The following is a 72,089-nucleotide window of genomic DNA, read 5'->3' as shown; positions in this document are numbered from 1 at the left end:
ATTGACTGAGCAATTAGCCGAATGGCCAAACTGAATAGGTTGTCCGGACTTGCCATGAGGTCTGTTGTGGATCAGCTATGGCCGCAAAGGCCAAAACCGAACAGCTATTTCAGCTTGGTCCAGCAGTTCCTTGACGTGGTGCCACACATTAATGTGATGAAGAGGTCGGCGTGCATAGAGGGCTCAAGGATGGCCTTTGCCCGTGTTAAAGCATACTGGGCGGAGATGGATGCTACCACTGTTGCAGCGCGGGATTCGGCCATAGGTCGAATGGCTGCTGAGCACTACTTTGAAGAAGTTCTTGAGGGTGCTCGTTTGATAGAGACCCAGTGCTCAAAAAATATTATGTTTGAGTGATATGTAATCTCATTGTAAGAGAAATGCTTTTATAAATTTTTATAAGGCTATTTTTATACTTTTGCCTGAAAGTAATATGATGCCTCCTGGGCGGCCGTTTATGTATACATGTGTATAACCTGAAAGATTACAGGCGTCGGCTTCAACCCCCACGCATATAATGCAGAGGTGCTCCCAAAAAACACACGTTCACACTTAACCCAACGTGTTGGTCCTATTAAGGAGGTGATAGCGGAGCGAGCGAGGCAACCGGACTATAATGCTTTAGCACCTTCACTTAGCCATATGAGTTTGACAGTGGGGCTACTAGATAGCCCCTGGTGGCTCCGCACTCTCCTGATCCCGGGGTGCGTACATGCCTGGCCGGAAAACGGCCCTTCGTTAAGGCGGAGGAATTCTAATATTCCAACAGGTCATCGAGTGGTTGACCAGTCTCACGCTATATCATGACAGTCAGTTTTCGGCTTTCTCTACGGAGGTGCTCGTCCGGATGAACCAGGGCACAATCGCAGTAGTTCTCCTAGTGCTACCTTAGCCGGTAAAGCGGAACGTAAGGCACCAAAACACAGGAGCTGGGCAAACCCAACATTTGACCAAAGACGATGATTCGGAGCTGATGCATATAGGGCCAAACTAGCGACGCCGAACACTCCCTAAGGTATTCGGTCTTTGTGGTATAAACCGGGCCTAAATAATGGCCTTTGTAAGAAGCCCCTTGTGTCCAGGTACGTGCATTGTTCTGGCGTGGCCACATGCCAAGACGTCAGCATCCTTCTCAACGGTGGATATGTATCAACAAGAGATAGTAAAAAAGGTTTACGCAGGGTCTTAATCTAAAAAGAATCCTTGGAGCGGGTCCCTGCTGCACGTCTGCGCCTGTGTCTCCGTTGTGCCGTATCCTGGACGGGTGTAGCATGATGATCATCTGTAAAAGAGAGGAATTTAGGTGAAAAAGTTGTCGTGCAAAAAGATAGTTTTTAAAGAAACCATGTATAATTCAAGATGAGAAGAAATTGCCACTTGTCTGCGTGCGTTGAGCCCCTTGTATTGACAAATAGGGGTGTGACCATTTATTCGGTATAAATAGCAGCGCCGGACTTGATTAGTTGTGTCTGAGGTCTTGACGACCTATTGGATGCTTTCGCTGGTCCGGGCGCCTTTAGTGTGCGGATGCCAAGGCAGCCACACTCTCTTCGGCGTGCAGAGATCGCTTGACATTGCCGTTCACTGAAATGATGCCACGTGGACCGGGCATCTTGAGTGTGAGGGAGGCATAGTGTGGTATTGCATTAAAGCGAGCGAAAGCTTCGCGTCCGAGCAGTGCTTGATAGCCACTTTGGAACGGAGCAATGTGGAAGGTTAAATGCTCGCGACGGAAGTTATTGGGGGAGCCGAATATAACTTGTAGTAGGAGGGAGCCCATACAACGAGCCCCTGGGCCTGGCATTACTCCTTTAAAGGTAGTATTGCTATGGCGAATTTTTGTTGGGTCTAACCCCATCCCGCGGATTGTATCCTGATATATTAGGTTTAGATTGCTGCCACCGTCCATCAAGACTCGTGTGAAGTGATATCCGCCAATTACTGGGTCTAATACCAAGGCAGCCCATCCTGCGCGTCGGATACTTGCTGAGTAATCGTGATGGTCGAAAGTGATCGGCTGAGACGAACAGTGGCAGGACTTCGCGGTGACAGGCACTTGGGTATATTTTCCTGGGAGTGCCGCGTTCTTCTTTCCCTTGATCACATGTAACACGTTTACTGTTTTGACTTCTGGTGGAAATTTATTTTGTTCCCCAGTGTCTTGCTTGGGAGGCTCGTCCTCGTCTTCACTTGGTGTATCCTCCCCCTTGTGTACAGCGTTGAGCTTGCCGGACTGCTTGAATTTTGTCAATACAAGGGGCTATGGATCTGACATACTTGGTCCCGAATTTTGTTGATGCTGGACAGTTCATCCCTGGTGCCTTTAGAGGGCGGCTTTTGACCTGGCCGAGAGCTTTTGAATCCGACGTTTACTGCCGTGCCCTTCGTGCTGTCTTCTTTATTCCGGCGTTTGTTATTGCTGTTGCGCCGTGATTTCCCGTTTCCGTCTCTAACTTCAGATGTACTGGGGTCGCTGGTGCTGCATCTGGCTAGCCAGCTGTCCTCACCCGCGCAAAAGCGGGTCATGAGGCTTGTTAATGCGGCCATCGTTCTTGGCTTATTTTGGCCGAGGTGTCTGGTGAGCCATTCGTCACAGACGCTATGCTTAAAAGCTGCCAAGGCTTCGGTGTCCGGATAGTCGACAGTCTAGTTCTTTTTAGTAAGAAACTTGTTCCAAAGCTTTTGGGCTGACTCTCCGGGCTGTTGAGTTATATGACTCAAATTGTCCGCATCCGGAGGTCGGACATAAGTCCCTTGAAAATTTTCCCGAAAGGTGTCTTCGAGCTCTTCCCAACTTCCAATGGAGCTTTCGGCGAGGCCTTTAAGCCAATGACGAGCTGGCCCTTTCAGCTTGAGGGGTAAGTACTTGATGGCGTGGAGATCATCTCCTCGAGCCATATGGATATGTAGGATGTAGTCCTAAATACAGACCCCAGGGTCTGTTGTTCCGTCGTATGTCTCTATGTTTACGGGTTTGAATCCCTCTGGAAATTCATGGTCCAGCACATCATCGGTGAAACATAGGGGCTGTGCGGCACCCCTGTAGCTGGGTGTACCGCGTTGTTCAGATGTTTGTTGTGTTGCATTGTATGCTGGGGCGCGCTTGCGTGGTCCATAGATGGATCTTGTTGTGCCGTCCTTTGGGTGCGAGCCCTCGCATGGGTCGCGTGTTGTATTGTGAGTGGCGTTGTATGCCGCTCTGTGTTGGTAGAAGGATCGTCTATCCGGCCAGGTGGTTGCTTTGATATTTGGTTGTGGGGGTCTGAGGCCTCCTCATCGCATTCAGGTAGCAGCTTCCGCTTTGGGTAGCTCTTGGAGGGGCGATTGTCGCCGTACCTCGCTGCTGTGCTGAGTATTTTACTCCATCTGATTTGGAGTGTGTCTTGCGCAGCCTTGAGCCTTTGCTTCAGCTTTTTAAGACTCCTCGCGGTGGCAACAAGCCTTTTACGGGCATTCTGCTGCTCCGGGTGCCTGTCCGGCCTTATGTCGTCCGGACCATTATCCTTGATAGAATTTCTTTGTTCGGTTTGATTATCCGGATTGCCGTTGTCCGGTAGCGGTTCGCCCTGCTCCAGCGCTGGGTCTGTGTGATCGTTATTTCTGTCGAGGCGGGATTTGGGGCGGCGCTTGCGTCGTCTCTTTGACTACTTCTCGAGGGAACAAGCCTTCGGTGCATCCTTCCGCTCCTCGTCGTCATCTTTTGGTGCGTCCACCATGTATACGTCATATGACGAGGTGGCTTTCCAGGGCCCAATAGGCGCTGGTTCTTCATCGTCTCCTTCATCGGCGTCCATACCGTCGATGTCTTCGAAGTCGAAGTCGAGCATGTCGGTTAAATCGTCGACAGTGGCTACAAAGTGGATGGTGGGTGGGCTTTGAATTTCTTCATCGTCCGTATCCCAACCTTGCTGACCGTAGTCCAGCCAGGGCTCTCCTGATAAAGAGAGAGACTTTAGTGTCTTCAGAATATTGCCGAAAGGCGAGTGCTAAAAGATGTCCGCGACAGTAAACTCCATGATTGGCGCCCAATCGGATTTGATCGGTAGGTACGCGGAGGGTTCGGAGTCCGGAGAGGAGTCCGGCTCCTTGGAGTCACCAGTCTCGCGGAGTGCGGGGATGGTGTTCGGCTCGATCGCCGTTGGGATCGCAGCCCTCGAGGCGGCGTCCAACCACCCATCCTCGATCGGCACAGTTGGCTCCGAATTAAGGGTCGAAGCCGATGCGGGTGCGGCCTCCAGGGCACTGTTCGGCGGCAGAGCTAGATCACGCTCGTCGTGACAGTGCGGCGCGCTCGGCAGTGGCTCGAATCCGTCGAAGATCAAGTCCCCGCGGATGTCTGCCGTGTAGTTTAAACTTCCAAATCTGACCTGACGGCCAAGGGCATAGCTTTCGATCAGCTCCAGATGGCCAAGTGAATTGGCCCGCAGTGCGAAGCCGCCGAAGACGAAGATCTGTCCGGGGAGGAAGGTATCTCCCTGGACTGCATCACTATTGATGATCGTAGGAGCCATCAAGCCTAACGGCGACGACACAGAGGAACTCTCAATGAAAGCACCAATGTCGGTGTCAAAACCGGCGGATCTCGGGTAGGGGGTCCCGAACTGTGCGTCTAGGACGGATGGTAACAGGAGGCAAGGGACACGAACTTTTACCCAGGTTCGGGCCCTCTTGATGGAGGTAAAATCCTACGTCTTGCTTGATTAATATTGATGATACGGGTAGTACAAGAGTAGATCTACCACGAGATCGGAGAGTATAAACCCTGGAAGCTAGCCTATGGTATGATTGTTGTTCTGTATGTTGTCCTACGGACTAAAACCCTCCTGTTTATATAGACACCGGAGAGGGTTACGGTTACAAAGTCGGTTACAATGGTAGGAGATCTACATATCCGTATCGCCAAGCTTGCCTTCCACGCCAAGGAAAGTCCCTTCCGGACACAGGACGAAGTCTTCAATCTTGTATCTTCATAGTCCAGGAGTCCGGCTGAAGGTATAGTCCGGCCATCCGGACACCCCCTAATCCAGGACTCCCTCACTCCCCCTCCACCAACAAGCATCAATCCATGGCTTGCTCGAAACAACGAGTGCCTCGAACTAACAAGAGTCCCAGGGGAGTTTTGTTTGCAGTTATTTTGATTTGATTTGCATAAAGCATGGGACTGGGCATCCCGGTGACTGGTCACTTTCTCGTGAGTGAGGAGCAGAGTCCACTCCTCTTGAGAATAACCCACCTAACATGGAAGATATGGACATCCCTAGTTGATACCTGAGCTATTCGAGCATACAAAACAGAATGATTATTTGAAGGTTTAGAGTTTGACACATACAAATTTACTTGGAACGGCAAGTAGATACCGTATATAGGTAGGTATGGTGGGCTCATATGAAACAACTTTGGGGTGTATGGAATTGGATGCACAAGTAGTATTCCCGCTTAGTACAAGTGAAGGCTAGCAAAAGACTGGGAAGCGACCAGCTAGAGAGGGACAATAGTCATGAACATGCATTAAAATTAATCAACACCGAATGCAAGCATGACTAGGATATAATGCACCATGAACATAAATATCATAGAGGCTATGTTGATTTTGTTTCAACTACATGCGTGAACATGTGCCAAGTCAAGCCACTTGAATCGTTCAAAAGAGGATACCACCCTATCATACCACATCACAACCATTTTAATAGCATGTTGGCACGCAAGGTAAACCATTATAAGCTCCTAGCTAATTAAGTGTGGCATAAGAAACTACAATCTCTAATTGCTGTTGCAAACATGTTTATTCATAATAGGATGAATCAGGAACGATGAACTAATCATATTTACAAAAACAAGAGAGGTCGAGTTCATACCAGCTTTTCTCATCTCAATAAGTTCATCATATAATCATCATTATTGCCTTTCACTTGCACGACCGAATAGTGTGGATAATAATGATAGTGCATGTGCATTGGACTAAGCTGGAATCTGCAAGCATTCAATTCAAGAGAGAAGACAAGGTAATATAGGCTCTTTGTTAGATCAACAATAATGCATATGAGAGCCACTTTAACATTTTAATTATGGTCTTCTCCTCTCGACCCCCAAAGAACAAGAAAAGAAATAAAACTATTTACACGGGAAAGCTCCCAATAAGCAAAAGAAGAACGAGAAATATTTTTCGGTTTTCTTTTTAATTACTACTACAAGCATGGAGAGTAAACTAATTTAAAGCTACAACAATTTTTTTTGTTTTTCTTAAGGTTTATTAAACACACAAGAAGAAAGCATAAAAAGGAAAATAAACTAGCATGGATGATACAATGAAAAAGTATGAGCACCGACAACTAGCAATGAGTGTGTGAACATGAATGTAATGTCGGTGAGAAATACGTACTCCCCCAAGCTTAGGCTTTTGGCCTATGTTGGTCTATGGCCATGGCTGGCCTAGCGGATATCCAAAGTAATAGTTGGGGTCGTACTGAGATGCAGCAGCTATTGCCTCGTGAGTCGCCGCTTGGAGACGAGTTGTCTCCGTCCTCCTCTTATACTCGTCTGCCTCCTCCCTGGTTATAATATATCTCCCTTTTGCCTGAGAGTCAAACAAAGCAAGAGCAGGGAGAGCGACGTGATAGGTGCGTCGTCTGTCAAAGATTAGTCGGTACTGGAGGAAGTGATCGTTCCTCTCAACAAACTGATGACAAACCATGGCCTCATAATCTAAATAAACAGGAGGCAACTCAATATCATACCAGCGTATGGGTATATCAAGAAAATTAGCTAGACGGGTGGCATAAATTCCACCAAAGAAATCTCCATGAGTACGATTATTATGCAATCTACGTGCAACGATAGCCCCCAAGTTGTATTGTTTATATCCTAAAACAGCACTTCTGAGAACGCTAAGATCAGGCACACACATGTGACATGCTTCATCTTTACCATTAATGCATCTACCTATGAAGAGAGCAAAATAATGTATAGTAGGAAAATGAATGCTCCCTATGGTAGCTTGGTTATATCTCTAGATTCCCCCATAGTTATACTGGCAAGAAAATCTCTAAACTTGGATTTACGAGGCTCACTAGTGCTGCCCCATTATGGAAGTTTGCAAGCAGTATTAAAATCCTCTAAGTCCATAATATAAGAATTTTCATAAAGATCAAATAGGACAGTTTGAGAATTGCGTGATGTTGAAAATCCAAACCTCCTCACAAAGGAATCAGTGAGATAGTGGTATTGGCGGCACTCATGGGTGGAGACAGGCCCCAGGCAGCCCAGGCGGCTGCCTGGGGCGTGAGGCCCATCTCGCTCGTACACTGTAGCAAATATATTGTAGAACAACGAAGGCTGCCTGGGGCGTGAGGCCCATCTCGTTCGTTGCCTGCCTCATCTGCCTGCGGCCTGCGTGTGCGTCTACTTCGAGTCTAGACGAACATGAACCAGCCAGCCACCCGCAGCCCATTCCCCTGACTTGGACGAACCATAGGCGCCGCCCGCCGCCTACCCTGCCGGCCAGCTCCGTCCCCTTCGACCCCCTTCTGCGGCATCAGGTTGCGCCGATGCGGTGCTGCGGGCTGCTGCCCTGTCCGACGAGGCGGCGACCTCAGCGAGGCGGCAGGCTACCCGGCGTCCGGCGAGCCGCAGCACATAGCAGACAGCAGAGCAAGAGGCCAAGAGCAAAGGTATCCCTTCCTTGCTTCCTAGTTTTCTTCGAGTTCGATGTACACCTCTATTCGGTGGAGGCGTGGAGCTCTATTCTGAACTTCTGAATTCTGATGTATAGCTTTTAGGACAGAGACAGTGCAGCGTTGAGCTCTGTTCGTTGGTTGCGTGGAGCTCTATTCTAATCTTGTAAGCATGGCCCCCTCACTTAGGATTCACTAGGCAGAGTTCCTGTACTCTGTAATTGCTAGATGCCACCATTGTTTGCTTGATGCCACTTTTTGTTAGATGTGGAAACCTATGTAGACAGATAGTAATTTTGTTTCTATAAATGTTATAGGAAGGCAAGATGAGTAAAAGAAACAAGACATTGAATTCATTTTTTCAAGTTCGAACCATGGAAATTGCAGAAACAAGTCCTTTAACTCGAACAACTGATAATGCCCCTAGTGTTACGGCTCAACTTAAACCTGGTGATATTGAATCAGACCCTGGTAAGAGAATACCAATTGAGGATTTGGATGCAGACATTAGAGATCTTGCTAGAAGGGAGTACATTAGTATGGGTCCATGTCAACCAACTGATCATACATATGAGCAGATAAATGGTAGAAGCTTTCATGATTACGGGTATAATGATCATCACGGCTGGTTGGAATATAGCATTGAAAAAAAGCAGCCTTTTTTTTATTGTTTTCTATTTAAGCAACCAAGAGCTGCAAACTATGGTGTTGAGGCGTTCACGAAAAATGGATTTAAATCTTGGAAGGATGGACCTAAAGTTTTTAATCAGCATGTTGGCAAGCATGATAGTGCTCATAATAAATCTAGACAACATTATGATGATTTCAAAAATCGAAGACAAAATTTGCCACATGTGTTTGATAGGGGTTCTAAGAAGAGAGAAGAAGAATACAAAGCTCGTCTCTTCATTATATTGGGTATTGTCAAATTTTTGACACTACAAGCTCTTGCTTTTCATGGTCATGATGAGTCTGCTAGCTCAATGAATAAGGGTAACTTCAAAGAGTTGTTGGACTTGTTCATAAAGAAAGACCCAAAGGTGGAAAAATTGTTTGGTGATGCAGGAGGGAACCATCTACTGACTTCACATGAGATACAATTGGATTTATGCAAGGCTTGTGCACAAGAGACCACCAAAGTCATTATAGAGGAGATTGGAGGTAGGAAATTTGCTTTACTTATTGATGAGTCCAGAGATGCATCTATGAAAGAGCAAATGGCTATGTGTTTGAGGTTAGTACCTTTCCTCGTATTGTATGTGTTTGTTGTTGTAGACTTGTAGGTGGATTTTGTTGAAGTTTTATATTAATCATGCTCCTTTGTCTTATGTAGGTATCTCGGCAAATGAGGGGAGGTGATTGAGAGATTCAAGGGAGTTGAGCATGTTCCTGACACAAGATCAACTTCACTGAAGGTAGCTTTGGATGGTATGTTTGCTACTCTTGGCTTATCTATGTCTAATTTGAGAGGACAGGGTTATGATGGGGCTTCAAACATGAGAGGGGAATTCCGTGGGTTGCAAAGATTAATCTTGGAGGAAAATCCTTATGCTCATTATATACATTGTTTTTCCCATCAGTTACAATTAGTGGTTGTTGCTGTTGCCAAGTATTGTTCATTAGTAAGGGATTTTTTTGAATACACAAGCATGGTGGTTAACATTGTTAATGCTTCTTGTAAAAGACATGATCAATTGTCCCAAGAGCAACATGATGAAATAGTGCGTCAAATAGAGGCTGGGGAACTTCTTGTGGGAAAAGGAAAAACCAATTAACTAACCTTGCTAGACCCAGTGATACACGATGTTGATCACATCATAAAACCTTGTGCCTTCTTGTTCAGATGTGGAAACCAGTTCTAAAGGTATTAGAAAATCTACACAATGATGCAGATAATGTTGCACAAAGAACCACAGCCGCAGGATTGATAAAGCAAATGGAGTCCTTTGAATTTGTTCTCATATTGCATCTTATGATTACATTATTGGGCAAGACTAACAATCTGTCACAATGCTTGCAACTGAAAAATCAGAATATTGTACATGTTGTTGGATTGATTAAAACCACATTGGATGATATTCAAAATATAAGGCAGAATGGTTGGGGTGAGCTCTTTAAAGAGGTAACAGACTTTTGTGTCAAGTACAACATTGTAGTGCCAAATATGGAAGATACTAGAACTGCTAATGGGCGTTCAAGGACTTGGGGTAGGCAGTTGGTAACTTCCAACCATCATTTCAGAAATGAAATATTCAATGTGTTGCATGATCAACTTATTGTGGAGTTAAACAACCGCTTTGCTGAAAGGTCTACTCAATTGTTGAGATGCATTGCTTGTCTTGATCCCAAGAATTCATTTGCCAATTATAATGAAGACAAGCTAGTAGACCTTGCTAATATGTATGCTGCTGACTTCTCTACATATGAAGTTACTTTTGTCCTTAGAAACCAACTAGACTCATTCATTCGGGAAGCAAGAGTTGATCCACATTTGATGAATTGCAATGACCTTGGTCATCTTGCCATAAATATGGTTACAAGTAATATGCACACAACTTTTCCCTTGGTTTACCATCTTGTTGAGTTAGCATTGATTTTACCTGTTGCAACCGCAACAGTGGAAAGGGCATTTTCAGCAATGAGCATTATCAAGACTGGATTGAGGAACAAAATGGGTGATGATTGGATGAATCATAGAATGGTATGTTACATTGAGCGGGATGTATTTGTGAGTATTGAAGAATCAAAGATCATTGAGCGATTTCAAGGTTATCACAGTCGCAAATGCCTTTTGCCTTGTCCTGGACGTAAGTTTTCAAATTTTGCATCTATTATGAACTATTTTTGCTTCCTTTATTATGCACTAATTTGCATTTCAAAATTTATCATTCAAGGTATAGCTTCTTCGACTATTGAAGATGTTGTTATGGGAGGGTCAGATCAACCAATCCTTTGATTTGGTATTAATCTTTTGGATCATCTACATATGCTACATATTGTCTTTTGATTTATCTTGCTTTATTAGTTGACCCATCATGGAACAAATGCTGCCATGGAATATTATGTTTGGTGTATTATTAGTTATGCAACATAAATTGACTTTCGTATGCGTTGAAACTGGAGTTTTTTTTTGGGTAGCTTTTAGCCCTTAGTTTCTCGCCTGGGGTGTCAGCCAATCCTGGCTCCGCCACTGGCGGCACTTATCTTCCTCGAAGCTCTCAAGATCGGCGTTACGCACATACGCGTTAAATTCTTCCTGGATTCCTGCTCGATCCATAAAGTCCTCTGAAGGCCATTCACAAGCCCGCACCTGAGCTTCCCTCGGTGGTTCATCATCAGCATCGCGTATTACGAGTCTGGGTCCCTGCTTCCTTGAAGGACCACCTTGGTACATTTTCCTAAACATATTTCTTTCTCTGAAAAAATTCTGAAATTTTAGTAACTTCAAAATAAAAGTGAACCAAATTCAACAAAATTGATAGCAACTACTCCTACAAGTGCCTAGAGGCAATATCATGTACTTTTGACCATATAAATTTGACATGCAAGCTGAAGAACAGGTTCACCTAAGCAGCAAAAATATGCAATGAATAAAGCACTAGAACAAGAACTAATTGGACCATTGGAGGAGTCACATACCAAGGAACAATCCCCCAAAGCTGTTTTTTGAATGGAGCTTTGAGCAAGGAGATCGAAAATGGTAGCAAAATGAGCTTGGACTCGGGTTTGAGCTGGTTAGTGATGTTTGTGGGAGGAAGGAGTCTGTGGTAGCTGGAATAAGTGGAGGGGAGCCACCATGGGCCCACGAGGCAGGGGGCGCGCCCAGGGGGGTAGGGCACGCCCTCCACCCTCGTGGCCAGGTGCTTGCTCCCCCTGCAGTGTTCTCAGTGCCAGATATTCTCAAATATTCCATAAAAAAATCATATTTAAGTTTTAGGGTATTTGGAGAACTTTTATTTTCGGGGTATTTTTATTGCATTGATAATTCAGAAAACAGACATGAATTACTATTTTTGCTTTATTTAATATAAAAAACAGAAAGTAAAAAGAGGGTACAAAGAGTTGTGTTTTCTAAATTCATCCATCACATGCTCAGCAAAAGGAATCCAGTAACAACGTTGATCAAGTCTTGTTATCAAACTCATTCCAAATAACATGGAACCGGAAAATTTTCGAATAACACTAGGTTACCTCAACGGGGATATGCACATCCCCAACAATAACAATATCATATTTCTTCTTGACAGTAGGAAGAGGAAATTCAAAATCTCCAATAGTAATTGTTGAAATTTTTCCAATAGAATTGATACTGTAGACTTGAGGTTGTTTCCTCGGAAAGTGTACCGTATGCTCATTACCATTAACATGAAAAGTGACATTGCCTTTGGTGCAATCAATAACAGCCCTGCAGTATTCAAAAAGGGTCTTGCAAGAATAATAGACATACTATCGTCCTCGGGAATATCAAGAATAAAAAAGTTTGTTAAAATAGTAACGTTTGCAACCACAATAGGCACATCCTCAGAAATACCGACAGGTATAGCAGTTGATTTATCAGCTATTTGCAAAGATATTTCAGTAGGTGTCAACTTATTCAAATCAAGTCTATGATATAAAGAGAGAGGCATAACACTAACACCGGCTCCAAGATCACATAAAGCAGTTTTAACATAGTTTCTTTTAATGGAGCATGGTATCGTTGGTACTTCAGGATCTCCTAGTTTCTTTGGTATTCCACCCTTAAAAGTATAATTAGCAAGCATGATGGAAATTTCAGCTTCTGGTATCTTTCTTTTATTTGTAACAACTAGTCATCAACCCGTGCTCCTGCACGGGCTAGTATTTTTCAAACACCATATATGCAAACATAAATCACGCATACTCTCTTGAAAGATAACTCCTCTCTGATAGTTAGGGATGCACGTTTCTGACTCGCATGATATCCTCTGACCATCCTTATTTAACCAATGAAATAAATTTTAAGAATTGGTGTGATATGAAAGCATTTAGTTAATTGAGTTGAACTAAAGAGGTTCATAGAATACACTAAAGGGTGCACCTCTAAGTAATATTTCAACATATAATTTACTGGTTAATATATATATTTTTATCTCCTTACTTGATTAGAATATTTTTATGTTCATTGGTTACAAATGTATTTATGAATGTTTACTCGTGTTACTATCAACAACTTCAGATTTGCGACTATAATATGGAATTTAAATGTATACATCTGGTGCAAGACATTTTCATTGTCTCTACAATTTAGTATACGGTATTACATGTATTAGAGGAGCAAAGGAGATGTAATACATAGTGTTGAAAGCCATATAGGTCGTGTTGAAAGCAGTATAGGTCATATTCGGACAACAAACTACAGAGATCAATACACATAAGTGAACTATTTAATAGTAATTCTAAACTTCATGCGAAGATCGTAATCTAATTTTTGAATTCTTGACATTTGTGCCATAATAGTAAGGATACTTTCGTGGTATAGCATATGCTAATTTGGATGATAAATTTATATAATCGATATGATAGAACTAAGACATTGCATGTGCACACTAAAAATTCAGATGATAGATTTACTTAATCGATATGAGGGAACAAAGACATTATTTGATAGCGTATACGTTCCGTATGATAAGTATTTGCATAGTAATAGAAGTTTGTTATGAAAATATAAAGATGAATTTATTTGTTCACATCATGTCCCACCCCATGTATGTGTAGTTATATACACATTTGCCCACTGAATCTTTATTTGAGATTTTGAATACTCATTTACATAATTAAGTGCACAAATAACACAACAAAATATGTAATATTATTATCATGAAAATGCATGAAATTACAACTGGAGAATCATTAGACCTCTTGACCAATACAGTTCATGCCCCAAACACTATATATTTTATCTCTACGGAGCATTATTCATCCCAAAGTGATAGTATCAATTCATTTACTGTCCTAATCTCACGCAAGGCCTTACCTGCATTGCATACTTGATGACTGAATGGAGACATCAGGATAAAGAGAGGATAAAGAGAGTACCTGGAGAAATTGCATGCATATGCTTATGTCATTCCTTTCTTGTCTGTCCATCGGGTTTCTTTCATCCAAACTTCAAAGCGTTGAGTTGATATGACCGTCAGCCCGTCACATGATCTGGTGAGAGTCTCCTGCTTACAAATTTGTACCATCATGATGCCGCAAGACGTTGCCGGATACAGAACGACATCACTGCATGAGAATAATTTGTGGAGAAGTTGAGATCCTCCATGCAAATATACGCCTAGGATAAATAAAAAACTGTGACAGCCCTTTCTGTTTTCCATCTGCACGTAGCAGTGTACGTGCATGCCAATTGGCACATATTTTTGTCTTGGCAGCCTCGTCACCAGAGACGGCTGTCTAAACTACTTCAAACAGTGATAGTACACCTTTGCATCGTACACCTTTGCCTCTGATGCATTAACCATCATGGCATAGATTCATCTTCTGGAATAAAAATAGATACCACTTACTACATCAAAAGAACTTGAAAGCTGATGTGAGTCAGGATTTCCATGCTTGGGAAGGAACATGCTCACTCTGGGAGACAGAGAGGCTGGATAGACGACACTATATTTAGATTATTTCTAACATGGACGCAGCAGCAGGGAATTGTCTCGAAGATGTTCCTATCTGTAGTATTGGCGAAATATAGGTATTGATGCTAGGACGCTGCAGGGTATTGATCTAATAGTTATGGTTAAATAATTAGTCGATCCACACGAACAATTATCTAATTTTTTTTATAGGATTTACATAAGATATAAGATATACATGATCAAAGAAATGGCATGTGTGCATAGCATATAAATGAAAAGCTGAACTTATGTACTCATTATAAGTAGAACTTCAAAAACACGGAATACTTTATCTGGCCATATTTTTTTCATGTATGCAAATTTAATCCCACAACAGAATGTATCATGCATCACATTGGTACTTCACAGAAATCGTAAAATCTAAACAGAAGGAACATGAAAAATAAATACAGGAACAACTATTACGCATGCTGAAAATTTACAGAATACGAAGCTGAATACTACTACTCAACAACAGGTGAGGTGACGCTTGACAGCAGCTTAGACATGATGACACAGTTGCTGTAATACAAATTCATATGAAATTGCAGAGACACTCAGCTTCCTGTGGGAGACAATCTTCACATGGATTTAATCGGTGTGCTCTCCTGGGTGGACCCTGCCGCTATTCATGTGGTTTCTCTGCACGAATTTGAGAAGGTCAGGAGAATGGTTGGAGGAGTTCAACGAACCGTGGCGTCAATTTTTCGACGACTGTGGCGTCATCAGCAGGCTGCCGTACTTCCTCCACTCAATCTACAACCTCAATAATACTGGTGGCTGCCTGACCTTTTATTGAACGTCCTTCTCCGCCGTCCATTATCGGCCATTGTGGTTTGCAGTTTGGTCAAGGCATGAAAGATGAAGAGATTGCAAAGATCTCCTACTCACCCCCATCAACCAAGATCGATTGCGTCCCATGCATCCTGATTAGCGCTGAGATTCGAAGGATGGGGATCGGGGAGAGATTGGCTGGATTATTTTCTGTAGGTTATGGCTGAGATCCGAAGGAAGAGGGTCGGGCTAGGGGCTTGCTGGATTGTTTTTCCTGGTTGAGGGCTAATATTAGAAGGAAGTGGATCGTGGAGAGGTTGGATGGATTGTTTTTTTCTCCTTTTTAAGATTTGATACGTGGGACTACATACCAGGACTCCATGAGGGTCCTCATCGTGGGAGAGGTTGGCTGTTTTTTTTTTAATTTGGCACGTGGGACAACGTGAGATGACTCTATATGAGGGAAACTTTCTTAACTTGTAGGATGTGTGGTGCCTTTTTGTCCCAGTAAAGTGGAGAGTCCTAGGGGAATAAGGTTGAGAGGACAGGAAAATGCATGGTACTTCATCCCATGGCTAATCATATACTATATATTAATCCTACGGTAAAAATTTATTAACTCCAAGGATTAACGTGGTGTCTCGTATGGTGCCTCTAATTAGTATATATAAGATTTCTTTCATGTACTTAGTGTAAGGATTCATTTTAAGCATATCAGTCAAACGCATATGCAAAAAGATAGGGCTAATCATTTCATCAAAGCGCTCAAAATCCTCATCATACTTTTTCTTGGATGCTTCGGGAGGAAAAGGCATGGGTTTCTGAACCCATGGTTCTCTTTCCTTACCGTGCTTCGTAGGAACAAAGTCTCTCTTACCATAACGTTGATTCTTTGATTGTGGGTTATCAAGATCAATAGCAGGTTCAATCTCTACTTCATTGTCATTACTAGGTTGAGCATCAACGTGAACATCATTATTAACACTATCACTAGGTTCATGTTCATTACCAGATTGGGTTTCAGCATCAGAAATAGAAATATCATTGGGATTCTCAGGTGTGTCTACGACAGGTTCACAAGAAGCATGCAAAGTCCTATAATTTTTTTTTCTTCCTCTTAGAAGGACTAGGTGCATCAATATTAGTTCTCTGAGAATCTTGCTCAATTGTCTTAGGATGGCCCTCAGGATACAAGGGTTCCTGAGTCATTTTACCACCTCTAGTCATAACTCTAACAGCATTATAATATTTCTTACTATTCAATTCATTGAGCAAATCACTCTGAGCTTTAAGTACTTGTTCTACTTGAGTGGTAACCATAGAAGCATGTTTACTAATAAGTTTAAGTTCACCTTTAACATTAGCCATATAATCAACCAAGTGTTCAAGCATATCAGCATTGCGTTTTAATTCTCTACCAAAATAAGCATTGAAGTTTTCTTGTTCAACCATAATGCTATCAAACTCATCCAAGCATGGGCTAGCAAACTTAGTAAATGGGATTACATCTTTATCATATCTATAGAGAGAATTTACCTTTACTACTTGTGTCGGGTTATCAAGACGATGTACTTCTTCAACTAGCGGTAGATTAAGACCATGTATTTCTTCAATAGGAGGTAAATTCTTAACATCTTCAGCTTTAATACATTTTTATTTCATAGATTCCTTTGCCTTTTGCATATGTTCAGGACTGAGAAATAGAATACCCTTTTCTTCGGAGTTGGCTTAGGAGTCAGTTCAGGAATTGCATCAGGAAGTTCCAATTATTTTCATATGTCAACACATTATTTAATAGAATTTCAGCTTCATCTGGTGTTCTTTCCCTGAAAACACAACCAGCACAACTATCCAGGTGGTCTCTAGAAGCATCGGTTAATCCATTATAAAAGATATCAAGTATTTCATTTTTCTTAAGAGGATGATCAGGAAAAGCATTAAGTAATTGGAGAAGCCTCCCCCAAGCTTGTGGGAGACTCTCTTCTGCAATTTGCTCCCCGGCAACGGTGCCAGAAAATAGTCTTGACAACCCACAAGTATAGGGGATCGCAACAGTTTTCGAGGGTAGAGTATTCAATCCAAATTTATTGATTCGACACAAGGGGAGCCAAAGAATATTCTCAAGTATTAGCAGCTAAGTTGCCAATTCAACCACACCTGGAAACTTAATATCTCCAACAAGGTATTTAGTAGCAAAGTAATATGATAGTAGTGGTAACATGGTAAAAGGTAACTGTGGGAGTCCTAGATTAGGGGGTCTCCGGACAGCCGGACTATATCCTTTGGCCGGACTGTTGGACTACGAAGATACAAGATTGAAGACTTCGTCTCGTGGCCGGATAGGACTCTACTTGGCGTGGAAGGCAAGCTAGGCAATACGGATATGTATATCTCCTCCTTTGTAACCAACCTTGTGTAACCCTAGCCCCCTCCGGTGTCTATATAAACCGGAGGGTTTTAGTCCGTAGGACAACAGAGAATCATACCATAGGCTAGCTTCTAGGGTTTAGCCTCTCCGATCTCATGGTAGATCAACTCTTGTAACACTTATATCATCAAGAATAAATCAAGCAAGACGTAGGGTTTTACCTCCAACAGGAGGGCCTGAACCTGGGTAAAATATCGTCTCCCCTGCCTCCTGTTACCATCCGCCTTAGACGCACAGTTTGGGACCCCCTACCCGAGATCCGCCGGTTTTGACACCGACATTGGTGCTTTCATTGAGAGTTCCTCTGTGTCGTCGCCGTTAGGCTTGATGGCTCCTACGATCATTGATAGCGATGTGGTCCAGGGTGAGACTTTTCTCCCCGGACAGATCTTTGTGTTCGGCGGCTTCGCACTGCGGGCCAACTCGCTTGGCCATCTGGAGCAGATCGAAAGTTACACCCCTGGCCACAAGGTCAGGTTTGGAAGCTTAAACTGCACGGCCGATGTCCGCGGAGACTTGATCTTCGATGGATTCGAGCCCCTACCTTGTGCACCGCGCGGTCGCGATGAGTATGATTTAGCTCTACCATCGGACCGTACTCAGGAGATCGCACCGGCAACCGCTCCGAGCCTCAATTCAGAGCCAGTTGCGCCATCCATGGACGGGTGGATGGACCCCGTCACGGAGGTCGTACCCTCAGCGGTGATCGAGCCAAATATCGACCTTACCCTTCACGAGAGCCGTGTTGCCAAACTGCTGGATTCTTCTCCAGCCACGGACTCCGAACCGCCTGCGTCCGTTCCAATCGAATCCGATCGAGTGCCGATCATGGAGTTTACCTCCATGGATATTTTTCGGCACTCGCCCTTCGGTGACGTACTGAACTCATTAAGGTCTCTCTCCTTGTCAGAAGGATCCTGGACAAACTACGTCCGGAAGGATTGGGATACAGATGACGAAGATTTTCGCCACCCACCCACCACCGACTTAGTAGCCATTGTCGATGACTTAACCGACATGCTCGACTTCGACTCTAAAGACATCGATGGTATGGACGACAATGCGGGAGTCGAAGAGGAATCACTGCCCACAGGGCACTGGACACCCACTTTGTCACATGGCGTATACATGGTGGACACACCCAAAGAAAATAACGACGAGGAACGGAAGGACGCAGCGAAGGGTGGTTCCCTCGAGCAGCATTCAAAGCGGCAGCATAAACGCCGCTCCAAATCCCGCCTCGGCAGAAATAATGATCACATAGACCTAGCGTTAGAGTAGGGTGAACCATTGCCCGACCACGGCAACACGGAAAATCAAGCCGAACAACCCAACCCCGTCGGAGATAACAGTCCAGACGACATCACACCGGACAGGCGCCAGGAGCAACGTAATGCCCACCAAAGGCTTGTTCCCACGGCGAGGAGTCTGAAAAAACAGAAGCAAAGGCTCAAGGCTGCACAAGACACACTCAAAATCAAATGGAGTGAAGTACTCAACACAGCAGCGACGTACGGCGGTAATCGCCACACCAAGAGCTACCCAAAGCGGAAGTTGCTACTTGAATTCGACGAGGAGGCCTTAGACCCCCCGCAACCAAAAATTAAAATAGCCATCTGGCCGGATAGACGACCTCACGGCCAACATAGAGCGGCAAGCAATGCCGCACATAAGCCAACACGCGACCCACGCGAGGGATCGCATCAAAAGGACGGCACAACCAGATCCATTTATAGAGCACGCAAGCGCGCTCCAGCATACGATGCAACACAACAAACATCCGAACACCATGGTACACCCAGATACAGGGGTGCCGCACACCCCCTATGTTTCACCGATGAGGTGCTGGACCATGAATTTCCAGAGGGATTCAAACCCGTAAATATAGAGGCATACGACGGAACAATAGACCCTGGGGTCTGGATTGATGACTATATCCTCTATATCCATATGGCTTGAGGAGATGATCTCAACGCCATTAAGTACTTACCCCTCAAGCTCAAAGGGCCAGCTCAGCACTGGCTTAAAAGCCTCCCCGAAAGCTCCATTGGAAACTGGGAAGAGCTCGAAGATGCCTTTCGGGAAAATTTTCAAGGGACATATGTCCGATCACTGGACGCAGACGATTTAAGTCATATAACTCAACAGCCCGGTGAGTCAGCCCGAAAGCTTTGGAACAGGTTCCTCACTAAAAAGAACCAAATAGTCGACTGTCCGGACGCCGAAGCCTTAGCAGCCTTTAAACATAGCATCCGAGACGAATGGCTTGCCAGACACCTCGGCCAAGAAAAGCTGAGAACAATGGCAGCATTAACAAGCCTCATGACCCGCTTTTGCGCGGGCGAGGACAGCTGGCTAGCCCGATGCAGCACCAGCGACCCAACACTAGTAGAAAACAGGGCTTTCGTCCAGGCCTGTTTAGCCCATTAGTCCCGGTTCAATCCAGAACCGGGACTAATGTGAGCATTTATCCCGGTTCGTGCGGCTAAGGCATTAGTCCCGGTTCACCTGTGCCCTTTAGTCCCGGTTTGTGCCTCAAACCGGGACTAAAGGTTGCGATGCCCATTAGTCCCGGTTCATGCCTCAAACCGGGACTAAAGAGTAGACCTTTAGTCCCGGTTTGAGGCACGAACTGGGACTAATGGGGTTGAGACCTTTAGTCCTGGTTCGTGCCACGAACCGGTACTAAAGGTCCCATTTTCAAACTCTACCCCCCCTGGATCGCCTTTTCAATTTTAAAAAAATAAAAGAAAATGATGGAAATGTCAAAAAAATAAAAGAAAATAAGTTTCCCATGTGATATATGGGGAAATTTGCAAATGTGAATTTCGACTTTATTTGCAAAATCTCTCTGGAATTTGTAAATATGGGCATAACTTTTGCATACTATCTCGGATGAAAAAGTTTTTTATATGAAAAATCATCTACTCGAAAAGTTACATCCAAATTTAATCGGGGGAACCCCGTTAAACATTTTCAAAATCCTCAAAAACCTAACAGAAAAAAAGTTACGGGGCTTTTAATATCTAGAGTGGAAAAAATCAAAAAAATGACAAACTATGGTCAAACCATGGTCAAACTAATTATTCTAGAATATTAGTGTTAATAACTAATTTGTTCAGTTATTTTGAATTTTGGTCAAATCTGGTCAAAATGTAGTCAAACTGTGGTCAAACTATGGTCAAACCCTGGTCAAACTAATTATTCAAAATAACTATTGTTTTCTAAATAATTATTGTTTTTGAAAACAATAGTTTGAAACTCAAACAGTGAAATGTGTCAATTCATGCTCAAGCAAAATTCCTGAGGGTTAATAGGATTAACATCTTACTATTGTCAGGAAAACAACAAGTGCAAACTTGGAAACGATGGAGAATAGAACCCGGAAGTTAAGCGTGCTCAGGCTGGGTGAGTGGGAGGATGGGTGACCGTTCGGGAAGTTAGGTGATTTGGAATGATGAGGGTGATTAGAGAAGAGGATAAATTGAGCAGTGATGAGGGGTGCTGATTAGAGATTCACTAATGAGGGGTTAAAATAATTCAGAAATTTGAAAATAAAAAATTTCAAAAAAAAATTCAAAAAAAAATTCAAAAAAAAATCATAAAATTTCCATTAGTCCCGGTTGGTGTTACAAACCGGGACTAAAGGTGGATTGTTAAAGGCTCCACGTGGCCGCGGCCTTTAGTCCCGGTTCTGGATTGAACCGGGACTAAAGGGGGGAGGCATTAGTACCGACCCTTTAGTCCCGGTTCACCAACCGGGACTAAAGGCCCTTACCAACCGGGACAATAGGCCCTTTTTCTACTAGTGCAAGTACGTCCGAAGTTAGAAACGGAAACGGGAAATCACGACGCAGAAAAAATAATAAGCGTCAGAATAAAGAAGACAGCCCGAGCAGCACAGCGGTAAACGCCGGATTCAGAAGCTCTCGGCCAGGTCAGCAAAAGCCGCCCTCTAAAGGCGCCAGACATGAACTATCCAGCTTAAACAAAATTCTGGACCAAATATGTCAGATCCATAGCGCCCCCGATAAACCTGCAAATCATACCCACAGAGATTGTTGGGTCTTCAAGCAGTCCGGCAAGCTCAACGCCGAACATAAGGGGCAGGATACGCCAAGCGAAGACGAGGATGAGCCCCGCAAGCAAAACACTTGGGAACAGAAGAAATTTCCACTAGAAGTCAAAACAGTAAACGTGTTACACGTGACAAAGGGGTGAAGAAAAGCGGCACTCCCAGACAAACATGCCCAAGGACCTATCACCGCGGAGATCTACCACTGGCCGTCTCAATCGATCACCTTCGACCATCAGGATTACTCAACAAGTATCCGGAGCGCAGGATGGGCTGCCTTGGTATTAGATCCAATAATTGACGGATACCACTTCACACGAGTCCTGATGGACGGTGGCAGCAGCTTAAACCTGATATATCAGGACACAATCTGCAAAATGGGGATAGACCCAACGAAAATTTGACACAGCAATACTACCTTTAGAGGAGTAACGCTAGGCCCAGGGGCTCATTGCACGGGCTCCCTGCTACTAGAGGTTATATTCGGCTTCCCCGATAACTTCCATAGCGAAAATTTAACCTTCCACATTGCTTCGTTCCAAAGTGGCTATCAAGCACTACTTGGACGCAAAGCTTTCGCTTACTTTAATGCAATACCTCATTACGCATCCCTCACACTTAAGATGCCTGGTCCATGTGGCATCATTACAGTAAATGGAAATATTGAGTGATCCCTACGCGCGGAAGAGAGTATGGTTGCCTTGGCAGCCACACACTAAAACAGCCTCACCAACTAAAGCATTCGATATGTCGTCAAGACCACGGACACGGTTAGCCGAGTCCGGCGCAGCCATATGTAATTCATACAGTTTTGATGGCCACACCCCTATTACAAATACAAGGGGCTCAACGCGCGCATACAAGTTCCTCTCTTTTACAGATGACAATCGTGCTACACCCGTCCAGGATACGGCACAACAGAGACATAGGCACAGACGTGCAGCAGGGACCCGTTCCACGGATTCTTTTTAGATTAAGACACTGCGTCAACCTTTTCTACTGTCTCTTGTTGATACACATCCCTCGGATTCTCAGTACAATTGAGAAGGATGCTGACGTCTTGGCATGTGGCCACGTCAGAACAATGCACGTACCTGGACACCAGGGGCTTCTTACAAAGGGCACTGTTTAGGCCCAGTTTACACCATAAAGACCGAATACCTTAGGGAGTGTTCGGCGTCGCGAGTTTGGCCTTATATGCATCAGCTCCGAATCATGTCTTGGGTCAAACATTGGGTTTGCCCGACTCCTGTGTTTTGCTACCTTACGTTCCGCTCTATCGGCTAAGGCGGCACCAGGAGAACTACTACGATTGTGCCCTGGTTCATCCGGACGAGCACCTGAGTAGAGAAAGCCGAAAACTGACTGTCATGATATGGCGCGAGACTGGTCAACCACTCGATGACATATCGGAATCCTAGAATTCCTACGCCTTAACGAAGGGCCGTTTCCCGGCCGGGCATGAACGCACCCCGAATTCGGGTGAGTGCAGAACCACCAGGGGCTATATAGTAGCCCCACTGTCAAACTCCTATGGCTAAGTGAAAGTGTTAAAGCATTATAGTCCGGTTGCCTAGTTCGCTGCGCTATCACCTTCTTATTAGGACCAAGACGTTGGATTAAGTGTGAATACGCATCTTCTACGAACACCCCCGCATTATATGCGTGGGGGATGAAGCCGACGACTGCAATCTCTCAGGTTATATACATGTATACATAAACGGCCGCACAGGAGGTACCACAATACTTTCAGGCAGAAGTATAAATACAGACTTGATAAACTTAATAAAATATTGTTTTTACAATGGGAATACATGTCACTCAAACATAATATTCTTCGAGCACTGGGCCTCTATCAAACGAGCACCCTCAAGAACTTCTTCAAAATAGTGCTCGGCAGCCACTTGGCCTATGGCCGAACCCTGCGCCGCAACAGTGGTAGCATCCATTTCGGCCCAGTATGCTTTGACACGGGCAAGGGCCATTCGCAAGCCTTCTATGCATGCCGACCTCTTCATCGCATTGATGAGCGACACCGCACCAAGGAACTGCTGTACTAAGCTGAAATAGCTGTTCGGCTTCGGTTTTTCCGGCCACATATGATCTACGACGGACCTCATGGCAAGTTCGAACAATCTATTGAGTTCGGCCCATTCGGCAAGCTGATCGGTTAGTGGAAGCGGACGCTCTGGAACGTTAAACTGTGACCAAAATAGCTTGTCCACTTCACGATTTGTTTGATCTCGGAAGTATTCGGCCGCATCGACAGCACTCACCGTCAAATCCAGATATGCGTCTGCCGAACTCCACAACCGATCCAGAGGAGTATACCGTGGATCTCCAAACTTCCTCCGCAGCAAAAAGGGCTTCCCAGCCACAATATCATCGGCTTCACGCAGCTCCTCCTTCCTCGCTCTCATGGCAGATCGGGTGTCTTTGGTCGCCATCGTGGCCTTTTCGAGGTCCGTCACCTTCGTTCGGTTTTCTTCTTCAAGGACCTGACAACGGTCGGCAGTGTATTTTAACTTCATAGCCATCTTGGACATTTTTTCTTTGCTCTCGCAATGCGTGGCCTTCTCGGCTCTTAACTCTTCGGCCGCCTTCAAAGCAGCCGCATTACTACTCCTTGCTTGTTCTTTGGCTCGGGCAAGTTCCGCCCGAGGGGTCTCCACGGTGGCAGCTCCATCTGCAGTCACAACATATTAAAGATACTGGCGTCACGCTGCTCTTACTATGTGACATTCACCAGAAAATATCACTTACCCTGTGCCTCATCAAGCCGCTTGTTAACAAGCTCGATGTCGGCATCTGCCGCATCCAGTTGCCGCTTCAGTTCGGCAAACTCATGTGTCCGGCTAGCCAACGGAGCTTCCACTACCTGCACATAAAGGCGGTATGGTTATTACCTAGGACTACGATCCTCTATTTGCCACCATTCTCGGTGACAACCAGAGTCTCAGGGGCTACTATCTACACCGGGCACACCTAAAAATGCGTGGTACTATCGCAAAGGTATATCATTTTTACGTACCTCAAAGCCCGATAGTAGACTCAGAAAGGCGTCATGCAACCCGCTTTCGGTGGACGAAATCCTTTCCATCACCATACCCATCAATCTACGGTGTTCTTCCGAGATAGTCGCTCGCTTCAGCAGATCCCTTAGCACGTCCGACCGCATACCAGATGGCGCCGGACTCTTTTGTTTGACCTCTTCAAGAGCCGGATGCTGGGGACTTCGGGTGACTATAGGATTATCTTCTGGCCTCACCGGATCCGGAGAGGCCCTCCGTGACGACACTTCAAGGTCGCCCGCATCTTGAGCGGGGGAGTCCGGGGGAGGCGTTTCGCTCTCCATCATCTCCGGCAGAAGGTCCCCTGAAGACGAGGTCTGTTGAGAAGGGCTAAGATCCGAACTGCAAGATAAACGCTTCAGTTATTTTCCTCGGAAGTAAGGTAGAATATCTCCACTATTAAGTAGATTTTGATCACTTACGACTCGTTAGAGGGCTGATCCCCGCACGAACTTTGTGCTGCAAAAGCACCCTCTGAGACGGGACCCTCTGGTGGAGTTTTCTTCTCCCGTTTGGAAACCTTGGTTTCTGGATCATCAGAGGTAGTCATCTTCCTCCCCCGGGGTGAAGGAATGTCAGACTCCTTCTCTTGGCTATCCTCCCTCACGGAGGCGCTAGTTCCCTCGGTTGGAACAGATAGCGGTGGAGGGCCGCTTTGGCCCTCTTTATTCCACCTACATCTTCCTTTGAGGGCACCAGGCAAGGTGCTGGCTCGAGCATCTTTTCCAGCACCGGATTGTCCAAGCCTTCGGGAAGGGGAGCCGAACACCGGATCATCTTCGCCTTTGCTATCCAGTCCTGGTCAAAGAGCGATCCTTCATAATGATGTCATGATAAAAGAAAGACAGTGTGTTCGGCTAGAGGATTACTTACTTGGGCCGCGGTGCGGTTGCTGCTCAGCCCCACATCCTCGGAGGTGTCCGGACACTCTATCCGGGGTCCGAAGAACGACTTGTACATATCCTCGTGCGTCAGGCCGAGGAAATTCTGAATAGCGCGCGGTCCTTCTGGGTTGATTTCCCATAAAGGGAGAGGTCGGCGTTTGCAAGGCTAGACTTGATGAACCAGCATGACTTGCACTACCATAGCCAAACTAAAATCTCCCTCGAAGAGATCCCGGATGCGGCTCTGCAGTATGGGCACATCCTTGGTGGGACCCTAGCTCAGCCCCCAGCTGATCCATGACATCAGTTGTGGTGGAGGACCCGAGCGAAAGGTGGGGGGAGCTACCCACTTGGCACTTCTGGGAGCGGTGATGTAGAACCACTCCCTTTGCCATAATCCGGACACCTCTAGAAAGGAACCTTTTCGCCACGGAGCTCCAGCAATCTTGCTTATCAATGCACCTCCGCTCGCTGCATACTGCCCCTCGACCGTCTTCGGCTTCACATCAAAGGTCTTGAGCCACAGGCCGAAGTGAGGGGTAATGTGGAGGCAGGCCTCACATACGACAATAAATGCCGAGATGTGGAGAAAGGAATCCGGGGCTAAATCATGGAAATCAAGCCCATAATAGAACATCAAACCCCTTACGAAGGGATCCAGAGTGAGGCCTAGTCCTCGGAGGAAGTGGGAGATGAACGCGACGTCTTCGTTGGGTTCAGGAGTAGGGACGACCTGCCCTCGGGCGGGCAGCCGATGTGGGAGTTCGGCGGTCAAGTATCTTGCCTCCCTCGACTTCTTGATATCCTCTTCCGTGACAGAGGAGGGCATCCACCGGCCCTGGAGGCTGGATCCGGACATGATTGAAGGTCTGAAGCACCTGACCTGGGCTTTGGGTGTTAGAACTCGAGGCGGGGGAAGGATTCAATTGAGCACGGGAGGAAAAAAGTAAAAACCTTGACCCTTTATAAAGAGCATGAATATCAAGCGTCCTCCTCGTGGACGTTTGGGACTTGCCTAAAATCTAGGAGTCCAAGGCGTGGTTGGGTTATCCACGCCCGTATTGATGAGAATCCCGTAATAAGGGGGACACAATCTCTGCTTTGAGAAGATGTGTCAAAAAACTGCCTTGCGTTATGTGCGGGGAAAGTTAAAGGAAACAGTTCGAATAATCACCGGGCCATGGCATAATGTCATGTTGCCAAAACGTGTCAGCAGATTAGATTTGTGGAAATATTATTCTCTTTACGGTGGTATGTGGAACTTATTTTGCAGGGTCGGACACTATCCTTGTATTCAAATTCTTCCGTGGTGTATTCGGAGGAGGAACCCGCCTTGCAATGCTGAAGACAATACTGCGCGCCGGACTCATCGTCATTGAAGCCTGGTTCAGGGGCTACTGTAGGAGTCCTGGATTAGGTGGTCTCCGGACAGCCGGACTATATCCTTTGGTTGGACTGTTGGACTATGAAGATACAAGATTGAAGACTTCGTCTCGTGGCCGGATGGGACACTACTTGGCGTGGAAGGCAAGCTAGGCAAGACGGATATGTATATCTCCTCCTTTGTAACCAACCTTGTGTAACCCTAGCCTCCTCTGGTGTCTATATAAAGCGGAGGGTCTTAGTCCGTAGGACAATAGACAATCATACCATAGGCTAGCTTCTAGGGTTTAGCCTCTCCGATCTCGTGGTAGATCAACTCTTGTAACACTTATATCATCAAGAATGAATCAAGCAGGACATAGGGTTTTACCTCCATCAAGAGGGCCTGAACCTGGTTAAAACATCATGTCCCCTGCCTCCTGTTACCATCCGCCTTAGACGCACAGTTCGGGACCCCCTACCCGAGATCCGCCGGTTTTGACACCGATAGTAACAGTAGCAAAAGTAATATTTTTGGTGTTTTATAGTGATTGTAACAGTAGAAGAGGACACTACAAAAGATCGAGCCTATTGTGACGAGATGAAAAATGTCGTCAAATAGCTAATAACGTCACAACTTACCCCTGAGTGATGTTTTATGGGCGTCACAAGCATCCCCATCACAGATTACTCCTAATGACGGCGCGTACACAAAAATGTCACTGAAATGGGACCTTCGATGACGTTTTATGGAACGTCAACAACTTGCAATTTCCATGATGGTGGACTGATGTCACATCTTAGGAGCAAAGATGCCATATTGTACCATATACAGTGACAGAGTAACATCACTTATGCCACATCAACATCTGCACATATTATCCCACTATACTAGCCTCACTACTTTCATTATTCATGAAGATGACATTACCAAGATATATTTACTTTATTTTGAATAATTTACAAAGAATTATCAAATCCACTATATTACAAATGCAAATCACAACAAGTATTTAATTTCCATGACATCACATTATATAAATAAGTTAAGAGCCAAATCACATTGTAAATTGGAATGAAAGACAAATCATAGTATATAATCATCTCAACCAAATCATCCTCTAAATAGAAATGACAACAGAAAATAACGCTGCTGAAGTTTGACATGACAATAGATAACTAAGAGACCACATGTGTTGTCCTCATGATTGCAATGTATGATTCTACAACTATCTTTCTATCACAATAGGATGGCCTTCATCCACCATCAGGTTTGGGATGATTTGCTTGCTCAGTTGCTTCAGCCAGATCACATGCTTTTTCTTGAGCTTGAAGTCTCGCGGCTAACTCCTCCCGGTGCCTACAAATTGATAAAACACAACAGCGTGTTGCATATTAATGAGATGAAAACATACAAAATAACAAGGTATTAGAATGCCACTAAGCTTACAATTTATCAAATTATGAATCTGAGTACATTATTAACTACATTTGCGGGTATGCGGACGTACCAATAATACAATAAATTAATTTGGCAGTACAAGAAGACACAAACTTGTATAGAAAGTTGCCAGTCAAAATAATTTCCATGGATCCCCGATGCACTTTAATCTTGTGTGCTACTTACAGTTTTAGGTAGCATCTTGAATGACTAATAAGGGCACAGGGCAGCATATAATAATAAACTATAGGAATGCACTGAACATATTTCATAATTAGTTGCATAAGTAAAGTTGTTTGACGCTTTGGTTACTATATAAGTTTAGATCAGCACATCACAAAAAATAGATCAGTAATGTACTGAAAAAATGCAGAGCAAAATACAAAATGTTTCGTTAGAGTGCCATTCAGTATACACTGGTAGAAAAAGAGGCTTCCGTCCAGCCCCATTAGTCGCGAAACTGTAGGAACCGCGACTAATGAAGTCTTTAGTCGCGGTTCGGCAGACGAACCGCGACCAAAGGCCTGGGCCCAGGGCGCTCGGTGGCCAGCTGGTGCACGTGAGGGGCTTTAGTCGCGGTTGGCCAGGCCAACCGCGACTAAAGGTGCGCAAAGGCCTTTAGTCGCGGTTGGCCAGGCCAACCGCGACTAAAGCTCCTCCCCTATATATACCAGTTCAGCACGCTCACTTAGCCATTTGGTGCCACTTCTCTTCACAAGCTTCACAAGGGGGTGTAGGTTTGCTTTTGGTTCCTCTTATGCACACAAGGTGTTTGATGAAATGCCCTAAGAGGGTGAAACAAACATGATATGAAGTGTTGGAGCCACACTTGAGGTTCCTCATTTATTTTTTCCTCCTCGATCGCGGTTAGCAACTTGAACCTTTCATGCATGTGTGTCATTGATAAAATATGCATGTGTGCAGTTCACTGTTTAATTTATATTGTTTGTAGCTAGTTAGTTTAACAAATGCATGATGGTTAATTATATATTTTATATTATAATAATGCAGATGAATCGGCAATGGATGTACGGTAACCGACTCTCCGGCGAGTTCACTACGGGTTTGAAAGATTTCCTCGTAGTGGCTAATGCGAACAAGCAGGGGGGTTTTGTTATCTGTCCATGTGTTATCTGTAAGAATCAGAAGCGTTACTCTTCCTCAAGAGATGTTCACATGCATCTGCTTCGGCACGGTTTCATGCCAAGCTATAATTGTTGGACCAAGCATGGAGAAAGAGGGGTTATAATGGAAGAAGATGAAGAAGGGGATGATTTCATCGATGAAAGCTATCTTGCTCATTTCGGTGATACTTTCATGGAGGATGCTGAAGGTGAAGGGGAAGGTGAAGAAGAGGCACGTGATGATCCCGTTGATGATCTTGGTCGGACCATTGCTGATGCACGGAGACGCTGCGAAACTGAAAAGGAGAGGGAGAATTTGGATCGCATGTTAGAGGATCACAGAAAGGCGCTGTACCCCGGATGCGATGATGGTCTGAAAAAGCTGGGCTGCACACTGGATTTGCTGAAATGGAAGGCAGAGGCAGGTGTAGCTGACTCGGCATTTGAAAACTTGCTGAAAATGTTGAAGAATATGTTTCCAAAGGATAACGAGTTGCCCGCCAGTACGTACGAAGCAAACAAGGTTGTCTGCCCTCTAGGTTTAGAGGTTCTGAAGATACATGCATGCATCAACGACTGCATCCTCTACCGCGGTGAATACGAGAATTTGAATGAATGCCCGGTATGCACTGCATTGCGTTATAAGATCAGAGGCGATGACCCTGGTGACGATGTTGAGGGCCAGAAACCCAGGAAGAGGGTTCCCGCCAAGGTGATGTGGTATGCTCCTATAATACCACGGTTGAAACGTTTGTTCAGGAACAAAGAGCATGCCAAGTTGTTGCGATGGCACAAAGAGGACCGTAAGTCGGACGGGGAGTTGAGACACACCGCAGATGGAACGCAATGGAGAAAGATCGACAGATGGTTCAAAGATTTTGCAGCTGACGCAAGGAACATAAGATTTGCTCTAAGTACGGATGGCATGAATCCTTTTGGCGAGCAGAGCTCCAGCCATAGCACCTGGCCCGTGACTCTATGCATCTACAACCTTCCTCCTTGGTTGTGCATGAAGCGGAAGTTCATTATGATGCCAGTGCTCATCCAAGGTCCGAAGCAACCCGGCAACGACATCGATGTGTACCTAAGGCCATTAGTTGATGAACTTTTACAGCTGTGGGGTGGTGTCCGTGTGTGGGATGAGCACAAACAAGAGGAATTTGACCTACGAGCGTTGCTTTTCGTAACCATCAACGATTGGCCTGCTCTTAGTAACCTTTCGGGACTGTCAAATAAGGGATACAATGCATGCACGCACTGCTTACATGAGACTGAAAGTGTACATTTGCCAAATTGTAAGAAGAACGTGTACGTTGGGCATCGTCGATTTCTTCCGAAAATTCATCCAGTAAGAAAGAAAGGCAAGCATTACAACGGCAAGGCAGATCACCGGCAGAAGCCTGCGGAACGCACTGGTGCTGAGGTATTTGATATGGTCAAGGATTTGAAAGTCATCTTTGGAAAGGGTCCTGGCGGACAATCAGTTCCGAAGGGAGCTGACGGGCACGCAGCCATGTGGAAGAAGAAATCTATATTCTGGGAGCTAGAATATTGGAAAGTCCTAGATGTCCGCTCTGCAATCGACGTGATGCACGTTACGAAGAATATTTGCGTGAACCTCCTAAGCTTCTTGGGCGTGTATGGGAAGACAAATGATACAAAGGAAGCACGGCAGGACCAGCAACGTTTGAAAGACCCTGATGACCGGCATCCAGAATGGTTTCAAGGTCGTGCCAGCTACGCTCTGACCAAAGAAGAGAAGGTCATCTTTTTTGAATGCCTGAGCAGTATGAAGGTCCCGTCTGGATTCTCGTCCAATATAAAGGGAATAATAAACATGGCGGAGAAAAAGTTCCAAAACCTGAAGTCTCACGACTGCCACGTGATTATGACGCAATTGCTTCCGATTGCTTTGAGGGGGCTCCTGCCGGAAAATGTTCGAGTAGCCATTGTGAAGCTATGTGCATTCCTCAATGCAATCTCTCAGAAGGTAATCAATCCAGAAGTTCTACCACGGTTACAGAACGATGTGATCCAATGCCTTGTCAGTTTCGAGTTGGTGTTCCCGCCATCCTTCTTCAATATTATGACGCACCTCCTGGTTCACCTAGTCAAAGAGATTTTCATTCTCGGTCCTGTATTTCTACACAATATGTTCCCCTTCGAGAGGTTCATGGGAGTATTAAAGAAATATGTTCGTAACCGTGCTAGGCCAGAAGGAAGCATCGCCAAGGGCTATGGAAATGAGGAGGTAATTGAGTTTTGTGTTGACTTTGTTCCTGACCTTAAGCCGATTGGTCTTCCTCGATCGCGGCACGAGGGGAGACTAAGTGGAAAAGGCACGATCGGAAGGAAATCAACGATATGTATGGACGGCCATTCTCTGACTGAAGCACACCACACTGTACTAACCAATTCCAGCTTGGTGGCTCCGTACTTTGAGAAACACAAGAATATTTTACGCTCGGACAACCCGGGGAAGCCTGAATCCTGGATTAGGAAGGCCCACATGGAGACTTTCGGCAGTTGGTTGAGAAAACATTTAATGAATGACAATGATGTTGTAGATCAGCTGTACATGTTGGCCAAGACACCATCTTCGACTATAACGACTTTCCAAGGGTACGAGATAAATGGGAATACATTTTACACGATCGTCCAAGATAAAAAGAGCACCAACCAAAACAGTGGTGTCCGCTTTGATGCAGCAACCGAGAATGGGCAAAAGGTCACATATTATGGTTACATAGAGGAGATATGGGAACTTGACTATGGACCCTCCTTTAAGGTCCCTTTGTTCCGGTGCAAATGGTTCAAGCTAACAGGAGGTGGGGTAAAGGTGGACGAGCAATACGGAATGACAATGGTGGATTTCAACAATCTTGGTTACCTTGACGAACCATTCGTCCTTGCCAAAGATGTCGCTCAGGTTTTTTATTTGAAGGACATGAGTAGCAAACCGAGGAAACGGAAAGATAAGAAAACGATCAGTACATCATGCGATGATCCAAAGCGCCACATTGTTCTTTCAGGGAAAAGAAACATCGTGGGAGTGGAGGACAAGACAGACATGCCAGAAGATTATAATATGTTTGGTGAAATTCCGCCCTTCAAAGTGAACATTGACCCAAGCATTAAGTTAAATGATGAGGATGCTCCATGGATACGGCACAATCGTAAGCAAGCAGGGACACAAGGGAAGAATTGATGTGTAATAATTTATTGTACCAAACTTTGTATTTGGTCGATGAACTGAATGATGTATCAAACCTTTTGTCAAACCATCAAGGGGTTTTAAAATGAATTAGTTTTATTTTTCTGATTTTTTTGATATATAATTGTATTTTTAAGATTTTAAAATGAATTAGTTTTATTTTTCTGATTTTAAAAGGAAAAAGGAAGAAGAAGAAAGAAGGAAAAAGGAAGAAAAAAACAGAAGAAAAAACAGAAGAAAAAAGGAAAAACAGAAGAAAAAACAAACAGAAGAAAAACATAAGAAAAAAACAGAAGAAAAAAACAGAAGAAAAAAGGAAAAAGGAAAAAAGGAAGAAAAAAAGAAAATATGCCACCTACTGGGCCACCACGGCCTGAATACGACTAGAAACCCATTAAAGGGCCAGGATTCAGGCCCGCAGAAGGCCGAGTAGGCCCACAGGCACATAGTGATAGAATAGGCCCGTAAGCCTGCATTTGAGAGGAGCTCGAAGTGGTGAGCGCAGCCGCGCTTATAAACCACTGTCGAAGCCTCTCGGCTAGCGAGGTGGGACTAAACATCCCACCGCACCGCGCCAGTTCTAGCATAGACCTTTAGTCCCGGTTGGGGAGGCGGACCGCGACTAAAGGGTACCCTTTAGTCACGGTTGTTGTCCCCAACTGCGACTAAAGGGTCTTTCTGCGCGGGAACGGAAGCGGCGCCAAAACCCTTTAGTCCCGGTTGGGGAGGCGGACCGCGACTAAAGGGTACCTTTAGTCGCGGTCCGCCTCTCCAACCGCGACTAAAGGTGCGTCTATAAATACTGCACTTAGCAGTTTTGCCACTTCCCATTCTCCTCTCTCTCGACGCCGAAGCGCTGCCCCGATGCCGACGCCGAAGCCCTGCCCCGACGCCGACGCCGACGCCGAACCCCAGTGAGCGCCGCCTCCGCCCGTGCCCTGCCCTTGCCCGCCGCCCGTGCCTTGCGCCCTTGCCCGCCGCCCGCCGCCCGCCGCCCTGCCGCCCGCCGCCCGCTGGCCCTGCCTGCCGTCCTCCGCGCGCCGGCAGAAGAAGAAGAAGGAAGAAGAAAAAGGAAGAAGAAGAAGAAAGAAAAAGGAAAAAGGAAGAAGAAGAAAGAAGGAAGAAGAAAACAAAAGAAAAACAGAAGAAAAACAAGAAAAAGGAAGAAAAAAGGAAAAAGGAAGAAAAAAAGAAAAAGGAAGAAAACAACAGAAGAAAAAAAGAAAGAAGAAAAAAAAGGAAGAAGAAAAAAAGAAAGAAGAAAGAAAGAAGAAAGAATATGTTTTGGAATTCATTAATATTTTTTTGTTTTGATGAATTTTTTTGTGTCTAATAAAATCAATTTTTTGAAATACACGAATAATTTTTAAATTCACGAATATGTCATGAATCAGTGAAAAAATTAAATACGTGAACTATTCTGAAATCCCTAAACATTTTTTGAATACACAATATGTTTTTATTCCTGTTTTTTCCACAAAATCATCAACATTTTTTGAAAACCTTTTTTTTTGCAAAATCACAATGTTTTTGTATCCATGAACATTTTATGATTCATTTTTTTGAATTCACAATGTTTTTGTACGGAGGGATGGGACCCAAGGGCCAAAAGCTGGTGGTACGGGCATGGGGGAACGCTGAACCCGGAGACAGGGGAGTGTGTTTACCGGGGCAAATTAATTAAACCCACCCAAGCCCTTATTAACGCAATGAGGGATGCTCAACAGGGGAAGATCAAGTTCAACAGAGAGAACGACGCGCTGACAAAAGCCCTCGGGAATCCTGAACACGGAGGACGTGTACGAGGCATGGGGCACATTCCGTGGAAAATAGGGTTCCCCCAGAACGATGACCCGTACGGTTACAGAAGCCGTAAGAGAAAGATGGATCGGGAAGCAGATGTTGTGGCGCGGTTGGCATCGGAAATGGATGTGATGAAGAAAATCATGAGTGTACTAGTAGCCGAAAGAGATGCAGCTCGGGTGCAGCATGAAGATCATCCAGCGGATCTCGGAAGCCAGCAGCGGAGAAGCAGCGTGGCTTCCACGGAGGCCCCACCGGCTGGTGCAGATGCACCGACGATCGAAATTACTGCACCGGAGCCTCTGGTGGTCCAAATTACTGCACCGGAGCCTCTGGTGGTCGAAATTACTTCACCGGAGCCTCCTCGCTACCCCGTGGACGATATAAAGGAGATGAAAGAATGTCATCTGTATTATCCTATCGGGAACATGTCCATGAAGGTAGCCATCGGCAGTGCTTTACCATGTTTACCTGGAGCACTCCACCACAACAACCCCATTCAAGATGGCTATGCTCGTGTCACGGTGGAGGACATAGTCCAAGGGTTTGAGGACCTGGAGATTGACATTGCTACACCTGAAGGGGAGAAAAGACTTGGAGATGTCAAGCGCCATTTCATTCTATGGCAAAAGAAGTTTATCAAGTTTCCAGGCGAGGCGCCAAGGACAACAAGTCCACCCCCCTACGGTGGTGGTGGTGGCGGTGGCGGTGGTGGTGGTGGTGGTGGTGGTGGTGGTTCACCTACACCTCCGTCACGTCAGCCGACGTCGCCCCCCAGTCCACAACGTCCGGCGGGTGATCAGCCGCCGCCCCCCAGTCCTCGTCCGGCGGGTGATCAGACGCCGCCCCCCAATCCACCTCCGGCAAAGAAGCAGAAGCAGTCCTGGATTATTAACCCGGACCCTTATGTACCTAAGACCACAAAGGTACCGGAGCCATCACTGAAGCCTCTCCCCACAAGGCCTTGGGAACGTAGTGCCGAGGAAGTCGACGCGGCCGCGGCTGCTGATTTGGAGAAATGGAAGGCGGACTGCAAGAAGAAAAGAGAGCCCGAGCCCAAGCCAGTATTTTCTGATGAGCAAAAGAAGTGGGCTAAGTCATTTTTGAGCACACCGTCCCAAGCCGCGAAGAATCTGCCTAACAACTATGCACGTGAACTTCGCAGGCAGGCACTCATGTTCAAGGAGAACAAAGAGCGGGAGAAGGCCGAAAGTAAAAAAAGCGGGAAACAAGTTGCCCAGCTCGGGGAACAAAGTAAAGAATCGATTGCCCCGCTTATAGTGGAAGCCTTCTGTCCGGATGCCCCCGAGATCATACAAGCTGCGGCAGCACAGGGATTGACTGTAACGAGTGCCAGAGAACAAGCGGCCAACTTAGGTATTACTCTTCGTGAACTGTTAGGCCTTGATGAGGCGCCAGTGAAGGAGGTAGTAATTACATATGTCAAGAATGGGCCTCTCGTCGAGCCTGCGCAGGAAAAGGATCTACCTCCACAAATGAAAGGTCTGCTGAAATGGTACAAGGGTTACATAAAAAATAAAAACGCCAAAGAATATATTTATGCGGAAGTTAGACATGAGCATCACTTCAAACATTACTATGTACAAATTGAACTGAGTGAATTGTTCCAGCTTTTCAATCTGCGCGAGCTCGATAAATCTATCATCAGTTGCTACGTTCTGTAAGTGATTTATTAATTTCTACCCCATCTCGTTCATATTGCCTGCACTATATATATGTCCTAACTATATTGTTGTGTCCGCTATTATACATGCAGAATGAAGATTAAGGAATGCAGAGTAAGGAACATCCATGATGTTGGGTTCATTGACCCACACATCGTTAATGGACATGTGTTGGAGCGTTACCCCGCCGACGTGGAGGCAGACCTGTGGCAGTTTCTTACAAAGCAGGAACTCAAAAGTGATATTCTATTTCCTTACCATTTTGAGTGAGTGTTTCTGTCTTGAGCACATTCTCTTTTGTTTACTCCATGCATGGTATGTGGCCGGCTAATCGATGAGTTATGCATGACGTACTGTGCATGTATCGTGTCCGCAGGTTCCACTGGATTCTGCTAGTAATTAAAGTTAACACCTCAGAATGTCTCGTCCACGACTCTGTGAATATGGATCCAAAGCTTTGGGGCGGCATGAGAAGAATGCTGCAGAAGTAATTATTTTCATTCATTTGCGCTCTATATCGATCGGCCTATTTCGTTCATTTCCTAATATCAAGTAACTAATTAATAACTCTCTTGTTCATTTAATTTTCTTTGCCTTGTAGGGTTTGGAGACGGTTCGTAGATACAAAGGTCGGTGAATTCAAAAAAGAGCTAGAATTCAAAATGTTAAAGGCTAAGAATGCTGGGGATATTCAGCCACCGGAGACCAATCTATGTGGATACTATGTCTGTGAGATGATCCGGAGATACACCTCTGAGCGGGTTCCGAGTGATACCAATGCTCAGAGGAATAACCTCCGGTGGATGCTTAGTCCAGAAGCTCGCTTCCGACCACTTCAAGAGGAACTAGCTGGATGGTTCAGCAGGGAAGTCCTCCATCCTAAAGGAGAACACTATTACGAGGACGTAGAACTTTATATGCATTAAATCATGTATGGAAACTTGTTCAAAATTGTATATGGTCATCCGATGATATTGAATATATATTGTATATTCCTCTTGAATTCTTTTTGGTTCTAATTTCAAATTTATTTGAAATTGTACATTCATATGCATGTATGTAGTACCGTAGAATATATGAAACTCCTTCAAAATTAAAATAAAGCACAAAAGAAATAAAACAATACAAATTAAACAGAAAACAGGTTTAAGGGGGGGGGGGGCTAAAACCCTAAACCTGCGGCGGCCTTTAGTCGCGGTTGGCCAGAAGAACCGCGACTAAAGGTCCTCCGCCCCGATGGCCACCTGGCGCCCACGTGGACGGGCCTTTAGTCGCGGTTCTTAAGCAACCGCGACTAAAGGGGGGGCCTTTAGCCGCGCCCGTTCGATCGCGGTTGCGCAACCGCGACTAATGGCAGTTGCGAACCGCGACCAAAGGCCCTTTTTCCACCAGTGATATTGAACAATCTCAGAACGATGCAATATCTAAAGATCATCACCCAACCATTGCAGAAACACCTTATTCCTATTAACTGCGTGTTTTCTCATCTCCGAATCGACTTAGACAGGCTATGATTTCTCATCCCTGAATGGACTCAGACATGCTATGAATTTGGCTGTTCATCACATTATGTACAACTAAGTGCCGTAAGCAACTAGTACTAGTACTGTAAACTACACTATTTGAATCGGTTGTGTGCTTTCTCACCTTCTCCAGCAGCTACAGCTAATTGTGTACTTGCACTGCAGTTGTACGATGCTTCATCAATCTAAATATAAGAAATAAAAATACAAGTTATGGGCAAAGGAAGGGCGCGATGAGCTTAAATGTTAGGCATACACAACCAGGTAAGGAATTGTCAAGTACAGGACTGTAAGAAACTAGAAAGTGGAGAAGCAAGTAGTAAAAAAAATAAAGCTTCAGACTGTACCAACATAGCAAGGCCGATAAGATTATCTTGACATTGCAAACCCAACCTGCTACCTACAGTGAGCAATCGATTAATGCGCATGTGTTATAGGGGAATAAAACAGAAGAGAAACAATATACTGACAAGTGTTCACATGGAGAATTTTTTTATAGAATAATATAATCAATTTCTCTTTCACCAAGTAGTATTAGCTTCTGAATGAACTTTTTAGTATATAGATTTTTCAGTGGCTAGCAACTAAGAAGACATATGTTATGGCCCATGATAGGAGCCCTCAACATATATTTACCTTGTTAACCGGTATCACAGAATATTAATTTCTTGTGCATATAGCTACGTACTAATAAAAGGTTATTCCTAATGCAGTTTCATTGTTAATACTCTGAACGTAGAGTCTAGTCACAAATTAGATGTTCTTGAGCATGCTGGAGATTGCATGATCTTGCAGCTTAAAGCGGAAACTTGAGTTGAAATTATTCACTGTAAAAATCTAGACAGGCAGAAACATAGAAGAAGTATAAACTATACCTTTGATAAGAGCAAATAACAGTGATCTTACTGCTGATCTAGATGAACTGCAACTAGGAGAAGGAGATCTGAAATAGGGGTTAGAAGAATCAAATTCCAGATCACAAATCTTACATCAGAAAATTATGGAAGAAAAAAGGAAGCAGCGAAATATACACCAGCTCTAATGGTGCTGCAGCCGGGTTCCTTGCAGAGTTTATGACCCATCCTCTAGCCTCACTGCATCATCGGGTTGCCTCTCCCAAACCTGATGTCTCCCGCTGTCGTCGTCTTGTTGGTTGCTGGACGAAACCAATCTTCTAAATCACCATCTACATCTCAATTAGTGGTTGATGGAGGGGTCGTGAGGCAACATCCATGTCTTGCTTGTTGGAAATAATCACGATTAGGTAAGTATAGTCTGGCACGGACTTGTAGCAGTAACCAAGTCGTACATGCACTGGTATATATATTACCAATATTCTACCTAGTACATGTACGACTCGGTTACTACTACAAGTCCGTGCCGGACTATACTGAAGCGTGGTGGGCCCATAACCAGTCTTTGGGGCGACAGAAGTTCACGGAGATGCGGAGAAGGATCGGTGTCCAAGCTGTAAAATAGGGACATCGTGCTTAGGAAGGTGATTGTTGGAAATAATCACGATTAGGTAAGTATAGTCCGGCACGGACTTGTAGCAGTAACCGAGTCGTACATGTACTAGGTAGAATATCGGTAATATAAATACCAGATCAAATCAATACAAACCAAAGGCACGACACGAGCCTTTTGTGGGATACAACTCGGCGTGTCTCTCCTGTGCTAGTCTCACGAGTTAGCTTTGTTTTTGTTCATCGCACTCGCCTCCGTCGTCGGTCGTCGCGTGTCGCCGGAAAGTACTCGGCGACGTCGTCTGGGCCAACAATTGGTATCTAGAGCAAGGTTGGTCTTCTAGTAACGGAGGATCATGGCGAACGACGATAAGAACAAGCAACTGGCAGAGTACTCTGGTGCAGCTAAAGTATTTGCTGCTCCGGCGAGTTTATCGTATCCACGATTTGATCGCGGGAACTTCGGGGTCTGGAAGGCCCTCATGGAGTGTGGTCTCCGCGCCAACGAGCTATGGGACGCGGTCGACCCAGGAGGCGACGCGTTCAAGAAGGAGGGAGCCGAGCACAGGAAGGATCGGCAGGCGGCGTCAGCGATTTACTCGGTGATGCCAATGCATGTCCTCCAACACCTAATCACCAAAGAAACGGTGAAGAAGGCGTGGGATACTTTGAAGCTCATGTTCGAGGGACACACCCGCATCAAGCAAGCCAATCTCCAAACTCTCCGAAGGAACTACGAGACTTTGGTCATGGGCGACAATGAGTCCGTGGATGCGTTCGCTTCACGGGTGGCTACTCTCGTCAATCGGATCCGCGCGCTTGGAGAAAACCTCACGGAGACCTCGGTTGTCCGGCGGTTCTTGCACGCGGCCCCTCCCCGGTACCTGCAAATTGTCACGGCGATCGAGCAGTGCGTCGATTTTGAGACTCTCTCCATCGATGATCTCGTCGGACGCTACAAGGCTCACGACGAGCGTATGCGGTACAGTCTCGGGGATGGGGGGAACGATGAGAATGTCATGCTCACACGGGCTCAATGGCTGGCGCTGGACTCAAGGAGAGGTGGCGAGGGCGCTAGCAGCAACTCTCGCCAAGATCGTGCGCCAAAAGTGTTGGAAATATGCCCTAGAGGCAATAATAAAAGCATTATTATTATATTTCCTTGTTCATGATAATTGTCTTTATTCATGCTATAAATGTGTTATCCGGAAATCGTAATACATGTGTGAATAATAGACACCAACATGTCCCTAGTAAGCTTCTAGTTGACTAGCTCGTTGATCAAGAGATAGTCATGGTTTCCTGACTATGGACATTGGATGTCATTGATAACGAGATCACATCATTAGGAGAATAATGTGATGGACAAGACCCAATCCTAAATATAGCACAAGATCACATAGTTCGTTTGCTAGAGTTTTCCAATGTCAAGTATCTTTTCCTTAGACCGTGAGATCGTGTAACTCCCGAATACCGTAGGAGTGCTTTGGGTGTGCAAAACGTCACAACGTAACTGGGTGACTATAAAGGTATACTACGGGTATCTTCGAAAGTGTCTGTTGGGTTGACACGGATCAAGACTGGGATTTGTCACTCCGTATGACGGAGAGGTATCACTGGGCCCACTCGGTAATGCATCATCATAATGAGCTCAAAGTGACCAAGTGTCTGGTCACGGGATCATGCATTACGGTACGAGTAAAGTGACTTGCCGGTAACGAGATTGAACGAGGTATTGGGATGCCGACGATTGAATCTCGGGCAAGTAACATACCGATTGACAAAGGGAATTGTATACGGGGTTGCTTGAATCCTCGACATCGTGGTTCATCCGATGAGATCATCGAGGAGCATGTGGGAGCCAACATGGGTATCCAGATCCCGCTGTTGGTTATTGACCGAAGAGCGATCTCGGTCATGTCTACATGTCTCCCGAACCCGTAGGGTCTACACACTTAAGGTTCGGTGACGCTAGGGTTGTAGGGATATGTATATGCAGTAACCCGAATGTTGTTCGGAGTCCCGGATGAGATCCCGGACGTCACGGGGAGTTCCAGAATAGTCCGGAGGTAAAGATTTATATATGGGAAGTCCTGTTTCGGCCATCGGGACAAGTTTCGGCGTCATTGGTATTGTATCGGGACCACCGGAAGGGTCCCGGGGGTCCACCGGGTGGGGCCACCTGTCCCGAGGGGCCACATAGGCTGTAGGGGGTGCGCCTTGGCCTACATGGGCCAAGGGCACCAGCCGGAAGAGGCCCATGTGCCTAGGGTTTCAAGGCAGGAAGAGTCCTAGGAGGGGAAGGCACCTCCTAGGTGCCTTGGGGAGGAGGGATTCCTCCCCTTGGCCGCACCCCCTAGGAGATTGGATCTCCTAGGGCCGGCGCCCCCCGCCCCTTGGCCCTCCTATATATAGTGGGGAGATGGAGGACTTCTTACCTTGATCTTTGGTGCCTCCCTCTCCCTCTCCAACACCTCCTCCTCCTCCATAGTGCTTGGCGAAGCCCTGCCGGAGTACTGCAGCTCCATCAACACCACGCCGTCGTGCTGCTGCTGGTGCCATCTCCCTCAACCTCTCCTTCCCCCTTGATGGATCAAGAAGGAGGAGAAGTGGCTGTTCCGTACGTGTGTTGAACGCGGAGGTGCCGTCCGTTCGGTGCTAGGATCTTCGGTGATTCGAATAACGTCGAGTACGACTCCCTCATCCCTGTTCTTTGAACGCTTCCGCTCGCGATCTACAAGGTACATAGATGCATCTAATCACTCGTTGCTAGATGAACTCATAGATGGATCTTGGTGAAACCGTAGGAAAATTTTCGTTTTCTGCAACGTTCCCCAACAGTGGCATCATGAGCTAGGTCTATGCGTAGTTCTTCTTGCGCGAGTAGAACACGATTTGTTGTGGGCGTAGATGTTGTCAACTTTCTTGCCGCTACTAGTCTTATCTTGCTTCAACGGTATTGTGGGATGAAGCGGCCCGGACCAACCTTACACGTACGCTTACGTGAGACCGGTTACACCGACTAACATGCACAAGTTGCATAAGGTGGCTGGCGGGTGTCTGTCTCTCCTACTTTAGTTGGAGCGGATTCGATGAAAAGGGTCCTTATGAAGAGTAAATAGAAGTTGGCAAATCACGTTGTGGCTTTCACGTAGGTAAGAAAACGTTCTTGCTAGAACCCTACTTCAGTCACGTAAAACTTGCAACAACAATTAGAGGACGTCTAACTTGTTTTTGCAGCAAGTGCTTTGTGATATGATATGGCCAAAGTTGTGATGAATGATGAATGATCTATATGTAATGTATGATATGTTCATGCTATTGTAATAGGAATCACGACTTGCATGTCGATGAGTATGACAACCGGCAGGAGCCATAGGAGTTGTCTTTATTTTTGTATGACATGCGTGTCATTGAGAAATGCCATGTAAATTACTTTACTTTATTGCTAAACGTGTTAGCCATAGTAGTAGAAGTAATAGTTCGCGAGCAACTTCATGGAGACACAATGATGGAGATCATGATGATGGAGATCATGGTGTCATGCCGGTGACAATATGATCATGGAGCCCCAAGATGGAGATCAAAGGAGCTATGTGATATTGGCCATATCATGTCACTATTATTATTTGATTGCATGTGATGTTTATCATGTTTTTCATCTTGTTTTCTTAGAACGACGGTAGTAAATAAGATGATCCCTCATAATAATTTCAAGAAAGTGTTCCCCCTAACTGTGCACCGTTGCGACAGTTCGTTCGTTTCTAAGCATCACGTGATGATCGGGTGTGATAGGTTCCAACGTTCACATACAACGGGTGTAAGACAGATTTACACATGCAAACACTTAGGTTGACTTGACGAGCCTAGCATGTACAGACATGGCCTCGGAACACAGAACACTGAAAGGTCGAGCATGAGTCGTATAGAAGATACGATCAACATGAAGATGTTCACCGAGTTGACTAGTCCGTCTCACGTGATGAACGGACACGGCCTAGTGGACTCAGATCATGTTATACTTAGATGACTAGAAGAGGGATGTCTATCTAAGTGGGAGTTCATTGAATAATTTGATTAGATGAACTTAATTATCATGAACTTAGTCTAAAAATCTTTACAATATGTCTTGTAGATCAAATGGCCAACGTAGTCCTCAACTTCAACGCGTTCCTAGAGAAAACCAAGCTGAAAGACGATGGCAGCAACTACACGGACTGGGTCCGGAACCTGAGGATCATCCTCATAGCTGCCAAGAAAGATTATGTCCTACAAGCACCGCTAGGTGACGCACCTGTTCTCCCTGCAGAACAAGACGTTATGAACGCTTGGTAGGCACGTACCGATGACTACTCCCTCGTTCAGTGCGGTGCTTTACAGCTTAGAGCCGGGGCTCCAAAAGCGTTTTGAGAGACATGGAGCATATGAGATGTTCGAAGAGCTGAAAATGGTTTTTCAAGCTCATGCCCGGGTCGAGAGATATGAAGTCTCCAACAAATTCTTCAACTGTAAGATGGAGGAAAATAGTTCTGTTAGTGAGAACATACTCACTATGTCTGGGTTACATAACCGCTTGACTCAGCTGGGAGTTAATCTCCCGGATGACGCGGTCATTGACAGAATCCTCCAGTCGCTTCCACCAAGCTACTAGAGCTTTGTGATGAACTTCAATATGCAGGGGATGGAAAAGACCATTCCTGAAGTATTTGCTATGCTGAAATCAGCTGAGGTAGAAGTCAAGAAGGAACATCAAGTGTTGATGGTGAATAAAACCACTAAGTTCAAGAAGGGCAAGGGTAAAAAGAACTTCAAGAAGGACGGCAAGGGAGTTGCCGTGCCCGGCAAGCAAGCTGCCGGGAAGAAGCCAAAGAATGGACCCAAGCCCAAGACTGAGTGCTTTTATTGCAAGGAAAGTGGTCACTGGAAGCGGAACTGCCCCAAATACTTAGCGGACAAGAAGGCCGGCAAAACAAATGGTATATGTGATATACATGTAATTGATGTGTACCTTACCAGTACTCGTAGTAGCTCCTGGGTATTTGATACCGGTGCAGTTGCTCACATTTGTAACTCAAAGCAGGAGCTGCGGAATAAGCGGAGACTGGCAAAGGACGAGGTGACGATGCGCGTCGGGAATGGTTCCAAGGTCAATGTGATCGCCGTCGGCACGCTACCTCTACATTTACCTACGGGATTAGTTTTAAACCTCAATAATTGTTATTTAGTGCCAGCTTTGAGCATGAACATTGTATCGGGATCTCATTTAATTCGAGATGGCTACTCATTTAAATCCGAGAATAATGGTTGTTCTATTTATATGAGAGATGTGTTTTATGGTCATGCTCCGATGGTGAATGGTTTATTCTTCCTCGAACATAATGCTACACATCTTCATAGTGTGAAAACCAAAAGATGTAAGGTTGATAACAATAGTCCCACATACTTGTGGCACTGCCGCCTTGGTCACATAGGTGTCAAACGCATGAAGAAGCTCCATGCAGATGGACTTTTAGAGTCTCTTGATTATGAATCATTTGACACGTGCGAAGCATGCCTCATGGGTAAAATGACCAAGACTCCATTCTCAGGAACAATGGAGCGAGCAACCAACTTATTGGAAATCATACATACTGATGTGTGCGGTCCAATGAGTGTTGAGGCTCGCGGTGGCTATCGTTATGTTCTCACCCTCACTGATGACTTGAGTAGATATGGGTATATCTACTTAATGAAACACAAGTCTGAAACCTTTGAAAAGTTCAAAGAATTTCAGAGTGAGGTTGAGAATCAACGTGACAGGAAAATCAAGTTTTTGCCATCAGATCATGGAGGAGAATACTTGAGTCACGAATTTGGCACACACTTAAAAAAATTTGGAATAGTTTCACAACTCACGCTGCCTGGAACACCTCAGCGTAATGGTGTGTCCAAACGTCGTAATCGCACTCTATTAGATATGGTGCGATCTATGATGTCTCTTACCGATTTACCGCTATCTTTTTGGGGCTATGCTTTAGAGACTGCCGCATTCACTTTAAATAGGGCTCCGTCGAAATCCGTCGAGACGACACCGTATGAATTATGGTTTGGAAGAAACCTAAGCTGTCGTTTCTAAAAGTTTGGGGATGCTATGCTTATGTCAAGAAACTTCAACCTGAAAAGCTCGAACCCAAGTTGGAAAAATGCGTCTTCATAGGATACCCTAAAGAAACTATTGGGTATACCTTCTACCTCAGATCCGAAGGCAAGATCTTTGTTGCCAAGAATGGATCCTTTCTAGAGAAAGAGTTTCTCTCGAAAGAAGTAAGTGGGAGGAAAGTAGAACTTGATGAAGTATTACCTCTTGAACCGGAAAATGGCGCAACTCAAGAAAATGTTCCTGAGGTGCCTGCACCGACTAGAGAGGAAGTTAATGATAATGATCAAGATACTTCTGATCAAGCTCCTACTGAAATTTGAAGGTCCACAAGGACATGTTCCGCACCAGAGTGGTACGGCAATCCTGTCTTAGAAATCATGTTGTTAGACAACGGTGAACCTTCGAACTATGAAGAAGTGATGGCGGGCCCGGATTCCGACAAATGGCTGGAAGCCATGAAATCCGAGATAGGATCCATGTATGAAAACGAAGTATGGACTTTGACTGACTTGCCCGTTGAGCGGCGAGCCATAGAAAATAAATGGATCTTTAAGAAGAAGACAGACGCGGATGGTAATGTGACCATCTATAAAGCTTGGCTTGTCACTAAGGGTTATCGACAAGTTCAAGGGGTTGACTACGATGAGACTTTCTCACCGGTAGCGAAGCTGATGTCCGTCCGAATCATGTTAGCGATTGCCGCATTCTATGATTATGAAATATGGCAAATGGACGTCAAAACGGCATTCCTTAATGGTTTCCTTATGGAAGAATTGTATATGATGCAGCCGGAAGGTTTTGTCGATCCTAAGAATGCTGACAAGGTGTGCAAGCTCCAACGCTCGATTTATGGGCTGGTGCAAGCATCTCGGAGTTGGAACATTCGCTTTGATGAGACGATCAAAGCGTTTGGGTTTACACAAACTTATGGAGAAGCCTGCGTTTACAAGAAAGTGAGTGGGAGCTCTGTAGCATTTCTCATACTATATGTAGATGACATACTTTTGATGGGAAATGATATAGAACTCTTGGACAGCATTAAGGCCTACTTGAATAAGAGTTTTTCAATGAAGGACCTTGGAGAAGCTGCTTATATATTAGGCATCAAGATCTACAGAGATAGATCAAGACGCCTCATAGGTCTTTCACAAAGCACATACCTTGATAAGATATTGAAGAAGTTCAAAATGGATCAGTCTAAGAAGGGGTTCTTGCCTGTGTTGCAAGGTGTGAAATTGAGCTCCGCTCAATGTCCGACCACTGCGGAAGATATAGAAGAGATGAGTGCCATCCCCTATGCCTCGGCCATAGGGTATATTATGTATGCCATGCTGTGTACCAGACCTGATGTAAACCTTGCCATAAGTTTGGTAGGAAGGTACCAAAGTAATCCCGGCAAGGAACACTGGACAGCGGTCAAGAATATCCTGAAGTACCTGAAAAGGACTAAGGAAATGTTTCTCGTTTATGGAGGTGATGAAGAGCTCGTCGTAAAGGGTTACGTCGACGCTAGCTTCGGCACAGATCTGGATGACTCTAAGTCTCAAACCGGATACATGTATATTTTGAATGGTGGGGCAGTAAGCAGGTGCAGTTGCAAGCAGAGCGTCGTGGCGGGATCTACATGTGAAGCCGAGTACATGGCAGCCTCGGAGGCAGCACATGAAGCAATTTGGGTGAAGGAGTTCATCACTGACCTAGGAGTCATACCCAATGCGTCGGGGCCAATCAAACTCTTCTGTGACAACACTAGAGCTATTGCACTTGCCAAGGAGCCCAGGTTTCACAAGAAGACAAGGCACATCAAGCGTCGCTTCAACTCCATTCATGAAAATGTTCAAGATGGAGACATAGATATTTGGAAAGTACATACGGACCTGAATGTAGCAGATCCGTTGACTAAACCTCTCCCTAGAGCAAAACATGATCAACAACAGAATTCCATGGGTGTTCGATTCATAACAATGTAACTAGATTATTGACTCTAGTGCAAGTGAGAGACTGTTGGAAATATGCCCTAGAGGCAATAATAAAAGCATTATTATTATATTTCCTTGTTCATGATAATTGTCTTTATTCATGCTATAATTGTGTTATCCAGAAATCGTAATACATGTGTGAATAATAGACACCAACATGTCCCTAGTAAGCCTCTAGTTGACTAGCTCGTTGATCAAGAGATAGTCATGGTTTCCTGACTATGGACATTGGATGTCATTGATAACGAGATCACATCATTAGGAGAATGATGTGATGGACAAGACCCAATCCTAAACATAGCACAAGATCGTATAGTTCGTTTGCTAGAGTTTTCCAATGTCAAGTATCTTTTCCTTAGACCATGAGATCGTGTAACTCCCGGATACTGTAGGAGTTCTTTGGGTGTGCCAAACGTCACAACATAACTGGGTGACTACAAAGGTATACTACGGGTATCTCCGAAAGTGTCTGTTGGGTTGACACGGATCAAGACTGGGATTTGTCACTCCGTATGACGGAGAGGTATCACTGGGCCCACTTGGTAATGCATCATCATAATGAGCTCAAAGTGACCAAGTGTCTGGTCACGGGATCATGCATTACGGTACGAGTAAAGTGACTTGCCGGTAACGAGATTGAACGAGGTATTGGGATACCGACGATCGAATCTTGGGCAAGTAACATACCGATTGGCAAAGGGAATTGTATACGGGGTTGCTTGAATCCTCGACATCGTGGTTCATCCGATGAGATCATCGAGGAGCGTGTGGGAGCCAACATGGGTATCCAGATCCCGCCGTTGCTTATTGACCGGAGAGCGATCTCGGTCATGTCTACATGTCTCCAGAACCCGTAGGGTCTACACACTTAAGGTTCGGTGACGCTAGGGTTGTAGGGATATGTATATGCAGTAACCCGAATGTTGTTCGGAGTCCCGGATGAGATCCCGGACGTCACGAGGAGTTCCGGAATAGTCCGGAGGTAAAGATTTATATATGGGAAGTCCTGTTTCGGCCATCGGGACAAGTTTCGGGGTCATTGGTATTGTACCGGGACCACCGGAAGGGTCCCGGGGGTCCACCGGGTGGGGCCACCTGTACCTGGGGGCCACATGGGCTGTAGGGGGTGCGCCTTGGCCTACATGGGCCAAGGGCACCAGCCCCAAGAGGCCCATGCGCCTAGGGTTTCAAGGGAGGAAGAGTCCTAGGAGGGGAAGGCGCCTCCTAGGTGCCTTGGGGAGGAGGGATTCCTCCCCTTGGCCGCACCCCCCCTAGGAGATTGGATCTCCTAGGGTCGGTGCGCCCCCCTTGGACTCCCTATATATAGTGGGGAAAGGAGGGCTTCTCACAACATGCCTTTGGTGCCTCGCTCTCCCTCTCAAACACATCCTCCTCCTTCATAGTGCTTAGCGAAGCCCTACCGGAGTACTGCAGCTCCATCACCACCACGCCGTCGTGCTACTGCTGGAGCCATCTCCCTCAACCTCTCCTTCCCCCTTGCTGGATCAAGAAGAAGGAGACGTTACGCTGACCATACGTGTGTTGAACGCGGAGGTGCCGTCCGTTCGGCGCTAGGATCTCCGGTGATTTGGATCACGTCGAGTACGACTTCCTCATCCCCGTTCTTTGAACGCTTCCACGCGAGATCTACAAAGGTATGTAGATGCAATCCAATCACTCGTTGCTAGATGAACTCATAGATGGATCTTGGTGAAACCATAGGAATTTTTTTGTTTTCCGCAACGTTCCCCAACAGTGGCATCATGAGCTAGGTCTATGCGTAGTTCTCTTGCACGAGTAGAACACAATTTGTTGTGGGAGTTGATGTTGTCAACTTTCTTGTCGCTACTAGTCTTATCTTGCTTCAACGTTATTGTGGGATGAAGCGGCCCGGACCAACCTTACACGTACGCTTACGTGAGACCGGTTCCACCGACTAACATGCACAAGTTGCATAAGGTGGCTGGCGGGTGTCTGTCTCTCCCACTTTAGTTGGAGCGGATTCGATGAAAAGGGTCCTTATGAAGGGTAAATAGAAGTTGACAAATCACATTGTGGCTTTCACGTAGGTAAGAAAACGTTCTTGCTAGAACCCTATTTCATCCACGTAAAACATGCAACAACAATTAGAGGACGTCTAACTTGTTTTTGCAGCAAGTGTTCTGTGATGTGATATGGCCAAAGTTGTGATGAATGATGAATGATATATATGTGATGTATGAGATGTTCATGCTATTTTAATAGGAATCACGACTTGCATGTCGATGAGTATGACAACCGGCAGGAGCCATAGGAGTTGTCTTTATTTTTTGTATGACCTGCGTGTCATTGAGAAACGCCATGTAAATTACTTTACTTTATTGCTAAACGCGTTAGCCATAGTAGTAGAAGTAATAGTTGGCGAGCAACTTCATGGAGACACGATGATGGAGATCATGATGATGGAGATCATGGTGTCATGCCGGTGACAAGATGATCATGGAGCTCCAAGATGGAGATCAAAGGAGCTATGTGATATTGGCCATATCATGTCACTATTATTATTTGATTGCATGTGATGTTTATCATGTTTTTGCATCTAGAATGACGGTAGTAAATAAGATGATCCCTCATAATAATTTCAAGAAAGTGTTCCCCCTAACTGTGCACCATTGCGACAGTTCGTTGTTTCGAAGCACCACGTGATGATCGAGTGTGATAGATTCCAACGTTCACATACAACGGGTGTAAGACAGATTTACACATGCAAACACTTAGGTTGACTTGACAAGCCTAGCATGTACAGACATGGCCTCGGAACACAGAAGACCGAAAGGTCGAGCATGAGTCGTATAGAAGATACGATCAACATGAAGATGTTCACCGACATTGACTAGTCCGTCTCACGTGATGATCGGACACGGCCTAGTTAACTCGGATCATGTTATACTTAGATTACAGGAGGGATGTCTATCTAAGTGGGAGTTCATTGAATAATTTGATTAGATGAACTTAATTATCATGAACTTAGTCTAAAATATTTACAATATGTCTTGTAGATCAAATGGCCAACGTAGTCCTCAACTTCAACGCGTTCCTAGAGAAACCAAGCTGAAAGACGATGGCAGAAACTACACGGATTGGGTCCGGAACCTAAGGATCATCCTCATAGCTGTCAAGAAAGATTATGTCCTACAAGCACCGCTGGGTGACGCACCTGTTCTCCCTGCAGAACAAGACGTTATGAATGCTTGGCAGGCACGTACCGATGACTACTCCCTCTTTCAGTGCGGCATGCTTTACAGCTTAGAGCCGGGGCTCCAAAAGCGTTTTGAAAGAGACGAAGCATATGAGATGTTCGAAGAGCTGAAAATGGTTTTCCAAGCTCATGCCTGGGTCGAGAGATATGAAGTCTCCGCCAAGTTCTTCAGCTGTAAGATGGAGGAAAACAGTTCTGTCAGTGAGAACATACTCACTATGTCTGGGTTGCATAACTGCTTGACTCAGCTGGGAGTTAATCTCCCGGATGACGCGGTCATTGACAGAATCCTTCAGTCGCTTCCACCAAGCTACAAGAGCTTTGTGATGAACTTCAATATGCAGGGGATGGAAAAGACCATTCCTGAAGTATTTGCAATGCTGAAATCAGCAGAGGTAGAAGTCAAAAAGGAACATCAAGTGTTGATGGTGAATAAAACCACTAAGTTCAAGAAGGGCAAGGGTAAGAAAGCCTTCAAGAAGGACGGCAAGGGAGTTGCCGCACCCGGCAAGCAAGCTGCCGGGAAGAAGCCAAAGAATGGACCCAAGCCCGAGACTGAGTGCTTTTATTGCAAGGAAAGTGGTCACTGGAAGCGGAACTGCCCCAAATACTTAGCGGACAAGAAGGCCGGCAAAACGAAAGGTATATGTGATATACATGTAATTGATGTGTACCTTACCAGTACTCGTAGTAGCTCCTGGGTATTTGATACCGGTGCAGTTGCTCACATTTGTAACTCAAAGCAGGAGCTGCGGAATAAGCGGAGACTGGCGAAGGACGAGGTGACGATGCGCGTCGGGAATGGTTCCAAGGTCGATGTGATCGCTGTCGGCACGCTACCTCTACATTTACCTACATGATTAGTTTTGAACCTCAATAATTGTTATTTAGTGCCAAGTTTGAGCATGAACATTGTATCAGGATCTCGTTTAATACGAGATGGCTACTCATTTAAATCCGAGAATAATGGTTGTTCTATTTATATGAGAGATATGTTTTATGGTCATGCTCCGATGGTGAATGGTTTATTCTTAATGAATCTCGAGCGTAATGCTACACATATTCATAGTGTGAATACCAAAAGATGTAAGATTGATAATGATAGTCCCACATACTTGTGGCACTGCCGCCTTGGTCACATAGGTGTCAAACGCATGAAGAAGCTCCATGCAGATGGACTTTTAGAGTCTCTTTATTACGAATCATTTGACACGTGCGAACCATGCCTCATGGGTAAAATGACCAAGACTCCGTTCTCAGGAACAATGGAGCGAGCAACCAACTTATTGGAAATCATACATACTGATGTGTGCGGTCCAATGAGCGTTGAGGCTCGCGGTGGCTATCGTTATGTTCTCATCCTCACTGATGACTTGAGTAGATATGGGTATGTCTACTTAATGAAACACAAGTCTGAGACCTTTGAAAAGTTCAAGGAATTTCAGAGTGAGGTTGAGAATCAACGTGACAGGAAAATCAAGTTCCTGCGATCAGATCGTGGAGGAGAATACTTGAGTCACAAGTTTGGCACACACTTAAGAAAATGTGGAATAGTTTCACAACTCACGCCGCCTGGAACACCTCAGCGTAATGGTGTGTCCGAACGTCGTAATCGCGCTCTATTAGATATGGTGCGACCTATGATGTCTCTTGCCGATTTACCGCTATCTTTTTGGGGCTATGCTTTAGAGACTGCCGCATTCACTTTAAATAGGGCTCCGTCGAAATCCGTTGAGACGACACCGTATGAATTATGGTTTGGAAGAAACCTAAGCTGTCGTTTCTAAAAGTTTGGGGATGCGATGCTTATGTCAAGAAACATCAACCTGAAAAGCTCGAACCCAAATCGGAAAAATGCATCTTCATAGGATATCCTAAAGAAACTATTGGGTATACCTTCTACCTCAGATCTGAAGGCAAGATCTTTGTTGCCAAGAATGGGTCCTTTCTAGAGAAAGAGTTTCTCTCCAAAGAAGTAAGTGGGAGGAAAGTAGACCTTGATGAAGTATTACCTCTTGAACCGGAAAATAGCGCAACTCAAGAAAATGTTTCTGAGGTGCCTGCACCGACAAGAGAGGAAGTTAATGATGATGATCAAGATACTTCTTATCAAGCTCCTACTGAAATTCGAAGGTCCATAAGGACACGTTCCGCACCAGAGTGGTACGGCAACCCTGTCTTGGAAACCATGTTGTTAGACAACGGTGAACCTTCGAACTATGAAGAAGCGATGGAGGGCCCGGATTCTGACAAATGGCTAGAAGCCATGAAATCTGAGATAGGATCCATGTATGAAAACGAAGTATGGACTTTGACTGACTTGCCCGTTGAGCAGCGAGCCATAGAAAATAAATGGATCTTTAAGAAGAAGACAGACGCGGATGGTAATGTGACCATCTATAAAGCTCGGCTTGTTGCTAAGGGTTATCGACAAGTTCAAGGGGTTGACTACGATGAGACTTTCTCACCGGTAGCGAAGCTAAAGTCCGTCCGAATCATGTTAGCAATTGCCGCATTCTATGATTATGAAATATGGCAAATGGACGTCAAAACGGCATTCCTTAATGGTTTCCTTAAGGAAGAATTGTATATGATGCAGCCGGAAGGTTTTGTCGATCCTAAGAATGCTGACAAGGTGTGCAAGCTCCAACGCTCGATTTATGGGCTGGTGCAAGCATCTCGGAGTTGGAACATTTGCTTTGATGAGATGATCAAAGCGTTTGGGTTTACGCAGACTTATGGAGAAGCCTGCGTTTACAAGAAAGTGAGTGGGAGCTCTGTAGCATTTCTCATATTATATGTAGATGACATACTTTTGATGGGAAATGATATAGAACTCTTGGACATCATTAAGGCCTACTTGAATAAAAGTTTTTCAATGAAGGACCTTGGAGAAGCTGCTTATATATTAGGCATCAAGATCTACAGAGATAGATCAAGACGCGTCATAGGTCTTTCAAAAAGCACATACCTTGATAAGATATTGAAGAAGTTCAATATGGATCAGTCTAAGAAGGGGTTCTTGCCTGTGTTGCAAGGTGTGAAATTGAGCTCAGCTCATGGTCCGACCACGGCAGAAGATATAGAAGAGATGAGTCTCATTCCCTATGCCTCAGCCATAGGTTCTATTATGTATGCCATGCTGTGTACCAGACCTGATGTAAACCTTGCCGTAAGTTTGTTAGGTAGGTACCAAAGTAATCCCGGCAAGGAACACTGGACAGCGGTCAAGAATATCCTGAAGTACCTGAAAAGGACTAAGGAAATGTTTCTCGTTTATGGAGGTGACGAAGAGCTCGTCGTAAAAGGTTACGTCGACGCTAGCTTCGACACAGATCTGGATGACTCTAAGTCACAAACCGGATACGTGTATATTTTGAATGGTGGGGCAGTAAGCTGGTGCAGTTGCAAGCAGAGTGTCGTGGAGGGATCTACATGTGAAGCGGAGTACATGGCAGCCTCAGAGGCAGCACATGAAGCAATTTGGGTGAAGGAGTTCATCACCGACCTAGGAGGCATACCCAATGCGTCGGGGCCAATCAAACTCTTCTGTGACAACACTGGAGCTATTGCACTTGCCAAGGAGCCCAGGTTTCACAAGAAGATGAGGCACATCAAGCGTCGCTTCAACTCCATTCGTGAAAATGTTCAAGATGGAGACATAGATATTTGTAAAGGACATACGAACCTGAATATGCCCTAGAGGCAATAATAAAAGCATTATTATTATATTTCCTTGAGCAAAACATGATCAACACCAGAATTCCATGGGTGTTCGATTCATCACATGTAACTAGATTATTGACTCTAGTGCAAGTGGGAGACTGTTGGAAATACGCCCTAGAGGCAATAATAAAAGCATTATTATTATATTTCCTTGTTCATGATAATTGTCTTTATTCATGCTATAATTGTGTTATCCGGGAATCGTAATACATGTGTGAATAATAGACACCAACATGTCCCTAGTAAGCCTCTAGTTGACTAGCTCGTTGATCAACAGATAGTCATGGTTTCCTGACTATGGACATTGGATGTCATTGATAACGAGATCACATCATTAGGAGAATGATGTGATGGACAAGACCCAATCCTAAACATAGCATAAGATCGTATAGTTCGTTTGCTAGAGTTTTCCAATGTCAAGTATCTTTTCCTTAGACCATGAGATCGTGTAACTCCCGCATACTGTAGGAGTGCTTTGGGTGTGCCAAACGTCACAACGTAACTGGGTGACTATAAAGGTATACTACATGTATCTCCGAAAGTTTCTGTTGGGTTGACACGGATCAAGACTGGGATTTGTCACTCTGTATGATGGAGAGGTATCACTAGGCCCACTCGGTAATGCATCATCATAATGAGCTCAAAGTGACCAAGTGTCTGGTCACGGGATCATGCATGACGGTACAAGTAAAGTGACTTGCCGGTAACGAGATTGAACGAGGTATTGGGATACCGACGATCGGATCTCGGGCAAGTAACATACCGATTGACGAAGGGAATTGTATGCGGGGTTTCTTGAATCCTCGACATCGTGGTTCATCCGATGAGATCATCGAGGAGCATGTGGGAGCCAACATGGGTATCCAGATCCCACTGTTGGTTATTGGCTAGAGAGTCGTCTCGGTCATGTCTACATGTCACCCGAACCCGTAGGGTCTACACACTTAAGGTTGGGTGATGCTAGGGTTGTAGGGATATGTATATGCAGTAACCCGAATGTTGTTCGGAGTCCCGGATGAGATCCCGGACGTCACGAGGAGTTCCGAAATGGTCCGGAGGTAAAGAATTATATATAGGAAGTGCTATTTCGGGCATCGGGACAAGTTTCGGGGTCACCGGTATTCTACCGGGACCATCGGAAGGGTCCCGGGGGTCCACCGGGTGGGGCCACCTGCCCCGGGGGGCACATGGGCTGTAGGGGGTGCGCCTTGGCCTATATGGGCCAAGGGCACCAGCCCCAAGAGGCCCATGCGCCTAGGGTTCAAGGAAGGGAAGAGTCCCAAAGGGGGCAGGCACCTCCTAGGTGCCATGGGGAGGAGGGATTCCTCCCTTGGCCGCACCCCCCTTGGAGATTGGATCTCCTAGGGCCGGCGCCCCCCCCCCCCTTGGACTCCCTATATATAGTGGGGAAAGGAGGGCCTCTCACAACACGCCTTTGGTGCCTCCCTCTCCCTCTCCAACACATCCTCCTCCTCCGTAGTGCTTAGCAAAGCCCTGCCGGAGTACTGCAGCTCCATCACCACCACGTCGTCGTGCTGCTGGAGCCATCTCCCTCAACCTCTCCTTCCCCCTTGCTGGATCAGGAAGAAGGAGACGTTACGCTGGCCGTACGTGTGTTGAACGCAGAGGTGCCGTCTGTTCGGCGCTAGGATCTCCGGTGATTTGGATCACGTCCAGTACGACTTCCTCATCCCCGTTCTTTGAGCGCTTCCGCGCGTGATCTACAAAGGTATGTAGATGCAATCCAATCACTCATTGTTAGATGAACTCATAGATGGATCTTGGTGAAACCGTAGGAAAATTTTTGTTTTTTGCAACGTTCCCCAACAGTTGAAACTACACAAGGCATTGTACGGGCTATGCCAAGCTCCTCGGGCGTGGAACATCAAGCTTGATCATACACTAGTTTCTCTTGGTTTTGAGAAAAGTCCACTGGAGCATGCTATGTACAAGCGAGGTAAAGGCAAGGATCGTCTTCTAGTGGGCATCTATGTTGATGATCTCTTAATAACTGGAGCAGATGAGGAGGAGATTGCTAGATTTAAGCTACAAATGAAGGAGCTTTTCAAGATGAGTGATCTAGGGCTCTTGACTTACTATCTCGGGATCGAGGTACATCAAAAGCTGGAGGGAATCACACTATGCCAGGAGGCATATGCAAAGAAGATTCTTGAAAGTTCTAGCATGGAGGACTGCAATCCAAGTCATGTTCCAATGGAGCCTCGACTTAAACTTAGCAAGAGGAGCCAAGCACCCACGGTTGATGCAACGGATTATAGAAGTGTGGTCGGAAGCCTAAGGTATCTTGTGAATACACGACCAGAGTTGGCCTATTCCGTTGGCGTAGTGAGTCACTTCATGGAAGCACCCACGACAGAACATTGGGCAGCTGTGAAATAAATACTCAGGTACATCAAAGGGACAACTAACTTCGGTTGTGTCTATTTGAGAGAAAAGCGGAAGGTGATGGTGGAGCTACTTGGCTACAATGATAGCGAATTGGCAGGAGATATTGACGACCGTAAAAGTACCTCGGGCGTGGCATATTTTTTGGGAAGAAGCATAGTGACTTGGCTATCACAAAAGCAGAAGGTGGTTGCATTATCATACTGTGAAGCAGAGTATATTGCAGCTGCAACCGCGGCAGGTCAAGGTGTGTGGCTAGAAAGGCTACTCGGTGAGCTCACTGACAAGGAACCAGAAGGAGTGGTGCTCTACGTTGACAACAAGTCCACGATTGCCCTATGTAAGAATCCAGTGCATCATGACAGAAGTAAGCACATTGATATAAGGTATCATTACATACGGGATTGCATGGAAGAAAGCAAGATTGAAGTCAACTACATTTGCACCGACGACCAGCTTGCAGACATCCTGACCAAGTGTTCAGGGCGACAGAAGTTCACGGAGATGCGGAGAAGGATCGGCATCCAAGCTGTAAAGTGAGGACATCGTGCTTAGGGGGTGATTGTTGCAAATAATCACGATTAGGTAAGTATAGTCCGGCACGGACTTGTAGCAGTAACCGAGTCGTACATGTACTAGGTAGAATATTGGTAATATAAATACCAGTGCGTGTATCCCCTGTAACACCAGATCAAATCAATACAAACCAAAGGCACGACATGAGCCTTTTGTGCGATACAACTCGACGTGTCTCTCCTGTGCTAGTCTCACGAGTTAGCTTTGTTTTTGTTCATCGCACTCGCTTCCGTCGTCGGTCGTCGCGTGTCGCCAGAAAGTATTTGGCGACGTCGTCTGGGTCAACATTGTTGAGGCACGAGGTGAGAAACGAGGCTGGGGAAGGCACTGGAGTGGGTGATGGTGACGATGAGGCGAGCGGCTATGATGTTGCCTGTTGAGGCTGGCGGCATCGATGTCTGCGTGTTGGCGGGTCCGATCTTGGCCGGCGAGGCGTGGCGGCCGGTCCTTGTGGAGAGCAAGCGCGACGGCCAGGGCTTGAAGGGAGGGCGGGCGAGCAGCCGTCCTTGGAGAAGGATTGCATGGCTGGTGCAGCAGGGTGCGCCGGCGGCGGGATCCTCAAATCTCGCCGCTGGATGCAGTCGTGGGGGAGAGGGGGTCGAGATAGGGATGGAAATTGGGGGGAGTTGGTTCCGCCCGGCTGAAAAAAAGAGGGTGGAGAATTAATTTGATATATAGTTGGCTGACAGGTGGGGACATATAGTGGATGTAGAAAAAAATTCGAAAAGAGGAGCGAAAAGTGTTTTTTAGTGGAGGGAATGGTTTATTTTCAGAGTTAAATACCCATCAAAAAATCAGAGTTAAATACATATGTCTGATAAATAGTACTTCCTCTGTATCTAAATATAAAATTATTTCAAATAGTGGTGTAACTTGTACATTTGTTCCATGTATTATTTTTAAGAACTCTACCTAAATATATGTGGAAGGTCGCACGACCTTATGATTATGAAGATTGAACAAAGAAAAATAAGTACTTCAAAGTGGTAACACAGGGTGATTGTTTTCCATAATAATGTTAGAATAATCTCTGCTCAAGATGTGAACTTACAGAGACATTTGCATGACACGGATATAGGTCAATGTTGAAATATATGCGATAAATAGCCTGAAATTCATCTAAATTTTTTGAGATAAAAAAACTACGGATGTGCCATATGCATCATCTCACGAACATCCCAACCAAATTGTTTCCATCCACACTAACTTGCATTTTTTTAGATGGAGCCAAACAACTATAACGCCATGGGCATCAGTTCACGAAAACACATAATCACTCTTTTCCCAGCCACTATTTACTTCCATTATAGACAGAGCAACATACGTAAAGACTATGGAGAGGCCCATTGCAAACACCACTGTGTGGGTCCTACCACTCAATAACTCATGAAGCATTTGTGGCAGGCCCCACTTCTGGACGTTACATGATGGAAAAATGAGCATCACACATTTGTAATATTCGGTGACTCCAGTAGACTCGTCGTGGAAATTACCAAACCGTCATAGAAATAGGCAGCCAGGTGGGGCTCAATGCATGAGGCAATTGAGTGACATTACACGTCACCGATTTGCGGTAATAAGTGACGCCACCTACAAAACGTCACATATTGGGTATTTCTGTGATGTTCTCAACCACTGTCATCAGGATTTTCGTCACAGTATCTCAATTTTCTTGTAGTGGGAAAAGTAAATAAGCGAAGAACCATATATGGAGAGCTCGTAGGCAATTGATCGATGATAGAGAATTATGCCGGATGCGGTTCATCATGTAACAGTCATAACCTAGGGTGACACAGAACTAGCTCCAATTCATCAATGTAATGTCGGCATGTATTCCGAATATAGTCATACGTGTTTATGGAAAAGAACTTGCATCACATCTTTTGTACTACCTTCCCGTGGCAGGGGGTCCTATTGGAAACTATGGGATATTAAGGCCTCCTTTTCATAGAGTACCGGAATAAAGCATTAACACATAGTGAATGCATGAATTCCTCAAACTACGGTCATCACCGGGAGTGGTCCCGATTCTTGTCACTTCGGGGTTGCCGGATCATAACGCATAGTAGGTGACTATAGACTAGCAAGATAGGATCAAGAACTCTCATATATTGATGAAAACATAATAGGTTCATATCTGAAATCATGGCACTCGGGCCCTAGTGACAAGCATTAAGCATAGCAAAGTCATAGCAACATCAATCTCAGAACATGGTGGATATTAGGGATCAAACCCTAACAAAACTAACTCGATTACATGAGAATTCTCATCCAACCCATCACCATCCAGCAAGCCTACGATGGAATTACTCACACGGGGCGGTGAGCATCATGAAATTGGTGATGGAGGATGGTTGATGATGACGATGGCGACGGATTCCCCTCTCCGGAGCCCCAAACGGACTCCAAATCAGCCCTCCCGAGAGAGTTTAGGGCTTGGCGGCGGCTCCGTATCGTAAAACGCGATGAATCCTTCTCCCTCATTTTTTCTCCCCTAAAGTGAATATATGGAGTCAGGGTTGAGGTCGGTGGAGCGTCAGGGGGCCCACGAGGCAGGGGGGCGCGCCCCCCACCCTCGTGGACATGTGGAGGCCCCCTGACGTGGATCTTCCTTCCAGTATTTTCTATATATTTCAAAATAATTCTCCGTTGATTTTCAGGTCATTCCGATAACTTTTATTTCAGCACAAAAATAACACCATGGCAATTCTACTGAAAACAGCGTCAGTCCGGGTTATTTCCATTCAAATCATGCAAGTTAGAGTCCAAAACAAGAACCATGTGTATCTTGAATAATCATCAACAATGACGAAACCATAGAGGCAAGCAGTGGTAGTGAGAGTAGAGTAGTGAGTAGGACCAAATAAGTCCATGTGAAGCAGCTCGAAAGGTTGAGATGTCGTCATGATTGTCTTCGAGGGATGCTTGGCCCTTGTCATCTTTCCAGCTTCACAGGCACCACACAGATGATCCTTCTTGAACTTGACGCCCTCGATGCCTACGACATGTTTCTTCTTCGCGAGTGTGTAGAAGTTCCTCATGCCAGCATGCCCTAGCCTCCGATGTCAGAGCCAGCATTCTGACGCCTTTACTAGAAGACATACGGCCAACTGTGGTCCTACTGAGAAGTCTACCATGTACAAATTGTCCTTTCAATATCCTTCAAAGACTAGAGATTTGTCAGATTCCATAAGCACAAGGCAACGATACTTTCCAAATATCACTACCATATTCAGATCACAAAACATTGAGACAGACATTAAGTTGAAACTAAGGGATTCAACAAGCATCACTTTATCCATGTGCCGATCCTTTGAGATTGCAACTCTAACTAGACCCAATACCTTGCTTTTACCAGTGTCAGCAAATGTGATTTGACTCTTGTCAGATGGACGTAAGGTTGAGTCCATGAGAAGACTTCGATCACCAGTCATGTGGTTAGTGCATCCACTGTCCATAATCCATTCAGAAGCCTTTGGTATCGTACCCTACAGTGTAGTTAGGGGGATAGGCTTCACCAAGGGAAACGTGAAGCATAAACATTTGATGAACAAGCATATTATCAAAGTTCAGATCCTGGTTAGGGTAGATCGGATGACTGTCAAGAAAACCAGCAACAAAATACATAGTAAGACCATTTGGGCATTTTATCTTGCGCCCCACAAGATGTTTTAGGTCCCCAGCATAAGCATCAGACGCCTTTGATTTCCGGCTGGAGACCCTTCCCTACAAAAGAGAGTTAAGTTTTCTTAATCACCCACATTTCCAGGTGTGGCTTCGAAGCAATGAGTCTAAGTGCAGCATCTGAGAACTTCAGCTTTGGAGCCCTAGCAAATAGCCTTGCAGGAAGTGAATAATACTCATAAGAATAAGTAGAGTAGTTCTTGGTATTATCAACATGGCGGTTTGATGAAACACGCTCATATTCACAGGCCTGAGTATGGTTTCCCTGCAAAACATTGGTGTTAGGGTGACTCCGGTGAGTCCTCTGTCTGTATGAAGCCTTTGGACCGGGGTTTGTCTTCTTCCCAGGTGGTGTCATGATGACATTCACCTGAAGATTTTCAACACAATGCTTGGGCACCCAGATCTTCTTCAAAGGGGGTCCATTCCTGCAGTTAGTACCAATATACCTAGCAAACACTTCACCATTCTGATTCTTAAACAGTTTATGGTTTGCATCAAAGGATTCATCAATGATAATCGGGTTAGCACAAGTGAAGCCACATAAGGTAGATGGATCCACTGAAGGTCCCTTTGCAGCAACACATGTGGTTTTGGGGTACTTCTTAGGCTTACAGTAAGAACCATCAACATTCGTTTTCCTCTCGAACCCTACGCCCTCTTTCCTAGGGTTTCGGTTCAGAATCTATCTCTTGAGGACATCACATAGTGTCTGATGCCCTTTGAGACTTTTGTGCATTGCTATCTCAAGCAATGTCTTCAACCTGGCATTCTCATCAGCAATAATAGTGGTATCCTCAGTAGAGGGGTTAGTTATCACATCAGTAGTTGAAGATATTGCAGCAGTAGTAGCAGTATAACATCCAGCAACAGAAACAACATTATCACGCTGTGACGCCCGGATAATCAAGCTACAGTAAACCTTTGCTAATGATGCCACGTCACCACGATTACTGTTGCTAAACTCACATTGGTTCGAAACCGATTCAAATTCAAATTCAAAATAAAGTCAAACAGTTAAAGTTTTCAAAAGTCAAAACTAAAATGTTCTAAATGTAACAAATAATTCATAAGTAATGTTGGTGGAGGAACCACATTTTTATAAAATGTCTAAATGCATTCAATTAATTAAAACTGTCGGTAAAACAAATAAATAAATGTGTTGGTATTTTATAAAATACTAAACTATATTATTTGGGGGTTAAACCTTTTTGTGGCAGAGGTATAATTAGTGTTACTATTTAAGATACAACTTTTATATTTTATAAAACAAAAATAAAAGAAAACTGAAAAGAAATAGAATAAAAAAAAAGAAAAGACAAAAAAAAGAAGGGAAAAGGGAAAAAGGAGGCCCCCCCCACTGGGCTCCGGCCCAGCAGGCCGGCCCAGTCGAACACCGGCCCAGCCGGGCCTCCTTATCCATCCCCCCACCCCCGAAACCCTACCCACGACCCCCACTCTCCCTCGCCCCCTCCCCCACGTTCGCTCCCCTCTCCCCCGATCTGGATCGGGATCGGGGGGAGGCCACCGACGCGCCGCCGCTCCCCTGAGGCCACCGCCGCCGCACGAGGCCGCACCACCCGGAGCGCCTTCGCCTCGCCGCCTCTCCGGCTCACCTCCCCTCGCTCCGCTTTCCCCCATCCCGATTCTGGATCGGGGCACCAAGCCCCCCGACGGCCCCCGCCCTCCCCGACGCCGGTGCACGCCTCCCCGCCCTCCTCCTCGCCGGTCGCCCTCGACCTCCCCCGAGCCCACTGCCCGAACCCCTACTCCGCGCTGTGAGCTCGCCCCCCCCCCTCCCCCCCCGTGGATCCCCTCTCTCCCCTCGTCCCCCTCCCGAGCGCCACCACCGCGCCCCCCCCCCCCCCCCGTCGCCGGCTCCGCCCCGTCTCCGGCTCCCCTGCCACGGCCCCTGATCGCCGCTTCACCGCGGGCAGTGCACCGCTCCGGCCACGGCCTCGCCCCGGGCACCGCTCGCGCCGGCTGCGCCCCTCACCTGCGCCTCCCCGCTCGTCACCGGTGACGCTGCAGCCCTCCTCCGGCCACGCCACCGCCCCCACTAGATGCGCCTCTGCGCACTCGTTCGAACGAGCCCAGGCGTGCGCGGATCCGTGCCCTGTGCGCACTTTCCGGTGAACTCCGGCGGGTCTGCGCCGTTGCTTTTGGTCGCCGGCGGCGAGGGCCGGCCCTGCTGACCTGGCACTGCGGGTCCCACCACCTGGGCCGCTGACTGGTGGGCCCAGGGCCCCCTGTTGGCCTGTTGACTGGGTCAACTACTGACTGGGCTGCCCCTATCCCACTGACATGGGGGCCCCAGCCCCAGAACGTTTCGTTAAAAAAAAAGGAATTAAAAATAAATAAATAAAATAAATAAATAATAAAATAAATAAAAACAATAAATATAATTAATAAAGTTAAAATGATTTAATAAAATTATTAATTAATTAATTAATTAATTAAGTTAATTAATCCGGTTTAATTAAATTAATTAACTAGTTAAGATTAATTAAACTGTAATTAGATTAACCTAAATCCTAATTAACCTAAATAGAGGATGACAGGTGGGTCCCACTGGACCCACATGTCAGGGTTGACTCAGTCAACCCCTGTTGACTGCTGACGTCAGCATGACATCATGCTGACGTCATAAATACCTTTTTTTTCGAATTAATTAAATAAATAATTAAATTCCAAAATTGTTAAAATCTTTTAAAAATCATATCTTTTAATCCGTAACTCGGATTAAAATATTTTCAACATGAAAGTTGCTCAGAACGACGAGACGATTCCGGATACGCAGTCCGTTCGTCCACCACACCCCCCTAACCTATCGAACCCGCAACTTTCCCCCTTCGGCTCCTCTGCCCGAAAACACGAAACACCGGGAATACTTTCCCGGATGATTCCCCCTTAACCAGTACCACCTCATACCACGTTAGGGCACGCCTAGCATTGCTTCTTGACATGTCATGCATCGATATGCATCTGTTTGCTCTGTATTCATTATTTCTTCCCCCTCTTCTCTCCGGTAGACTACGAGACCGACGCTGCTGCTGACCAGTTCGACTACGGAGTTGACGACCCCTCTCTCTTGCCAGAGCAACCAGGCAAGCCCCCCCTTTGATCACCAGATATCGCCTACTCTTCTCTATACTGCTTGCATTAGAGTAGTGTAGCATGTTACTGCTTTCCGTTAATCCTATTCTGACGCATAGCCTGTCATTGCTGCTACAGTCATTGATACCTTACCCGCAATCCTAAATGCTTAGTATAGGATGCTAGTGTTTCATCATTGGCCCTACATTCTTGTCAGTCTGCCTTGCTATACTATCGGGCCGTGATCACTTGGGAGGTGATCACGGGTATATACTATACATACATACATACTATACAGATGGTGACTAAAGTCGGGTCAGCTCATTGAGTACCCGCAAGTGATTCTGACGAGGGGGCCGAAAGGACAGGTGGCTCCATCCCGGTAGAGGTGGGCCTGGGTTCCCGACGGCCCTCGACTGTTACTTTGTGGCGGAGCGACAGGGCAGGTTGAGACCACCTAGGAGACAGGTGGGCCTGGCCCTGTTCGGCGTTCGCGGATACTTAACACGCTTAACGAGATCTTGGTATTTGATCTGAGTCTGGCTACGAGCCTATACGCACTAACCATCTACGTGGGAGTAGTTATGGGTATCCCGACGTCGTGGTATCAGCCGAAGCACTTCAGACGTCAGCGACGGAGCGGCGCGCGCCGGATTGGAACGTAAGCCTGCTCTTGTATTAAGGGGGCTAGTTCTGCTTCCGGCCGCCCACGCAACGTGCAGGTGTGCTATGGGCGATGGGCCCAGACCCCTGTGCGCTTAGGTTTAGACCGGCGTGCTGGCCTCTCTGTTTTGCCTAGGTGGGGCTGCGACGTGTTGATCTTCCGCGGCCGGGCATGACCCAGGAAAGTGTGTCCGGCCAAATGGGATCGAGGGTGTTGGGCTATGTGGTGCACCCCTGCAGGGAAGTTAATCTATTCGAATAGCCATGATCTTCGGTAACAGGACGACTTGGAGTTGTACCTTGACCTTATGACAACTAGAACCGGATACTTAATAAAACACACCCTTCCAAGTTCCACAGACAACCCGGTGATCGCTTTTCCGCAGGGCGACGAGGAGAGGATTGCCGGGTAGGATTATGCTATGAGATGTTACTTGGAGATGCTACTTGGAGGACTTCGACCTACCCTCTTCTGCCTGTTGCAAGACGAAGGTGACCAGAAGCGTAGTCTTCGATAAGACTAGCTATCCCCCTCTTATTCTGGCATTCTGCAGTTCAGTCCACTGAAATGGCCTCCTTACACATATACCCATGCATATGTAGTTTAGTTCCTTGCTTGCGAGTACTTTGGATGAGTACTCACGGTTGCTTTCTCCCCCCTTTTCCCCCCCTTTTCCTTTCTTTCTGGTTGTCGCAACCAGATGCTGGAGTCCAGGAGCCAGACGCCACCGTCGACAACGACCCCTACTACACCGGAGGTGCCTACTACTACGTGCTGCCTGCTGACGACGACCAGGAGTGACCTAGGAGGATCCCAGGCAGGAGGCCTGCTCCTCTTTCGATCTGTATCCCAGTTTGTGCTAGCCATCTTATGGCACCCTGTTTAACTTATGTCTGTACTCAGATATTGTTGCTTCCGCTGACTCGTCTATGATCGAGCACTTGTATTCGAGCCCTCGAGGCCCCTGGCTTGTATTATGATGCTTGTATGACTTATTTTATTTGTAGAGTTGTGTTGTGATATCTTCCCGTGAGTCCCTGATCTTGATCGTACACAATTGCGTGCATGGTTAGTGTACGATTAAATCGGGGGCGTCACAAGTTGGTATCAGAGCCGACTGCCTGTAGGAATCCCCTTTCCAACTCCTTGGCCGAAGTTGAGTCTAGCCATTGCAAAACTTTTACTAACTTGGCTGTGTGCCTTACGGGCCCACGTCGCCATTGGGTGGTAGTAGGATCTTTTACTCCTCGACCTATACTCTGGGACTCTTATTTCTCTTCTATTCGGGTTAAATGATTTTTGCTAAATCTAACATTAGGATCTCGTTATCACTTTCACCCGGAGAGCCCCTTATTAATGATGATCGTCTGCGGCACGTGAAGACCCTGAAGATACTCTCCGTTGTTAACCCGAGAACTTATGTTCATCGCATTTGCAATTCCCCTTCCACCGTCAACCCTTATGGATAACTACTTGCAGTTGTTATTCTTACATTCATCCCCAGTTGGTCTTGTTATTACCAGATACCTCGAAACACTCGTCGTTGTCTCGATAATCCTTGAGATTATCACCTTGCTGTTCCTTGTCACCTGAATACCCCTATGGATAATTCTCGCACTTATCGAGTATCCGCTCATCCCCCAGTTGTTCATGTGTTTCACAATGGTCTTCGAAATACTATCTGATCCTCCAAAAAAAATCCTTAATAGCTTATTGCTCTGCGATACTTGTCTGCTTGCATTATGGATGCTTCCCATTGGCAATATTCGTTAGTATCCTTAGGCATCGTCATTTTGATCCTATTGATTCAGCATGTGTGCGAATGCACACAAACATCTATCAACCCTTCTAAATTATCCTTCCGGCTCAGACATCATTTTTGAACATGAGCTGGTTCTCGACCAAACTATTTGTCGTCAATTGTGCCTCTGGTATATTCAACTTATCCATCCCTACTCAGAGCATTGCTTCTGATCCTTTGTTTTGGAAATCGAAATTCCTTTATTATCTAAGCATCGAATCATTCCGTTGTTCTATAATATGATGCCCGTGCATTCTTCTTCCTCTGGTTGAGTACCGATGCTCACGTCAGATCCCTTGTGGACCACCAGATCCTTTGTTGGATTTTATCTGACAATGCCCTTCATATTCAATAACCTTGTGAGCTTTTCCTCTGATACATAATGCCTTTGGTAAATTGTATCCTCTACTTTCTCAACCATGCTCTGTCTTCGAGCTTGAGTTAATTACTTCTAAAGATTCTGTTATATGATTATAAGATGCCCCGATGGGTTGAACCTATGCCTTCCTTAATGGGTGAGAACTCGAAAGTTTTCACGAGTCGTACTCCTCTGGTATTTGCCAGATAAAATTTCAAAACTACAACTTTATTGAGTGCGAGAAGTGAATGAAAGGTTGTGCATTGGAGAAGTGGGAGTCGACCTTGAACTTTGCGTTCATGCCCATGGACACGATGTACATCTTCTCATCGAAGCTTCTTTTAAAATCAATTATTCCCTTGGTATAAGTTCATCTTATATCTGAGATCTGGCCTTCTTGCAATCGTGGTTCTGACCATGTTCTCCTTTAAATATCATGTCCTGTGCAAGTTTAAGCACTTGTCTTCTATAGAGCAATACCCCAGTTCAACTTCTAGCTTGATCTGTCGTCGAGTATTACCACCTGGTATCTCGAGATTATCTTGGAACTGCATAGTTTCTTATGAGTTCTTCATCAAGTACTACATACTCACCGATTACAATTTTTCACGGTCTCTGAGTTATAATACACTCAAAAACACCGATAGTTGAACCGAGTCCGCTCTACGGTTCAACAACTCTTCGGTAAGCTTCTATAAGTACGAGTTTGTACCCGATCACGCCATTCCTAGCCTGTTTGGCTATGTCATTGTCGTGACGATTCTAACGGTGCTACCTGGTCCTTATTCTCGGAGCACCAATTTTTCGACGATGAACTAACCTTACGTCGATCCTCATCGTCATATCATTTCGCCTTGAACAACAAGCTTGGTTTCGAGTTGTGTCGTACCCTTGGTTCCAATAACCTTTCACTTCATCATTACTTTGACTTGATGTCGTCGCCGATCGATTACATCTTCATGAACTCTCGCGACAAAGGTGTCGTGATCATCAACATTCTGAGCTCATCCAGGATATCAGCTGAATTCATGATGAGAAATACCATCCTTGCCCCTCGATGATTCCTATTCTCATCGACCACTTTATTGCCTTCCGTTCAACACAACTTGTTCGTGTTTTGTGTAAACCTTGAGATCACTGCTACCCAACAGTTGATCTTCCTTACCTCGGAAGTATTACCATCTCTTTTGTCAAGAATGTGGTGAGAATTTCACCACCTCTTAATAATTCTGATATCATAATATTTCTTGCCATCTTCGTTCATTCCTTGGTCCCCGTATTGTTTTCAACCGGAATACCGACAATGGAGCTATGACGTGTGAATTCAAAACTTCTAACAACCCTATTGCTTTGAAGTGAATGGGCAATAGTTCATTCTAAGTCCTTCGCTAATTGAATCACCATTCTGACATTGGTCGTGCAACCCAACCCATATTTCGGGCGCACCTTTCAACCAATGTTTAATTCTGTATGTTTTCCTCGAGCATACTTCCCTATATCATTTGATCTGACAAATGTTATCTCCTTGTTCACTTAATGGTGGAAATCCATCTTTTGGGAATCTCGGTGAATTGCCGTTGAGTTCACCAGACACCTCCTTGTCCTCTCCTTGGGTTAATGATGGACTCTTGTTAACGGAAGTCACTTCATAGTTCATTTCTCGAGAATCTTTCAGTGTCATCCCGTCAATTGGTGTTGCACCTTTCTTCTCAGGCATCCTGAGCCTGAGGTATCCTGACACCAATCATTCCTGAATCTCCGTCAGATATGATGGTTAGGAAAACTTTCCAAGAGTTATGATATTGATCCTTTGATGACCCAGTAACATGATGTCATGCCTAGCACCCCCCCCCCCGGCTGGAGGACCTATCATTATAGATTCCTTTTCAGCAAGGTTATCCATTCACCCATGAGGAAATTGTAAGACTTATTCTACAAGTTATTCTTGATGGATCCTTCGTGTTTCCAAAGTCTGATCTTCACCTGAAGACCATGTCACGGCTATCTCGAAGCATGTCAATGGTACTCCAATTTTCAACAGGCACGTTTGAAGCACGATGCTATATTTTAATTATCAATTATCCTAACACCGTTGTATGATTAATATCATGAGATTCCTCCCCCCTTACCTAAATGGTTTGCTACTTTATATCCTGTCATGGATATCTTGCTCTGCTTGTCCTTGGGAAGGATTTACCCTTGAAAGATGTGTTTAAACACATTTTCCTTTCCATTGGTTTGTTTAAACCTTCTTGTGATCTATATAATATAAGCAGTAATATCCCTGCTTATGTAAACACCTCGGTGTACCATCTTGCCTGGTGTAACCCTGTTACTATTGTTGATGACATTCCGGTAGTCATCGATGGACGAGAACTTTGCCTATTGGTCCGCCTCGTTCAACGAGCAGGAAAATGGTTCTCTTCGTCCCTCGCCCTTGGTGCCGACATTGTTGACAACAAAACCGACAGGCTATCCTCTGACATACCTTGTTATCTTGACCGTGCAAATATTAGCGCCTTCCCGCTTTTAAACCACATGGTGGGCCCATAACCCACAGTTCCACATGATCGAAACCTGACTCTCCTGTACAACCCTGTTTCCAATGGTTATTCCTCACGCTTGGCTTCGTATTTAATTCACGGGCCAGCTTCCTAGTGTTCTATTCTGGTATCAGATGCAATCCTTACTCTCGTTGCTCTGAACCCCTTTCTCACCCTGGTTCAGACCTCGAGCAACTATCTATCCGCTTGAACCTCTTATTGTACCTTCGTACCTTACTCTCGATGTATTTTATATGTTAAACTAGAGAGATACTCTTATGCTCATTCTTGGGTTAACCCCAACTTGTTCCCTCATAAGCATTTTTGTCGTAGCCGAGCTGCCCTTATTGATTCGTTAGTACATTGGAGATCCTGAATAAAGGATGACGGCTCTATCATGATGACCTGGAGCAGAGAAATGAAGACTTCAACGTAATGGATCCACCTCTTCGAGAAGAGCAACCAAAGACAAGAAGATTCGTTAGAATTTCGTAACCAAATCCCTTCCCCCCTTATAACCGCTCCTAAATCTCGGGACGAGATTTCTTGTAGTGGAGGAGAATTGTGACGCCCGGATAATCAAGCTACAGTAAACCTTTGCTAATGATGCCACGTCACCACGATTACTGTTGCTAAACTCACATTGGTTCGAAACCGATTCAAATTCAAATTCAAAATAAAGTCAAACAGTTAAAGTTTTCAAAAGTCAAAACTAAAATGTTCTAAATGTAACAAATAATTCATAAGTAATGTTGGTGGAGGAACCACATTTTTATAAAATGTCTAAATGCATTCAATTAATTAAAACTGTCGGTAAAACAAATAAATAAATGTGTTGGTATTTTATAAAATACTAAACTATATTATTTGGGGGTTAAACCTTTTTGTGGCAGAGGTATAATTAGTGTTACTATTTAAGATACAACTTTTATATTTTATAAAACAAAAATAAAAGAAAACTGAAAAGAAATAGAATAAAAAAAAGAAAAGACAAAAAAAAGAAGGGAAAAGGGAAAAAGGAGGCCCCCCCCCCACTGGGCTCCGGCCCAGCAGGCCGGCCCAGTCGAACACCGGCCCAGCCGGGCCTCCTTATCCATCCCCCCCCACCCCCGAAACCCTACCCACGACCCCCACTCTCCCTCGCCCCCTCCCCCACGTTCGCTCCCCTCTCCCCCGATCTGGATCGGGATCGGGGGGAGGCCACCGACGCGCCGCCGCTCCCCTGAGGCCACCGCCGCCGCACGAGGCCGCACCACCCGGAGCGCCTTCGCCTCGCCGCCTCTCCGGCTCACCTCCCCTCGCTCCGCTTTCCCCCATCCCGATTCTGGATCGGGGCACCAAGCCCCCCGACGGCCCCCGCCCTCCCCGACGCCGGTGCACGCCTCCCCGCCCTCCTCCTCGCCGGTCGCCCTCGACCTCCCCCGAGCCCACTGCCCGAACCCCTACTCCGCGCTGTGAGCTCCCCCCCCTCCCCCCCCGTGGATCCCCTCTCTCCCCTCGTCCCCCTCCCGAGCGCACACCCCCCCCCCCCCGTCGCCGGCTCCGCCCCGTCTCCGGCTCCCCTGCCACGGCCCCTGATCGCCGCTTCACCGCGGGCAGTGCACCGCTCCGGCCACGGCCTCGCCCCGGGCACCGCTCGCGCCGGCTGCGCCCCTCACCTGCGCCTCCCCGCTCGTCACCGGTGACGCTGCAGCCCTCCTCCGGCCACGCCACCGCCCCCACTAGATGCGCCTCTGCGCGCTCGTTCGAACGAGCCCAGGCGTGCGCGGATCCGTGCCCTGTGCGCACTTTCCGGTGAACTCCGGCGGGTCTGCGCCGTTGCTTTTGGTCGCCGGCGGCGAGGGCCGGCCCTGCTGACCGGCACTGCGGGTCCCACCACCTGGGCCGCTGACTGGTGGGCCCAGGGCCCCCTGTTGGCCTGTTGACTGGGTCAACTACTGACTGGGCTGCCCCTATCCCACTGACATGGGGGCCCCAGCCCCAGAACGTTTCGTTAAAAAAAAGGAATTAAAAATAAATAAAATAAATAAATAAATAATAAAATAAATAAAAACAATAAATATAATTAATAAAGTTAAAATGATTTAATAAAATTATTAATTAATTAATTAATTAATTAAGTTAATTAATCCGGTTTAATTAAATTAATTAAGTAGTTAAGATTAATTAAACTGTAATTAGATTAACCTAAACCCTAATTAACCTAAATAGAGGATGACAGGTGGGTCCCACTGGACCCACATGTCAGGGTTGACTGTCAGGGTTGACTCAGTCAACCCCTGTTGACTGCTGACGTCAGCATGACATCATGCTGACGTCATAAATACCTTTTTTTCGAATTAATTAAATAAATAATTAAATTCCAAAATTGTTAAAATCTTTTAAAAATCATATCTTTTAATCCGTAACTCGGATTAAAATATTTTCAACATGAAAGTTGCTCAGAACGACGAGACGATTCCGGATACGCAGTCCGTTCGTCCACCACACCCCCCTAACCTATCGAACCCGCAACTTTCCCCCTTCGGCTCCTCTGCCCGAAAACACGAAACACCGGGAATACTTTCCCGGATGATTCCCCCTTAACCAGTACCACCTCATACCACGTTAGGGCACGCCTAGCATTGCTTCTTGACATGTCATGCATCGATATGCATCTGTTTGCTCTGTATTCATTATTTCTTCCCCCTCTTCTCTCCGGTAGACTACGAGACCGACGCTGCT

This window comes from Triticum aestivum, chromosome 7A (assembly GCF_018294505.1).
Source record: "Triticum aestivum cultivar Chinese Spring chromosome 7A, IWGSC CS RefSeq v2.1, whole genome shotgun sequence".
NCBI lineage: Eukaryota > Viridiplantae > Streptophyta > Magnoliopsida > Poales > Poaceae > Triticum > Triticum aestivum.
The sequence above is the reverse complement of the archived record's forward strand: the minus strand, read 5'-3'. Positions refer to the sequence as shown.